This window comes from Lactuca saligna, chromosome 9 (assembly GCF_052625555.1).
Source record: "Lactuca saligna cultivar CGN05327 chromosome 9, ASM5262555v1, whole genome shotgun sequence".
In the NCBI taxonomy this organism is placed as follows: Eukaryota; Viridiplantae; Streptophyta; class Magnoliopsida; order Asterales; family Asteraceae; genus Lactuca; species Lactuca saligna.
Genome location: NC_136425.1, coordinates 192,169,092 through 192,241,180, shown reverse-complemented (window position 1 = coordinate 192,241,180; position 72,089 = coordinate 192,169,092). Strand labels below are relative to the sequence as shown.

At 35.0% G+C, this 72,089-nt stretch overlaps 4 protein-coding genes across 14 annotated transcripts; 1 reads left to right on the top strand and 3 right to left on the bottom strand.

Annotated features, from left to right (window-relative positions):
• The first annotated feature begins 27,670 nt into the window (after positions 1–27,670).
• LOC145018156 (Pseudouridine synthase family protein) lies at positions 27,671–31,078 on the top strand. Of its 3 annotated transcripts, XM_078976063.1 has the most exons (10): positions 27,672–27,902; positions 27,972–27,993; positions 28,083–28,139; positions 28,295–28,372; positions 28,470–28,606; positions 28,732–28,831; positions 28,922–28,984; positions 30,101–30,349; positions 30,438–30,498; positions 30,597–31,078. In XM_078976063.1, exons 1-10 carry the CDS (start codon positions 27,745–27,747, stop codon positions 30,692–30,694), a joined length of 1,023 nt encoding a protein of 340 aa, XP_078832189.1. In that variant the 5' UTR covers positions 27,672–27,744; the 3' UTR covers positions 30,695–31,078. The 3 variants fall into 3 exon arrangements, with proteins under 3 accessions (XP_078832190.1, XP_078832189.1, XP_078832188.1); XM_078976062.1 differs by having other exon boundaries at positions 27,672–27,993; XM_078976064.1 differs by lacking the exon at positions 30,597–31,078 and having other exon boundaries at positions 27,671–27,993; positions 30,425–30,498.
• A 1,788-nt stretch (positions 31,079–32,866) lies between these two features.
• Positions 32,867–37,817, bottom strand: LOC145017133 (uncharacterized). The gene is made up of 13 exons (XM_078975209.1): positions 37,579–37,817; positions 36,496–36,955; positions 36,325–36,402; positions 35,984–36,227; positions 35,647–35,892; positions 35,321–35,550; positions 35,050–35,253; positions 34,732–34,824; positions 34,524–34,631; positions 34,104–34,433; positions 33,732–33,824; positions 33,607–33,651; positions 32,867–33,090 (listed from the first exon to the last, which is right to left on the bottom strand). The coding sequence occupies exons 2-12, from the start codon at positions 36,943–36,945 to the stop codon at positions 33,625–33,627; spliced, it is 2,103 nt and encodes a 700-aa protein (XP_078831335.1). The 5' UTR covers positions 36,946–36,955; positions 37,579–37,817; the 3' UTR covers positions 32,867–33,090; positions 33,607–33,624.
• Positions 37,818–40,895: 3,078 nt separating this feature from the next.
• LOC145015675 (uncharacterized) lies at positions 40,896–46,464 on the bottom strand. Of its 6 annotated transcripts, none has more exons than XM_078974148.1 (15): positions 46,371–46,464; positions 45,290–45,762; positions 45,116–45,193; positions 44,735–44,978; positions 44,065–44,235; positions 43,730–43,965; positions 43,438–43,641; positions 42,989–43,081; positions 42,791–42,898; positions 41,991–42,320; positions 41,795–41,893; positions 41,681–41,734; positions 41,502–41,552; positions 41,301–41,405; positions 40,896–41,206 (listed from the first exon to the last, which is right to left on the bottom strand). In XM_078974148.1, the coding sequence occupies exons 2-15, from the start codon at positions 45,743–45,745 to the stop codon at positions 41,180–41,182; spliced, it is 2,256 nt and encodes a 751-aa protein (XP_078830274.1). In that variant the 5' UTR covers positions 45,746–45,762; positions 46,371–46,464; the 3' UTR covers positions 40,896–41,179. The 6 variants fall into 6 exon arrangements, 5 of the variants coding, with proteins under 5 accessions (XP_078830274.1, XP_078830277.1, XP_078830275.1 ...); XM_078974151.1 differs by lacking the exon at positions 46,371–46,464 and adding an exon at positions 46,198–46,349; XM_078974149.1 differs by lacking the exon at positions 46,371–46,464 and adding an exon at positions 46,056–46,191.
• Positions 46,465–48,006: 1,542 nt separating this feature from the next.
• On the bottom strand, positions 48,007–56,922 carry LOC145015673 (uncharacterized). 4 transcript variants are annotated; one of them, XM_078974143.1, is made up of 20 exons: positions 56,817–56,922; positions 55,743–56,216; positions 55,587–55,664; positions 55,205–55,448; positions 54,564–54,725; positions 54,226–54,461; positions 53,924–54,127; positions 52,191–52,448; positions 51,887–52,102; positions 51,717–51,809; positions 51,515–51,631; positions 50,347–50,655; positions 50,190–50,268; positions 49,936–50,087; positions 49,482–49,852; positions 49,211–49,399; positions 49,006–49,113; positions 48,863–48,932; positions 48,689–48,787; positions 48,007–48,267 (listed from the first exon to the last, which is right to left on the bottom strand). In XM_078974143.1, exons 2-20 carry the CDS (start codon positions 56,196–56,198, stop codon positions 48,175–48,177), a joined length of 3,534 nt encoding a protein of 1,177 aa, XP_078830269.1. In that variant the 5' UTR covers positions 56,199–56,216; positions 56,817–56,922; the 3' UTR covers positions 48,007–48,174. The 4 variants fall into 4 exon arrangements, with proteins under 4 accessions (XP_078830269.1, XP_078830272.1, XP_078830270.1 ...); XM_078974146.1 differs by having other exon boundaries at positions 54,226–54,452; XM_078974144.1 differs by having other exon boundaries at positions 56,794–56,910.
• Between the last annotated feature and the right edge of the window lie 15,167 nt (positions 56,923–72,089).

Here is a 72,089-nt window from a genome sequence, read left to right as displayed (position 1 = left end):
AGACGACGCGCAAATGCGCGTCAAGGAAGGCCCTGTCATAAAGAGAGACGACGCGCATTTACGACGCTCATTTACGACGCGCGTTTATGACACGCAATGCGTATCAAGGAAGGCCCTGTCATAAAGGAAGACGACACGCATTCGCGTGTCGTAACCTTACGACGCGCGTGTTAATGACACGCAATGCGTATCAAGAAAGCCCCTGTCAAGAAAGGCCATGTCATAAATGAAGATGACACACATTTTTGCGTATCGTAAATTTAAATATTTAAAAAAATATATATTTATATATTTATTAATTTTTAAATTAAATTTGCATTTAATGTGTCATAATAGAAATAAAATACCATATACAAAAAAATACAATCCATTGAATAAACTTTAATGTCATACAATTCTAATTCTTACAATATATAAATTTGCATTCATCTAATCTACTCTATGTTTCATACTAACAATTGAAATGAAGAATACAACACTTGCATTTTCAGCATCTTATCTCTTTCGGCTTGAGCTTTCTTTTCCACTTCTAACTCGAGAGCTATTCACTTTCATCAACCCTGTAAACACAACACAAAATCACTTGTCATTTTCATTCGCTTTCCAATTTCCGTTGTGTGTTTTCCTATTTCCTTAGTTTGTGTACAATGGAGTAAGCAAGTGTGTATTGAAGTACCTTCCATGTAATAATACCCCCTTGACCAGTACTAGTATCAGAACATAAAGCACCTTTCTGCACAAAAAACAACAATAAGTCAACAAAGAGTCAACATGTTAGTTGCAGCCTTGTTTCTTCTTCTTCTTCTGAACTCATCTCTTGCAACCATTGCTCTAAGCCTACTCTGAATAGATACAACAACTCCTTGTCAAAACATGTACAACCAGTTTCAATCAATACACTTAATCAATCAAAAACTTCAACAATTAATTTATTTCCTTATTAAAGTTAGTTCTTTTACAGCTATATGTTTGAAGATATAAAGAAAAAAAAATGTCAAAGGAGAATAAGGAAATACTGAATGGTAGAACCTCATTACTGTTATGCACACAATTATTCAAACCAGACTGCCAAATTCTAACAACTTCTCCAAGTGTTTTGTTTTCAATCCTGTCAAGCACAATTTTTTCACAAGTAAGGCAGAAGCATGGAAATAAATAAAAGTGGGCTTCTTGAATGATCCTTCATTTTGATAAATATACAAAGTTATATGATGTGTGTGTACCTAATGGGGCCATATCTTGGTCCACGACGGAGTACAACAATGAAACATGATGCCTCTTCATAACCTCGAATTCCAGTCCTTCAAATTTCCGAAGTGCCATCTTCCTCCTTCAAAACAAGAAATATGGTGTCTTCCTTCTCAATTTGAACAGGAAATGACCATTTTGTGCCTTCATCACGGATCTATTAGATAAACAATATGTAAGGAAAATATCACTATAATAAATAGATAAAAAATTGTATAATGAAAGAAATACACACACACACACGAAGGACCCCTAATCACCTGTAGCTTGCTAGGTTGGTCAGTCTCACGGTAAACAATGAACTAGAAACCAAACTTAAGGGCTTTTATGACCAAAAAGAAAGAGTAAAATCGAACATTTCTATCAAACTTAAAGGCTTTAATAAACCAGAGGGTAAAATTAAAATTAAAAAAAAAAGTTGCAAATATCTGAATTTAATGAACCTAAAATCTACAAGAGGGTAAAACCGACAAAAACTTACAAACTTAAGGGTTTTTATGTCATTAGCCCTATATTTAAATGGTTTCCAAAAAATCTTCCATAAAATAACTTGTAGTAGTCGCATAAGAAAAAACTCGTGTTTTCTTGTATACGATATGCAAAATTCAAAAGTGGACTACCAAAAATTGCCAAGTTAGATTCATAACTTTATGTACATTTTGTTAAATAAATCATCCAATATAATTCAAATGAGACCAAAGAAATCTAAATATGTACTCAATTGAAATGAGAATCACGTTCCAAACCCAAAATACCCAGTCTAAATCAAATCTTTTCAGTTCTCTACCAGTTTAGCAGGGTTTTGAGTTATGTGATTAGAACAAAAATCATCCAATTGATCTCAAATATCATCATCTATCTATACGTTTAATATGTATATATTTATATAAGGACCCATAAAAAGTAGGGTTAGAGAATAGAGATGGGACCTAATTTTCACCAATGGTGCAAGGAATGCAAGGCGGATCTTTTGCTTGGTCTTGAGGAGTGATTTTTTGCAAACATTGATCATGAAAAGTATGGCCACAAGGAAGAACAACAACTGCTGGTGGTGCTGTAGGCTGGTATACTGCACCTTCTGATGTTAATGAAAGATCCCTCTTACATAGCACGCATTTATATATTTTGTCAATTCAAGAGGACTTGTCTCAGGATCTGGCATATAATCAAACACATTACATTAGTTAGTAGTTTCCATGTCATATATATATATGAAGAAATAGTAAGAGTAAGAAACGATATTGTACCTTTCCATGTAATATGAGAGACTGTAGGACTAGGAGCAGCTGTCACAGGAACACGAGGTCTAAAATTTGATGTGTAAGGTATAGATGGATTCATAAGAGCACGAACACGTTGTTGAGTCTGTGATTGTGATTGGTAGATTGGTATGGAAGGATGAGCAAGATTGGCTGTTACAGAAGCAGCTGGTTTTGTGGGGAATCGGATTGGCATTGAATGATGAGTAGTTGTTAGATGTGACATCTTCTGGCGTTGAACCCAATGGGCGCCTGAAGGTGGGGCCACTGCACTTCTCTTGTGATATGGTCTCGCATAATACTCAGAATTATTAGAGAGACCATCAATAGAAGTTGTAGGAGCTTGTCCTCTAGGATTGTTAGGAAGCTGAACCATTTGAGATTGGCCTACATAAGACCAAACAAAAAAAATATCAAATATGTATGCAATATATCCAACTGTATACATACACTTCTTAGGTTTTATTTACCATGACTGAAACAGGGACCTTGAGGATTCATCGGATAACTCACAGGTGCTGCATCAATTCGATCTGATTGTCATAAAAACGATCTCAAGAAATTAAAACGAGAGCAAGTAGTCATACCAATAGAAGGTCGAACAACATTATCTGGATACTGACGTGTTTGACTTTGACCTGAAAATAAAAAAATTAATCTCACATGATAAGTAAGACTTAACTTGTTGTCTATAACTGTATAAAAACAGTCTTATGCCACTCAGGATACCTGCACTAGTTGTCTGCAAGCTTATTTGTCTCTCAGCAGATTGAGGGCTATCTCTCCCATTAAACTCAACTCCCAGCCTTTTTGGGAATGGGAGATCTGTTACACCTTGACAACTACTAACCCAAGATACTTGAGGAATTGCTGTTCTCTGGTTTTGTGAAAGCAGACCACCCCCAGGACCTTGGGTAGGCATGTGATTATGTAAATAGGGATGTTTTCCTACAAGAAAACATATTGATTCAATAAGGATAACCTTAATGTAAACTGAAAACAATCACCTTGCTTACCTGCATAATTCTGTCTGGTAGAAGTAGAACCACTTCCAAGTTTTAGAGAAGAATTCATGGAACTCTCTGATGGTGACAAATCTATATTTCTTGGATAACGAACCTGAGATACATATAAGAGTATAAGCACTCCATGTTACTGAATCAAAAACGGTTACATGAACAAATAAAAACGTACTTTTAAATTTATTTGTTACTTTCCTTTTCCTATTATAACATCGTAGCACCCAATTATAGTAATGTCATGCACACACATGATATTTACTGCTATGATTGAGTAGATTTTTCATGCAATAATAGGAAGAAAAAATGAAAGTAAGATGCTAATGCTATGCATTTAGACGAATCCAAAAAGAAAATGAAGTTACCGCAACATTCAAGGTAGGAGCTGGGTGTTGTCCACGAATTCCATTCAGGCCCAAAATAGAATGTCTGGAGAGAGTTTCTTCCCTTGCACGAGGAATATTTAGAGAACTAAAGCAGCAAGAAAACCAAAATCACTAGTTTGTGTTCTGAGATGGAAAAGCAATCGGAAAAAGGTGAATTCAACATTGATACTTACATGGATCCTGAAATCACTAAAGAAGGGCATTGGTCCTTCAGAAAAAAGATGCAAAAGCTGACTACTTAAGAAGGGCTTCGTGGAGAAAATTGCAATCAAGCCCTAAATTGAATAGTTCTCCATTTAAAGAAAACACAGTATAGGGCTAGAGTTGATAATTTGGAAGAAAAAAGATGAAGAACAGAAGAATATGAGGTCAAAGTAATAGAATGGAATAAATAAAGGAAAATTCTTACCTTTTTCTTCGAATGGAGGGTCAATTGACTTTCAATTTTCGGTGTTAGGGCTTAGCGATTGTAAGAGGAAGAAGACAGACGTACTCTCATAGATGATGGTTGTATGCGCTTGATTTTGCAAAGACGAGTTAAAGGAAAGAACTAGGGTTTTCTTGTTGTAAGTCAAGGGAGAAGCCGAGAAAGTAATTAGAGGAGAAGGGGGGAATCGCTCAAGAAGAAAAATAGGATGTCTTCATAAGATGGAAGGGAAAATTGGTTTAGAAGTTGGTCAAATGTAATGAAATGTTGAAACGTTTGGAAACAACTTCTCCCAAATGGTTGGAGAAGATGGTCGGAGACAGTTGGCGGTGCGAGATCGGAGGTTGGGTGGTGGTGCGATGCTGCTATGAAGACCAACGCCCTAGGGCTTTTTCTTGCTAATCGGAAGAGGCGGGGGGGTTTAATTTTTGGGATCCAGTATAGGCGGGTGAAATCCCGCTTAAAACGCGTGTTTCATTAAAAAATTATAAAGCGACACTCTTAGATGACACACGTTTTATGAAAGGTGCCCTCCGCTTTTTCTTTTTTTCTTATCTGACACTAATTTTAGGGCACGCACAAATGCGGTGCCCTCTATCCTTCATATTTTGCAAAACTAACATTATTTTTAGGGCACGCACAAATGCGTATCGTTTATCAGCGCGTGTCATTGTTTGCGCGTCATTAAAGGGCTTTTTTCTAGTAATGGCATCTACTACCTTTCACACCTACTCATACTCATCCCAAGTATTGTCTCGCAGTCGACCAAGTCACCATACAAGAAAATCACAAAAAAATTTAACACATATGAATGTGTCTAACTAATCATAAACAATTTCCCTAGACTCTACTAGGACATCTTCATTGCTCAATCTGCAATCATAAATTCTACTTCAACTCGATTTGTGATGGAAATACCAGGTGATGAGGCAACCTCAAGAATTACACCTAACGTTCCATTATCCTGCCAATCAAAGGCGTACTTCAAACGTACCGTATTCCTCTAAACGTATTGTTATTTCATTAGACATACTCTAAAGCCAAGATACCACTCTTACGATATCTTCTTATAGGTGTCAGCCATTATCACAAGCCTTCTTCATTTCCTCCATTTTCTCAATTTCTCTACGAGTCTTCACCATGACCCTTTGTGCACCCAAGCAGACATTCGGTGTACCAAGCGGGAATTTAAGATAAGAAAGCTTTAATTATGATAAATTTATAAATCTCCTTATCACTCCGAAATGTTTACATGCTAGTTCTAATATCATAGTTATACGCTTAGAATCCTACACACATAAGGTTTCCAGATCCGGTCGACAATAGACCATAGATCCGAACAAATAATAGCATGAAAATAGCTATCACACAAAACATTTAGCACATAAAAGCATTTTAGGCATCATTCCTAAAATAACTAGTGCTTGTGTCAATTTAGGTATACTACCTAACATATTTTAGACACACTCCTCACAATCATTACTTAGCATTCTAAGTTTAAGTCTAGAAATTTCCTACAAATTCCTAGTTCGTTTAAACTAATGCTCTGATACCAACTGTGACATCCCCAATTTCACGATCATAAAAGACTGATTTGTTTATGCTTTGTTTTTAAAATCAGAGTAATCTCTTAAAGAAAACAGTTGCGGAATTTGTTCCCAAAACAAAATATGATAAAAATTATCAAAGCGTTTCTTTAAAGAAGTGTATTTTCATTATATAACAAAATCTTGGGATGTCATGTTCAATACAGACCAAAAGCACAAACAGAACAAAATAGAACTTACAACAGTTATTCATAACTACTGGCCTATAATCCAAAATCTCTAGTCATGTCCACCAACTTATACTCTTGTTTCATTACCTGTAATGCAAAGAAAACTGAGTGGGTCAGGCTTGGGAGCCTGGTGAGCATATAGGGTTTTCAACCCATAATAATATAATTATTATATTTAATTATCAAACAATCAATCCAATTACCCATCCCCCATTATCTTCCTTTATTTCATAAAGATTTACCCTAAGAACTGATTACCCTTCTCCCATTCATTCCTAAGAATTGCCCTAAGGAATTGGCACAAAGTCTAGTGCTGCCATGGTTCTTAGATTACCTCTGGTGAACACGCAGTTCAAAATAATTAATGAACACCTAGTTCAAGAACACCCATTGAACACACTCCGTTCAATAATACCTAATGAACACCTAGTTGAAAAACACCTAAAGAACACTTATTTCAAAAACATCTAATGAGCACTTAGTTCAAACATCTAGTGAACACTTAGTTCAAATATCCCTAGTGAACTCAATCACCTAAGGAACACAGAGTACGAAAGCTCTTAGTTCAAACCATGTGATAATAATGTATATCTCGATCGTGCAAAACCACTAATATTATTGTAACGCCCGTGTTTCTAAGCTAAGCATTAATTTAATGGTGTAATAGTTAGGGTCAACACTTATAACCTACTTTGAAATAATAAATAGGAATTATTTGAATATTGTGTGATTTTATGTGTCTTATATTTAATTATAAGATATAATAAGTTAAGAATAAAAAAATAAAGCGTCAAAAATAAAATAATAGATAGGTCCAATATCTATGAAGAACGTTGTAGTGGTCGGGGCAAGGATTTCGGATATATAAAGAACGCCGAAATCCGAGTTATAACGAAGAAAACATGACCTGTCGAAGTTTCGCGTCAAAACCGGCACGACACTGGAAAACGTAAAAAGTTAGTTTATGATAAACTACTTTTTGTCCTTAGGAGTCTAAAGGAAAGTTTTAGATTACATCTCCACCTACGCGTGGATATAAAGAACGTCAAAAACGGAGTTAGTATGCAAAAGTTATGACCTTCTGGAGATACAGTTGTCTAAGAGCATGACACGCGTCAGAAACCCTAAATTGACTAGACTCATGACGTGAGCCTCTTTTCTCAAGACGTGAGGAGTCAAAAAGTCACATTTCGAAGCTAGAAGGCTACGGGAATGATAACTCAAAAGCTCACTACGTGAGTAATGAATTCTCACAACGTGAGGAGTCAAACAGACACTATTCAAGCGTAGAACGCAGATGTCGAAGCTACGAGGTGATTCATCCATGGCTCACGACGTGAGTAATGAATTCTCACGATGTGAATGGGCCGAAATCAGCCTATAAATAACAAGTTCGACCTTATTCACTTCTTACACCAAATCTTCCTTCTCTCTCTCGTTTTCTGAAGCCGTTCCGCGTATCGAGCCTGACGATCACGAGTCATTGACCGTTTTTAGATTCTATCTACTCCCGCTACTAAAGTGAGTGCATATTTATTTTCATCTTACGCATAGATATGAAGTATTTTATATAAATTACATGCTAGGTGTGCATATTGTCTGTATACTTGTTATCTATGTTATACAAACACTATTATACATGTTTTAAATGATTTAAACTGTATATGTATTTTATATAACAAATATGTTGGGGTAAAACATGGGTAGATGAAATAGTTGGTGTGTGATGAAATAAAATGATGAGAGGCCTCGATGTTGTTGTTGATCCAGTCATCTAGCAGAGTATAGATGACAACCACAGACTATTCTAGACAGTCAAGTGGAACGCTAGCAGGCCCGCAACCTGTAGGTGTTTGTGAACGATGTGTTCACTGGTGTACTCTATCCCCCTCATGGTTGCCTTACAGACATTTTTTGTTGAGGAAACCCCTTAGCAATAGTGTCCATCCCGATGATAATCCTTAGGCTAGATCCCTTACAATAGGTGTTTTAGGGACGTAAAGTAAGGATAACGGGAATGGGTAATCGGGTTATTGTTGGTTGATGAAATTAATAAACTTATTTATTGCGGGTTGAAAACCCTATGTGCTCAGCAGGCTCCCAAGCCTGACCCACTCAGTTTTATGTATTACAGGTAGTGGCGCTCGAGCATAGTTGTGATGTGTTGGGATGAGGGATTATGGATATAGGCCTGTAGATATGAAATAATTTAGTAAGGCTTATATTGTATTGTTTATACTTATGTACTGTATCGAACATGACATCCCGAGTCTTTTAATGAAATACATTTCTAAGGAAATGCTTTTAATAAATCTTTATCATATTATTGTTTTGCGACAAATTATGCAACTCTTTTATTAAAAGATTACTCTGATTTTAAAATAAAGTATAAACAAAACTGGTCTTTTTTGGCCGTGAATTTGGGGATGTCACAATTATTAACACATATAAATCATATTTCTAAAACAATATATCCCATCCCGTCGATCCCCACATACTGACCCTATACTATGAACTTACGAGATCTAGCCTAAGGAATCGATATGAACAACAAACTTACGAAGCTGCTTCGGAAATTCCCTAGCAGCAAACGAGGATTAATAAAGACATCAAATGAGGGGAATGAAATAAGTTTCACCACGAACCTTTGTTCATAAAAGAAAGAACCACAAGACAGTTAAGTCAGGGGTAGTTTTCTAGATTACAATGCCTAGGCGTGGTCCGACTATCATGAGGTATTATACCTCCAGACTCTACCTCTCCCAGCATCGAACTTTGCCTTGCAGTGGCCTGAATACATGAGGTATTTCACCCCCAGACGCACCCTACCCAGCAATATAACACCAAACATACCTAGCAGTGGTCTATTACCGACACACTTTATTAGGCAGTCTACGAAGTTCCCTTAATTACTACGTGAAAGAAAACACTGACATATGAAGCTTGGTCGATCACCTCATAAAAGAAATGCTGACTCCAAAGCTCTCTCAAAATAAAAGTATGGGGAAATACTACTAGAGTATTCCTGTACGCTCCCGTAACCGACACACAAAATTGTCAAAAAGACTTTGTACATGATAGTACTTCTAGCACATTATAGTACTCTGGTATGCGAAAGAATTGTACCCGAGAACATAATAGTACCCTGGCACAAGCAAAAGACACATAACTTTGAAAAAGACTTCATACATAAAATGTACTTCTGTACGTAGGACGTACTCCACCGATCATCAATGTCACAACACACGTACTCTTAATAAGAGGCTACCCAATGTCCAAATTTAATTGAACTAAACATCCCTATTTAAGTCTTAACCCATCACTAGGCAAGCCTACAATGCTTATAATCAATTTTCGATATTAACTCCATTTAGGCAATGCTAACTAGTTGTCACACCCCGAAAATCGAAGGCGGAAACATTTCCGGGGTGGACTACCACGTTGTGTATCAAATCCAATGTACATAGTAATCACAGTAAACAACCATTACATTACATATATATGAAAGTTTACATTTGTTTCAAAAGTAAAGTTATACAAAATATACATATGCATCATATTAACAAAAGTTGAGACGAGTCTTCCACGCACTCCGTCTTCATCAAAAGAGATCACCGGGTACCTGTCTAACTTGGACCTGAGAATACAAGCAATTTGAAAATCAGCATAAAGCTGGTGAGTTCATAAGCGGATTTGTTTTATGAAAATGTATCGATTTCCTTTAGTTTCCGAAAAGATTTGATATCCAAGAAAATCCCATATTTTCTTATGTGAAGTTGGTTTAGTTATCATTTGTTACCAATTCGATTATGTGTTGTATTTTACCCCAGGAAAATCCCATATTTTCCTAATTGTAAGATCAGTTGTATATCAAAAAGTATAGTTTAACACACAAAACTATATAATGAAAATCTTGGGATCACTATCCCGAAAGAGATATAAGATAGTTTGACACATTTGAAAGTACAGATTTAAGATCATGGGAATATCATCCCGGACTAAACACGAGATAAGTTGATGTATATATGGAAATATAGATTGAAACCATGGGATCACTATCCCGAATAAGATACAGATTTGGAAAACCATGGGATCACTAACCCGTATAAGATATAGATACAAAACCATGGGATCACTATCCCATATAAGATATAGATACAAAACCATGGGATCATTATCCCGTATAAGATATAGTTAAAGACCATGGGGAAAGACATCCCGTACAAGTTACAGGTATAAAACCATGGGATCACTATCCCGAACTATATACAAAATAGATTGATAATACCATGGGATCACTATCCCGAAAGAGATATAGAAACAAAACCATGGGATCACTATCCCGAAAGAGATATAGATTTAAAAACCCAAAATGTGAATAAACTAATATTAATACATGTTGTGAGTCGGGTAACCATGCTAATACGACAACGTGACCTCCTTGACGTTTGTCAGACGTCGAAATGATATCCAGAAATTTGTCACCCCAGGCGTGCCCGCCTAACTGTAGCTAGCAGTTAAGGTGTGGGATTGTCAGTCCCGAATAGATCTATTCACAAATTCCGCGCTCTCCCTCCAGGAGACTCTGGTTACACTTCCGGGGAGGATTTACTGATCATCCATAAAGGGTAGTGACTATCTCACAAACTAGTACTAAGCTATTCACAGGTTTCTCATACGATATCGATATACAGAAGATTATGAAACATAGTACAGTAAATATAGATACATACATGAAATTATCTGACAATACATTCAAATGATACGGAGATAAACTGAATCAGACATAGTTTATCTAATAACTTTATATAGATATCAACATATGATAGAAAGAACAGTAAAGATCCCCAAATTATTCCCATAATAATTTGATTAGTTTGATTGTTTCCTTAACTAAAATTCTTTTAGTTGTAATTGATAAGTCATTCCTTATGCTCATCATAATACATAAGGAGTAAAAGAGTTTATAAGGTTGTCAGATATAATTTGAAACATATCAATGTTATGATTTGAAAACAGTTATAGTTTGCTTGTATTCCCCCCCTGAAAACATTGAAAACAATGAAAAAGCCGTAGGGGTATGAACTCACCGGACGAGATATGAGACGGTTTGGATGCTAAGAGTTGATCCGGGACTTGTAAACACACGATGTTCCTAATTATGATGTAAAGATACACATTTGTATCTAATTAGGACTTAGATTGATTGTTGGATAGGGACAAATGCTTCAAGTCGCGATAACACTCCGATACAAGTGTTTGGAAGGACCTGGGTGGCGTTTAAGGACGGGAATTGAAGCGAGGGACTTGGGACTTGAGTTTACTCCCCATGAATAAACTTATACAAGAGTTTTTGGTCCAAAACACCCATTCCCCATGAGTTTACGGCCATAAACTCATGGTGGGGGTGGTTTATGGTGCTAAATGACTTCAAACACTTAGGGGATAATTTCTAGACTTAGTTTAAGGACTTGAAATGATTTTAAAACATCAAATAGACCCACTTATGGGAGTTTATGGCCTAGCATGGCTTCATGGCCGTAAACTCCTATTTTCTCATGAAAATAGTGTTAAATGGTGCTAGAACAAATCACATGTGATTGGTAGAATTATTCCAAGGCCTAACATGAGTTTGCATGGGACATTTGAGGGGTTTATGGAGTTTACGGCCTATGAGACCCCCTCATGGCCGTAAACTCTTCTATAGGGTGATACAAAGTGTTTTAAGGCTTAAAACTTGCATGGAAGGGCTTCTAAAATTCATCTAAAGGCTTTAGGGGTGTTTAGTTAGCATTCTAACATCATGAATCAAGGAGTTTATGGCGCAAGCACAAGCCTTGGCCGTAAACTCTTAGAAATCCCACAAATAATGTGTTGAAGGCCCTTAAACTATTTTTGGTTGGTCCTATGATTTATTCCAAGGCTTTTGGTGGTGTTGGATGGCTTTCTAACACCTTAGAATTGAATTTATGCCATGTTTTGAGGAGTTTACGGCCCAAGCACATGATTTGGCCGTAAACTCACATAATTCCCTTAAAAATCATGTTTCAAGTGTCCAAATGCTAAAATCAATGTTCTATAATTCATATCTAAGCCATACTAGTGATTTGGAAGGGTTTAAGGTCAAGAAAACCCCTTAAATATGAGTTTACGGCCCAAGCTTATGCCTTGGCCGTAAACTCCTTCAAAGTCTTCAAAATTCATGTTTTAAATGTTCTAAGCCCATATCTTGAAGTCCCTTAGCCATATCTAAAGTCCAAATGAGTTTAGGAAGGAGTTTAAGAGCTTAAAACCCTTCAAATTGGTGTTTACGGCCTAGGCAGCCTCCTGGGCCATAAACTCATATATGTTGTCCCATTTCATGATTAAATGTCGAATTTGGAAGCCAATTATGCTATAGATTAAGGCTAGGAAGGTACCTTAGGGATTTGAGGCCTTAAATTTGAGTTTTGGACTCTTAAACTTGGATTTAGGAGAGAGGTTAGAGAGAGAGTAGAGAGAGAAGGAAAAAGCTTCAAATGGATGCTAAAACACGTTTATATAGGTCTTAAAACTTGTACGCGGAGGAATTCTACCCGATACCGACGTTAAACGCGGCTTTTGGTCGCACCCGATTAAGTTTCCGTCACCCGGCGGGGATATTTCTAAAGCTTATGAAAATAATGATTTTTGGGTTAATAACATAAGTTACTGAGTGATTTAGACACTCATTAAATTAAAATAATCATATAAGTTTGAATAATTAACTCCAAAAAGAAAACGGAACGAATTTTGATAACGGCGACCTTTCGGGTAGAACGGGTTTTGGCGGCGAACAATTCGGGTTGTTACACTAGTGTATACTTAACACATAGTTTTAAGTAATAATATCATATATTCACATCTTAACACATATTGAACCATAACTGATTCGCACGTTGTATATCATCAAATATATCTAACCCATATTTCGGACAATAACAAATACTTTACATACATATGTATATTTCATACTTTAATCAATACACGTATAAAAATCACGTTCCTAAAAGGGACTATACGCATGATACCTTATCGTATGAACACATAATTCAAAATTACATTATCCGTACTCCCGGATCTAAAATTTACCTCCTTACCTAATCCATATTCTCATATCTAAAACTAACCTCTTGATTTGATCCATACTCTCGGATCTAAAACTAACCTCCTGAGCTGATCCATACATCCAGATCTAAAAGAAGTTTATCTCTTTATCTTTTTATCTCCTAGTCCAACCCATCTTTTATCACCTACCAACAACTTCATCTACACATGTTCTACCAAACATATTTTTAGATACAAAATACATATATAGTTTAACTCATTAAAACTTATATAATTCATCCATTCCACAATCATCTCAAATAAGCAACAAAATATTATACACGTAGCACATATTTCATAGCAAATACTTAATATTTATGTTTTCGAAGAAAGTGACCACGCACTCACCTGATCAGAAGATGATCGGACATCACTACGGCTTGTAGAAGTAGTATTCTTTGGTAGATCTTCACAAAAAACCGGGCTCCTCGCGGGCAGAGCTTCGACTCGAGAATTTTACTTCTCGGGATCTTCAGGGCTTCAAGACTTGCTTCGGGGCTCGGGAATGATACCAGGGCTTCGGGATATTTCTTGCACGAAAAACGAGGTAAAACGGGATAGAGATGAGAGAAATTGAGCAAGGAACTTGGCTGCCCTCGCACCCTTTATATAGGGACTGATTCTTCGAATTACGCTGGGCGTAATGTGGATAAGGCCGGTGACTCCCCCCCCCCTTCGGATAATATCGAATTTATATTTAAATTAAATACTTTAATTATTCAATAAACTTCAAAAATTCATATCTTCCTCATACGAGCTCCGTTTTCGATGTTCTTTATATCCCCACGTAGGCGAGACTACGATCTACAACTTTCATTTAGACTCTGTCGGCTAATTTTGAATTTATTTTTATTATATTATTTTAGTAGGCCGGGACAGGAAAACTCCGTTATAAATTAATAACTTCTTTATCCGACGTCCATTTTCGTCTGTTTTTTTTATCATTGCAATACTAATAATGAGATCTTTGATTTTCGTCGGCTAATTTTGGCAAAAACATGGGCGCACGTGACCTGAGAATACGATAAACGGTCATACTCTTGATCCAATTCGAAGGCAATAACCCAAAAAGAACCATGCATATAATTTGAACCAAATGCTCCAATGCTATCTTGCCCAGCTCATATATGCCCCTCTCGGTAATATATATGAATTTACCATAATGCACATCCTTAGGGAACCCATAACCTCATCCAAAAAGGGAAGAAATACTAGAGTTTAATCGAAACCACACCTTAATCAATAACATAAGACATCCTTATGATCAGTCGAAACAAGATTCCATGCTTGATTGATACTGAATAAATTCCACCAATATGAAACTAGCTCGAGAAGATCTCCAAGGTGATCCTGAATGCTACCAAAACCTAAGGCTGATATGAACCAAAATTCCACTCTACCATTGAGGGTAAACATACCCAAAGACCAAAGGAACATAAAACATACTGAACTTGATGATAGGTTGACCTGTCCATTGAACTTCAATTGTCAGAACTTGAACTTTCAGAGAACCTCCAATAAATGATGAATGAAAAGACCAACGATCGAGATTACATTGACACCTAACCCAATACACTGCTTACATAATACCCCTGTGAACCATTCTTCCAACACAAAAACTCAAACAGAACAATGATCCTCCATGCAGAATACCTAGTTCTCCCCCCGCTTAGGGTTCGAACTACCACCCACTTGTGTAGCGAACAAACCATAACTCAAATCGGTTTAACTAGGTACAACCATCCCTGACCTTGGAATGAATAACACACTCATAATGATCTTCCAGATAAGGATCCAATAAATTCCAAGAGAATTACTGAATTCCAGCTGAAGATCTCTGGAATTTCCTTAATCATGGCCACTTTAACATTAAGGATTCCTTGTAAGAGCATAAACCAACACCGACTTATGATCCAAAACATGCCCTCCTAGCTTGCAATCCCAACCACTAATTTGGTACCCGACCTACCTATATCCCAAGAACACAGACCCTTGATCATATCACAAAGCATCCATAACACATCAATCCACCCGTGCACTCCTACACTGACATACTGTCGCCAAACACCGCAACCAAAAGACCCCATGATGGGTTTATATACTAACTTTGAAAGTCGCAAGCCTTATCACTCCTTCTCCGAACTCAAAGAACTCAAAGGGAATCACCCCTGCCACATATGGCGGCATTCCAAAACATTAATCAACCACTCAACTTCCAACTGTAATCACCCATCCGATCATAATAATCGTTTCCTTCTTGAGTCCCCCGACTCAATGCACGACCTCGAGCAACACCCTTAGGACCAACAAACTCATCCAGGTCTAAGCCATTCAACCCAACCCGATATCGCCACTGGGGCCCAAAACAATTTCCATACCCATCCTCATGCCTGCGCAACCCTACCACAAGATCGACAAATACAGAACTACTGCAACTAATCTTGGTAACTCTCCTTGATTCGAGTATGGATCCAATGCTTCCAGTAGTACGGGCCTAATAATGCCTTCCACACCTATCCATACTTTCCTTAAAAATCATCTCGAGTCCTCTAAGACTTACTCATAATAATACTCTTGATGCCTGCTCAACAACGAATAATCGTTCTAATATACCTCCTAGGCTCCCCTAAGATTCCCCCACCTCCCTTGTCATCATCTGCTGAAGAACCCATACTAATGTCAGCTAATCACTTCATGAATACAAATACATGCAACAAGGATTAAATAATCTTCAACTAAATGACTCAACCCTACAACGGTTGGACTCAACCCTAAATGACTCAACCCTACAACGGTTGGACTCAAACAAGAGATGCGCAATGGTTAACTCACACTAATATGGGTCCCACAAAGCACAAAGCAAGCAACATTCGAGCAGAGGAGCCGACTGGCACTAAGAAACAATAAAATCAGACAGATCCTCTGTAACGACCCAAAAATCAAGGGTAAAATTTTCATTTTTCAATACATTCAAAACGTATATCTCTTTGAATCCAAACATTCCAAAAACATGATTAATTAAAAACATTCATCAGAGTTCATCGCAAAGTCATTCGTTGCGGAATTCATAAGTGTGTGAATTGTGATCAATCCGAACCCTTCCTTTCCAAAACGATGATACCTAAAACCATAAACAAACCTGTAAGGACGAAGCTTAGTGAGTTCCCCAGAGCATACCACACACACAATCCACATATCACATAACTTGTTAGCTATAAAAGCTACCTATATCACATAATTCATGCATAATAAACCTATAAGGATGTCGTGGGCTCCCCCCCCCCCCCCCCAGGGTCTTACATCATTGTGTCATGGGCTACCACACATGGTCTTAACCTAGGAATGACATGGGCTACCCCACATGGTCTTACATCCAATTCCATGGTCTATCCTACATGGTCTTTACCTAGGAATGTCATGGGCTACCCCACATGGTCTTACATCCAATGCTACAGGCTCCCCCTGGGGTCTTCCATGCAATAACACACAATCACATAGCATATCAAATCACAGAAATGACTAACACATATACCATAATCATATAATGGGCCGGCCTTGGTGCCTTAGACTCATGGGTATGGTGAGAAGACTTACCTCACATTGCTGAAGTCCCACGGATAAACTCTAGCTGCTGGTTGATAGGTTCCCGAACTATCAATCATCAAAATGACACCAAATTAATAATTCGGTTCCAATACACAACCATATCTGCACTTGGGGTAATTGGACCATTTTACCCCTACCCTAGCTTGGTTTAAAGCCAAGGCCTAAACTCTCACCTTGAATTATCTTGTGAAAAGTTTCAATTTTTCCCCTTTAGGTTTTATAGTTTAAATTTGAACTCAAAAGTTTTGTTTTTGAAATTTAAATAGTTAAAACCCTAATGTTTTGACTAGTTTCAAAACTTGCCCTCAAGTTTTGGAATTTAAATTTTGATTAAAAAGTTTGATTTTGAAATATTTAAATTCTAAACCCTAATGTTTTGAAATGTTTCAAAACTTGCCCTCAAGTTTTGGAATTTAAAATTGATTAAAAGTTTAATTTAGAAATCTTAATTTCTGAAACCCTAGTATAGTTTTGAAAAGTTCAAATCACACCCTTATGATTTCATTAATTAATTAAGGTGTATAATTAAAAGAGATTTAATAAATCAATATAGTTTTGGTGTACAATTTAATTAAATTAAAAGTATAATTAGAACACCTAGTATTTTAAAAGTGTAAAATACACCCTATACTATATATAACATTAAAAGTCTAACATTATATATATGTATGAGTAAAAGTCAGTCTTACTGTTAGTAGGCCTCATTCACGAAGCTGGTTTATAAGGGATGTTTAAGAAAATTGCCTATACAATGGCGATTGAATGGGTATCCACTCTTACCCACCGCACTCTTGACTAGTGGAGGGTCGTTAGCCGAACGGGTAGGATGAGACAGAAACCTTCCATTATAAGTATAATGAAGTATAAAAGTAACTAAATGCTTTCATAATATTCCCAATCTTAGTTACTTTAGGCAAAAGTGAATTGATGCAATTCCATGAAATTACACTTTGTGCCCTTGCGAAGACGTTAGTGGAGCGCGTATGGTTAACCGACACACTAAATGGGTCTAAGCAAAGGTAGCAGAGGGTGACTCAATGTTTGTCATAGTTCGATGTAGCGTGTGTGGTTTACCGGCACATCGAATAGGTGACTGTAACATGTGAGGGCACCATGTAAGTTTGCATGGTTATTCACACCCGCTTTGTGATCCTCGGTATCCCAGTCACAAACTAGAGGGGCATATCGAGTTTTAAACATGCCATTGAAATGTTCAATGAATCTCAAAGGATCTAGGAGTTTTCATAGATTTAAAACTTAAAATTGCTTTTTCGTTTTTTTTATGGTGGAAAATTAGTGAATCGTCATTCACTTACCTTCAAATGTTCTGCAATTAGGGTTACGACATCCCTCTCCCGAGTTGTAGAATATTGTGTTGGGTCCTAGCCTTAGCATATCATTTGGGTGATTTACTAAGGACTCAATAAATCAACTAACTTGAATTCGTTTTCTCCCGTTTTGTAGATGCCAAAGTACGACAACTATGGTCTTCCCAAATCCCGTGGAACAAGCATTCCACATGAAGATGATATTCCACGATTCGATCGAGGAACAAGAAATCATGCTTCACTTCTTCCTCCTCCTCCCGTTGTTCTCCCTAACCCACAAGATCGAAGAATTGAAAGGTTTAATGTCACTAAAGCCCTATTGGAAATGAATCATGAAGATGGTAAACCCGTGTGTGCCCACGTTCTAGGAATGAAATCACACATCGATAGGTTGATAATGTTGGGTGCATCATTCCCTGATGAGTTGGCTATAGGTTGGGTTCTACAGTCACTCCCTGAAACATATAATGAGTTCAAAAGAAAGTATTATATGATGGATCATGACACAAACCTCATTGACCTAACTTACATGCTCATTTCTACAGAATCAGAAATGATTTGCAAAGAAATGGAGCATATTTGTTGGGAAAGTCAACCGACCATGCTTCCGGGGACGTTGTAGGAGAACCGACTTGCGTTTGTTGCCAAAAGAAAGGGCATTGGATACAAGTCTGCCCTAAGAGCCTGAAGAGTCCAGAAGATGGGAGAGTCAAAGAGTATGGTTTTGCTTCAGGTAAAATCCACTATCTAACTCAATTAAGTTCCTATTCATTGATACATAATGTGATAAGATTGCATTTGAACGTTTTGCAGGATCAATGAAAAGAGAGGAAGCTTGATGAAAGAGCAAGATGGATCTAATCACGAAGAAATGGATCTCGATCGCATGGATTCGAAGATTAGATTTTGAGCTTAGAAAGTTATGATAGAGTTGTTAGGAGTGTTTATTACATAGTTTTTCAGTTAATTTTGCATTGTAAGGACAAATGTTTTCCGCTGCTTTTATAAATAAAATAAATTTTGGTTTGACTCACTTATTTATTTATTTATTTCCTTGCAATGAAATCATTATGAAAAAGTGATGTTTGAATATTTCTACAACGAATGGATGTGATTCTTAATTATGTTAATTGTGGAAATGTCAAGAATTTACAAAATATGGAAAGTTTCTCATCGCCCAAGTTTCAAGTGGACAGAAACTTGGAATCATGCAAAAAGTATTGTATGATGAATTAAAAAATTTCACATTTGGGAAAATTAGACTAATTCATTGACAAAGTGTCGAGTGAAGGACTAGAAGATCAAGTACACAAGGTTGTGTGTTGATCAAGTCCACCACAAGAGTAACAAAGATATTCATCATGATTTACTAAGGTTAAGTAAATATGATTACACTTATGAGATTAAGTGTAATTCTTAGTTGATTGAAAAAGTTTATATCAATAGCAGAACGAATAAGAAGAATCAAGTAGCCAGAAAGATAAAAGTTTCTCCATTCTATGAAGAAGGGAGAGTGCCTTTTATTATGTTTTATGATAGGTCTTAATGATTAAGAACCATATCTCAATTGATCCTCTAAGTGAGTCTTAGTGCAATTGTATGTCTAAGAAGAGGAATCAATAATTAAAGAAATGGTTAAATCAAGAAGTCAATCATACTTCGTTCCAAAACAAGTCTTAAAGTTAAGATTGTGACATTAAGTGACAAGTCTTAAGAAGGTTTATAACACTCATCAAATGTAGAATATGGAAAAAGTTTTCTTATCCTTGCACATTTGAAATTGGAAAGTTGTGATGTCTTGGATAAGACAAAGATCAACTAGGACCAATTTTGTGAAGTGTTTTGTCTTGATTAAAACTACACTAACTCTTGAATATTTGTTTGTCAAGAAATGTTTTATTGACAAAAGAATCTTATATGTCAAGGAGTCAGTGAGAGTCTTAATGATCTTGAAAAGTTTCAAGAACTAATCAAGAATAAACCTTATCGATCATCACTAGCACACGACTTGAGGTTCATAACCTATCGTGCTGACATTATCTTGTTTTTGTGTCGTTCCAATCGAGTTAATTATGCATATGAGTCCTTTGAGTTCTCATTTGAACGCATAAAAGGCAAGCACATTGATCAATGAAAAGTACATTGATAAGATAGGGTGAGTTGTTTAACTACTTGGAAGACATGGTGGGCAGCCGTGTTACCATAAGGCAAAAGATCAAGATTGAAAAAGTTCGGTCCATATGATTTTGAATTTGTCGTAAACTTTGTTTTTTGACAAATTCACATGGATAGGAACATATACACCATTAAAATCTAAGTGTCATAAGATTTTCTCCTTCATGAAAATGACTGTGAGAAAATGCTTTCACTAAGAGAGATTTTAAGAAGATAGCAATTGTAAAATTGCATTCTCAAATTTGATTATGGTTACGGTATCCCTTTCCATGATTCGAATTGTGAGATTTGGCGGTTAGTCTTAATTGTTTAAGACACATATGAGCTATCTTGGATAAAGGTGTATGAGATTAAGAAACCTTGATAAAGGATTATCAAAGCATTAAGTATTAGAAACATGAACTTAAGAAATTCAATAGGTATTTTTTTTTCTGTAAGTTAAGCTGTTTTCTGAATACATGTCAAAGCTAGTGGGAGCTAGCATAAGCGTTATGTTTATAATAATCATTATGATAGTGGGAGCATAAATGTCATGATTGTATGATTATTAAGTCAAATATTGCAAGTTAGCAATATTAATTATAGAAAACAAGAGTTGTACTTTGCAAAGTAGTAAGGATGTAAAGTTGTTTTTCTATAATTAAGGGAGATAATGTTATGCTTCATTTCAAATCTAAAGGCTTAGGTTGTGGAATGTTAATAAATTTAGTCAAGGATACATAGTGTGTTCTTAAATTTCGATTATGATTACGGCATCCCTCTTCATAATTCGAATTATAAGAACGTAGCACATAAATTATTATGGCAGAAGATTGATAAAGTATTAAATCTTCATGTAAGACATTATGCATCGTGTCCAATACGCTTCGGGTATAGGATCGATTGCGAATGTTGTAATATTTGACCATTCTAAAATTTCCAAATGTATAGCGCATTTAGAGGGAAAAAGGACTAGAATTGGTTTTGACTAAGATGATTAAACAACTATCAAAGGACAATCCAAAGTTCATCGAGGATTAGTCGCTTGTAAGTAGTTGGAAGTATGATATTGGATGGAACATATCGACATTGTAATGAATAGATAAGATTCTATTGAGAATGAGTTGTCATATGATAAGTATGGAAAGGTTTCCATATTAGGAGTTAGATATTGAGAATCTATGTCTAAGATTAGAAACTTTTATGCAAAAGGATGTTCGAAGGAATGTACTTTGAGTGAGAGACATCACATCTATGGAATTGTCTTGTAACAATTTCCAATAGAGGACTTTGTAATTTCATTGGCAATCGTCCTTGTGACTTTAGTGCAGTGATATTACGAAATGATCATTGCATAAAATATTAGAATCTAGCATATTCTATAAGTGGCAAGAATTTGATATTCTCTCACTTGTAGAAAGGGTTGGGAGTTGTGAAATGAGTATGATTGGTAATGTGTTCATTTGATCTATTTCACAAAGTAAGAACCATAGAAAAACATTGTGTGCATGCTAAGAGCATGGGACAAGTATAGTTATGATTCAAGTATAAAAGGTTGATTGCCCGAAAAAAGCAAATAATGAGTAATCAATATGGTGATAAATAAAAGGTGTTTTATTTATACTCAAAGGTTTGAGAGCATATTGGATTAGTATTATTCTTGTGTTTCACCTTGCATGTTTTGACTTCCTGAATAATTTAATTGGTTAAGAACAGTTAAAATTATTCGAACGGACCACAGTCATTCATATGATTGGAAGTAGGTATGAATGAAGACTGTCGTGAATTGGTGTGTGGATTATCTAAAGAGCATTAGACATTAGCAAATGTTTGCTGCAACGTTTACGAGTGCTTATGAATGAGATTTGAGCATTGGATTAAACCCACGCTCACTTGGATCACTTCATGGATTTTATTACGAGTGATTGGTGAGACGATAACATCTTATATTCTTGAAACCGAGATGTGTGAGTTGTATATTGCGAGTCGGTTGCACATTGATAATATGTAAATGCACCAGTAACTTGGTGTTATAAAACATATTGTTGTGTGTGATTTGGTGAGTAAGTGCAAGCGAGCATTGAGTCAAAGTTTATCTGTTCCTTTTATCCAAAGTAGGATAAAAGCGATATCTGTGGGCCCCTCGATGATTTAGTGTTGGTACCTAAGCGCTTGGCCAAGCGGGGACTAAAATTGATGTGTTCAATTGTAGTCTGTTGTCAGTCGTCATAAATCTGAATTCGGAAAACAACACATAGACAGAGAGAATGATTTAGATCCATGTCTCAGTCTATACGATAATATCTAGAATGGAGGAATATATGATCCATTATCTAAAGGACATGTATATCTGATAAGATCAGAGTTGACAGCGGCTTTAGAAAGCTATGATTGTAGATCAGGATATGAAGTCATACGCAGAATAGTTATTAGACTTGTCTAAGTGGGAGACTGTTGGATTAGTGTCTAAGTCCATAACTATTTTGGTATGTACTTGACCCGATGGTGCATGTTCCTTTTGGGTTGCCTTCACCAAAGCAACTTGATAGGATGAATTATGGAGAAAAATGATTAATTATGATTTATTAATATATTATGAGAATAATATATTAAAGGAGAAATCATATTGTTTAATTAATATTAGTCAAGAATTAATAAGAATTAAGTTTGTGGCTAAAAGAGATTAATTAAACTTAAGGGACTATAATTGTAATTATAAGACAATTGCAATTGGGATATGGATTACCTTATAATATAAGGTTGGACGAATTCTATGGGGAAACCCATTAGAAATCGTCCAAGGGCCTTTAAGGAAGGATTCCATAAGTTGCTTAGGGCTTAAGCATCCAAATTAGGGTTTCCTTGTTTGATAACCCTAATAGCTTCACTATTTAAAGATCCCTAGAGCACCAAAAATGTGGTCAAGTAATTCCTTAGGGTTTTGGACGACTTTTGGGTGTCTCCTTCTCTTCTCCTCTTCATCCTCTTGCTCTTGGTGTTTGTGAGCCATTAGAGGAGTGACATTTGTGACTCTAAGCTTTCTAAAGTCAATACAAGAAGGAATTGAGATTGTTATTGCTATATAACAATCAAGGTATGATCTAAACCCTTATTCATATGTTATATTGATTAGATCTGGGGTTTTAAGTCTTGGATTGAAAGCATGTTCAATAGTGAAACCTAGATCTAAGCTTTAGGGTTTGCATGAGCACATAGGATGTCTTTTGGCTAAAACCCATCATCAGGTACGTCCAGTTCCAAGGGGAAAAGCTCGAGTTGACTGCATCGCACACACCATTGGGATTCCGCATTTGATATTCACTCTGATTTTGATAACATTCGATACATTGGTTTTGTTGAGATGTATGGATGATATTTGAAAATACTATTTTATCTATTATAAAAACGAAATTTTTGGGACCATATTTTGGATGTTACATATACTATAGAGCAATTTGATTGAAAAGATTGCGAAATGATTTGTTGTAAAGAAAAAACCAACTAACAATCTTCTATGAATGAAAAAACCTATTATTTGATTAGTAAGGAAAAAATCTAGTGATATGGAAGAAAATAATAAAGAGGAAGTCAAGTATATTGTAATCTTGACTTATATCGAGTTCTATCATCCCTGCACAAATCATTCATCCGAACATTATTGCTTGTTAAAGAACATAGGGATGGAATTAGGTTTTTATAAGCAGGTACAACTTCAATCATTGGTTGGGTAGAGGTAAACGAGAGAAAATAATTGGGATGTAGGGGAATGCATCGATATACCAAATTATACATTGCGCCATGAATAGTTTACTATAGACTTGAATTAGAAAGACAAAAAATACTCTTAGTATGCTTTGCACATGAGGTTATTAATGGATGAAATAAACAACTAACAGTTGGAAAGATGAAATGTTGAACAAAAAAAGCGTGTGGATGATGGTTAGAATGAAAAAAAGATAAAGACAAACTGCATGATTATAACCTAACCACATAGATGATTTTTTCAAAAAAAAAATGGTGCTAGCTTTTGATTGGAGTTGGATATAATAAGAAGAGGGGATGAAATCAATGCAGGAAGCTCAACAAAGGTGATGCAAGAAAACCGACATGAATACCTCTCTCGATGGCTCGTTAGACTGAAAGAGTGGTGTCATGGTAATAACATGACAAAACCTTCCACCTCAGCTCCACATAAGCTTACCACGACAAAGAAACAAAAAAATAAATAGTGTTTATGGATGTAATAACAATAGAGAAAGAGAGTGAAAGAGGTGTGAAATGGTGTGGGAGAATTAATGGATGAGAAAGGATAGAAACGTGACTTGAGATGCCACACACCAGGGATGGTGTGCGCCACGACCGCGTCATGTGTGTCTGTCAGCATCTCTCAAATGATCTAAAGGGTATTTCTGTAAATTAGCATGAATGGTATAACTGTAATTTATGATTCAGATAGTTAAAGTTGTTGATCCCAATTGGTTAGTTAGTTAGAAGTTTTGGTTCCTGTATAAAATGTAATAAGCTCTATATGGAGAAGTTTAGTTAATGAAAAGTTCATAGTGTTTTCTCTCACTTTGGATCATGAAAACTAACAGTGTCCAGGTTTTTCGGGCCTTAGAAAAGAAATAAAATATATCATTTTTTGTGTTTTTGGAAGTTGGAGAAAAAAAGGGATAATGACTTAAAAGGGTAATATATTTTTCAATTTGTACACATTTAGTCACTGAGTTTTTTTTTCCGTCCAATTTACCCCTTCAACTTGTTATACTGTACACATTCAGTCCTTATGACCGGTTACTCTAGGTTAGCCGGGAAAAATGACTTAATAGGGTAATATATTTCTCATTTTGTACATATTTAGTCCTTAATATTTTTGTACACATTTAGTCCTTAATATTTTTTTTATTTCAAAATAAGTCAATTTTGTTTTTGTACACATTCAATACTTATGAATATTTTATTTAGTTTTTTCTCACGATATCTTACGTGGAACAATCATTGATGAAGTGTATGGGGTTGTTGATGTTTATGTGTAATGTCTCATTTTCACAACAAAAAGTTTTCATTTTTAAATTAGGTAAAACTCCCTAATTGTAAATCCATTATTAAGAAAAAACGTTTATTTCAAAATATATTTATCGAAAATCGGAGTAATATAAGAAACGTGGAATCGTCAATATTGTTGATGAGTGTGTACAGTCATGCATCGCCTTTCCACAATCAACGATAGAACTTGAAAACATAAACAACTGGGAAAACACAAAGTTTAGTGAGTTTCCCCCAAAATACTCGATACAACAAATGTATTATCATGCATAACGGACCCACACTCATCAGATTGAAATACATTGGCCCAATCAGTAATCGGACTGGAATGCCAACATGCAACAGGTGCAATTAGTCATCAGACTGAAATACCCAGGGTTTGTTGGCATGTCGTCTTAACCCAACCGCTCTTCTCGACCCTACATGCCTACAACTTATAGTCGGCCCGCACCAAGTATCTTGACCAACAACATATAGCAGGACCACCTCAACCTATCCCACCACTATATGGTTATCCCACATCAGATGTCGTGAGAAAAAACTAAAGAAATCATTAATAAGTACTGAATGAATAAAAAAACAAAAGTGACTTATTTTGCGACAAAAAAAATATTAAGGACTAAATGTGTACAAAAATATTAAGGACTAAATGTGTACAAAATGAGAAATATATTATCCTATTAAGTCATTTTTACCGGCGGGAAATCTCCAATAAAGTCCTAAAATTTTGGCCCGATTTACGTTTTAGTCCTAAACTAATTTATGTTTACGAAAAAGTCCTAAAAACCGGCAAAAGTATGCATTTTGACCCCTTTTGACCGGTTGGAACCGACAACAAATTAATTTGGGACTATTTCATAAACTAACCTAAAATATTGGGACTATTTCACAAAATGACCTAAAATATTGGGATTTTTTCTGCAAAAAAAAATATTAGGACTTTTCTGCAAACAAAAACCTTATTATTATTATTATTATTATTATTATTATTATTATTATTATTATTATTAACAAGTATACTAATTTTTAAATTCATTATTATTAATATTTTTAATAATACATATAAATACACTTAAATAAAAATATATTAAAGAAATTATTTAAAGGTGAAGGTAGTGGTGATGGTAATGCTTTAAGCATTGAAATCACTGCTTGTATGTCCTCACTTTGTATATGATCATTTCACATTTCTTATTATTGTTTTCAATTCAAAATATTAACACTTAACAATTTAAAAGAAGTTGCCTATTTATAAAATTATGTATAAATAGTTTAACATAAAATGATTTCTCACTTTGTATATAAAATTTCTTAAGGTAGAATGATTTCTTTTCAAATCCAGCAGATCCACAATAAATATTTACATTGGTGGCCCATATCAAAATTCAAAAATATTAATTAAAATATCTTATTTAATAGAAAGTAATATGATTTATTTTGCTTTATCACATTATATCTACTATGTTTCCAAAAAAACCATAAGGATAAAGTAATAAAAAAGAGCAATACAAATGTTGGTAATTCAAAAATACTTACACACAAAATATACACGCATATCACATGCTCACTATTTGTAAACAATTTGAAAAATCAGTAGCTTCTTTTAAATTGTTAAATGTTAATATTCTGAATTAAAAACAATAATAACAAATGTGAAATGACCATATACAAAGTTAGAATATACAAACAGACATTCATGATTACAAAGCTTAAATCATTACCATCCGCTCAACCTTCACCTTTATAAAATGTCTTTAATATTTTTTTTTACTTTAAATGTATTTATATGTATTATTAATAATATTAATAATAACAAATTTAAAAAATAGTATACTTATTTATATTTTTAATATAATAATAATAAGATTTTTGTTTGCAGAAAAACCCTAATATTTTTTGTTTTTGCAGAAAAGTTCCAATATTTTGGGTCAATTTATGAAATAGTCATAAATTAATTTGTTACCGGTTCCAACCAGTCAAAAAGGATCAAAATGCAAAATTTTACCGGTTTTTGGGACTTTTTCGTAAACAAAAATTAGTTTATGACTAAAACATAAACCGAGCTAAAATTTTAGAACTTTATTGGAGATTTTCCTTTACCGGCTAACCTGGAGTTGCCGGTCATAAAGACTAAATGTATATAGTTTAACAAGTTGAAGGGGTAAATGTGGACGAAAAACAACTCAATAACTAAATGTATACAAATCGAAAAATATAATCATTATTAAAAAAATAAAAATAATAATAATAATAATAATAATAATAATAATAATAATGTGGAAAGTGATGCCCACCACGCTAAAACCTTACGCCCAAACGCTCCTTTTTGAAATCCTAAAACCTTGAAGAACGCGGGGGGAGAGTACACAATGACAGACGACGATCAATCGCAGCCGTTGGGAACTGATTACTCGCCGGATAATCGCCCTGAATCCCCCAAGCGGCCATTGAAGATCGCCAAATTATCCGAGGAAGCAGAAGCGGGAGCAAATCGAACAATGGGGCAAAACCCTAGGACAATTCAAAGGTACTTGCTTGCCATTGAGTACATTGGAACTCGATTCTCTGGTGCTCAACAACAATCACCTAATTGCAGGACCGTTGTCGGCGTTCTCCAGGTAGTTTCCCTCTTTGTTATTACGTCAAGCTTAAAACGGCCTATTGATTGATAATGACAATAAAACGACATGTTCGCTATTTCATGTAGAACGCATTTCACAAGTTCATCGGTCAACCAGTTTCCATTTTCTGCTCGAGTCGTACAGTAAGTTAACAATCCGGATTTACTTTCTATTGCTTTACACCTGGCAATTATATTGATTCTCTCTATCAGAAAAACTTAGCTAAATTTCTTTTTCTTTCTCATCTCCTTTTATATTTTCATCTGCTGTTTCAAATCTATATCCTTTACATGTATAGGATGCGGGAGTACATGCTTTATCAAATGTTTGTCATGTAGATGTAGAACGAATAAGCAAAAGAAAACCAAGTGAAGTGGTAACTTCCATATAAAATTTGATTTTTTTTCCCCATGTTTTTCTCTCCATTTGAGCTTCAATGAAGGCATGAAGCTTGAATTTATCAAAATTTGCAGTTGCCACCTCATGAACCTTCTGTGGTCAAGAAAGCTGTCAACCATTTCTTACAGAAGCATGAGGGTGATATAACAATTATTGATGTTCGATGTGTTGCTGCTGATTTTCATGCTAGATATAAAGCTCAAGAGCGAACGTAGGTATCAATAATTATACTATCAAGATTTGATTATGTTAATATCAATAAGGTTGTAATCTTGTGATGATGAGGATGTAGGGGTATTTACGTCTTTTAATCATAATGTGTACATGTTCCTGTAGTTACTTCTACCGGATTCTATCAGGTCCAGAACATTTATCAACTTTTGAGAAAGGTCGGGCATGGCATGTGCCTGAGGAACTAGATCTGCCCGCAATGCAGGTTTGTTTGATATTTTGTCCATGAAGTATGAGTTTATGTTTTACATTAGTTTCAGGGATTATTAATTCAAACTATAATTTGTTGATGAAGAAAGCTTGCAAAGTTCTTGTGGGACTTCATGATTTCAGTTCATTTCGAGCTTCTGGTTGCCAGGTTCTCATCTTGTCCTAAATGAAATACATTAATTTCCTTGTAGTTCTCTTTTTGTTGTATGATAATTATAAGGTAGTATTAGTATGTTAGCCAGTAATTATGGTGATCATATTTGATCTCGAGTAAAAGAAAGTTTCCCCGTTGTGGTATTTTATTTTTAAATATGCTAATTATTGTTGTATAACTAAGGTGGTGTTTCGTATGACGGAATCAGAGAAAAAGAATGGAATGGGTCATTCCATTGGAATGAAAAAAATCTGTTTGTTTTGCCTGATGGAAATGGACCAGTTCTGAATGTTAAGAGTAATTTACAAAAACAGTCCCTGTGTATTTTTTGTTTTATCATGTTTACTATTTTTGAACTTTTTTCAAAATTTTTCCTTATTTCAAGGTTTCATATCGATTTTGGTCCCTCGAATCTTGAAATATGGACCAAAATCCGACATAAAACCTTGAAATAATTACCAAAATCAGAAAGTCCAAGGGATCAAAGTTGTTACATAATCTTGAAATTAGGACCAAAATTGAAAAAAGGTTTCACATTGGGCTAAACACGGTAAAAATCAGAAAGTACAATGACCATATTTGTAATTTACTTTTTTGTTAGTTTTCTTTTCTTTGGCAGGGGTGTTTTTACATTCCATCATGGAAATGGAATAATTTTTTTGTTACATAACCCATTTCTATTCATAAAATATCTCGTGACAAAAATCTTTTTTTTTTTTTTTTTTTAAGAATTTCATGATTTTATATTTTTATTTAAATTATAGTTTTATTTTCTTATGATAACTAGATTTTTTTTTCATCATAATCTTATTTGGGTTTCAGTGAGCTTTTATTGTGGTCAATTTTATTTTTCTTTTTGTAAATATTAAACTCTACAGTTATAGTTAATTAAATATACATAAAATGGCGTTTAAACTATACCTTGTATCTACACATAATATAAAATCTTCATATGATTATTCATTCCTTTCATACAAGCCAACTAAACATGATCATGGAACGTAATTACTCATTCCATTACCATTGTCATTCCATTCCATCCAACCAAACAGACCTATAATTTTATGTAATTCCCTCGTTTCATTCTCAATGATTCTTCACAATTCACAGGCAAAATCACCAATCAGAAACTTAGATGAACTTAATGTTATCGAGGTTTTCCCATCTCCATATTTCCCATCAGCAAAGGAAAGGGAAATACAAAATTCTGCATGCTCTGAGTCAGAGGGGCAATCTTGTAATTTTAACAAAAATAAAGTTGAATGGTCTGTTGGTGAGGCGAGTCTAGGGTTTGGAATGAGGAGAAGGCACCGATGCTTTGTGGTTACTGCACGAGCGCGTTCTTTTCTTTACCATCAGGTTGGTGTTAGTTATTAAAGGGTATTTTAGACATTTGACTAATGATCAGATATTTTATTTGATTTTATAAGTTAGTTACCTGATATAGGTTAGGCTTCTTGTTGGTGCTATAAAATCTGTGGGTACTGGAGATTTCACGGTGTCTGATGGTAAAATTTAGTAATATTATTTATATGTTATTAGGAGATTAATTTGTTTGTTTTTTTTAACTTATTAATTATTTATCCGATTTGATGTGTTTTTTTAGTTGAACGGATCTTGGAAGCAAAGACAGTAACGGCCAATGGTCCAATGGCTCCTGCTTGTGGTCTTTATCTTGCTCATGTCAAATACGATCTCCCATGATCTGTTTATGACAGGTGGCAAAAGGTCTTGTTTGTTACACATGACAGGTACTGTGTTTGGTCTGCATTGGACTGAGACTGATACTGATACTGTCAGTAGGACAACAAGGACTCCCTCTCAATCTAACATCAAATTCGTACACCATAAGTAATGTTAGAAAGGGGGTGTGATGTTTTGACATTATTAATAATTTGTAATTTGTAATGGTAGCCAAGTGTAGCATACCAAAAAGAATGTTGTTTTGGTGTTTTTATTTAAGTGAGGTTAGGGAAGCAGAGTTGATAGATTATTCTTTTTTGTTCTTGGATTGGTGGAATTCACCCTGTTTGGGAGTTATTTTGTTACTTTATTTCCAAGTTATTAGGATTAAGCAATAGTTCCATATTTTTTGGTTGTTAGAGATTTAATCATCTTGTTAGGATTCTAGATTTTTGGCATATAAGTCCAGGTTTAGTTTAATCATTCTAATCTCCAATTGTACCTTTTTTACTTCTTCCTTTTTATCGATTTTATAACAAAATAAGTTAAATGCCTTGTGGTTTTTTCCTACAAGGGTTTGCACCTAATTTATGTTCTTGGCTTGTTATGCTTGCTTCTTGTTTCATCATTATTACAATAAGTGGTATTAGAGCCAAGATTCTTTGAAACCTGAAGTCTTCATCGATTTTCTCAAATGGTTATGTCAACTTTTTCCATACACCTTCACATGCTTAAATCGATTTTCAATGAAATACAACCGTATGTTGGTACTTGTTAAAACGTGATACCTAGTTTTCCTTATGGCTAGTCAAGATGAAAGAATTACGAGCTCATGCATATATCATGATGATACACTAAGTTACTTTAGTAGCAAAATATACAGGTTCTAAAGGAAAAGATTACAATTGCTTTTTAACTCAAACTAGAATCCATACGCATGAAAAATGATCATACTAATAAAATGCATTTAAAGCATATGTTGTTTTTACACGTTCAAAATGGAGGAAATGTTTTATATTTCAAGGAGACCATTTTTGAGTTGGCAACCATGGAAGTCATGTACACAAGGCAGACCTACGCATGTGCAGGGTATGCAATTACATAGACCTCGAAAAATATCTCTGTCTATGGTATAAATATTTATATATAAAACGATGTCCGATTTTGAATAAGAGTTATTTCCATACTAGTTGGTTAGGCGCTTGTGTGGGGCGAGAGAACAAATTACAAATCCCGGCATTTTGCAAATTTTCTTAGAATTTTAAATAAATATGATAACCCCTTTTAGGGCTTTTTTTAAGCTAATACATAGGCCCAATAACCTGATTGGGCCAGCCTACAAGTAGGACGATGAACATATTTGTTTGATTATATTATATACTTAAATTTCAAAGATACCATCGTCTATAGTTGTGAACTTGTGATACCCTCACTCCCAATGAGGTTTACGAAGCCTCTCATGCCAAGAAAAAAGATAAAACGAATGGCGTCTTGCAAATTGAAATCTAGAGGGAATGACAAGACTTGCAGATATTGCAAGGAAGATGGGTATGAAATATTGAATGCTACAAACTATATAACTAGGAAAAAAAAAAAAAAGATTGCCTCAAATAAATCAAAAGGTAATGATGACTTGATGGCAGTTTTTGCAACATTGAGCGTAGGATAGTAGTTCATAATGCTTCATATAAAGAATAGTCTACCTTAGAGCAAGTTCTTAATGTCGGTTCAGTTTTAGTTTTTGTTTCAATGACTATCGATGCAAGATTAAAGGTATTGACACTATTCCGTTAAGAATGTTTGATGGCATTATTTGAAGTAAGAACACTAGCGATGTTTTTATGCATTTCTCTCATTGTGGAGTTTGTTCAAGTATTAGCAAGAATTCTCCCTCCTTGGGATTCATTTTACTATTTTTTCTTTTAAAATTATTAGGATTAATCAACCTTTCCACACATCCTTTTAGGATTTTAGTTTCTTAGCTTATAAATATAAGGTTTAATTTAATCATTCTAACCATCACAAATTCTTCTCTCATATCTATTGAAATTGTACCCCCTTCTCCCTTATTTTATTAGTTTTATTAATCTACATATAGGGTAACCGATGTTTGTTAGATTTATTTTCATATGTAATATCCAATGATGTGACATTTTTATATTATATATCCAAACTCTTCTATAACAAAATTGCTGAAAAAAAACAGCCTATTGCCTCCTCGCCTCTTAAAGGCAACAGTTTTATCTTAAAAAATCCTACTACATACAATGATCAACACAAATTCATGTTCCTTAACAAGTTAGTTAATCTAGGATATCTTGTAACAAGATATCAAATCATAGTACCATTAGCTCATGATTATGACACAATGTGATTGGGATTGATCTAGCCTCTCCACCAACCTTGAAATCATCTATCTGCCCATCAAAATATACAAAAGAAAATTCAAACTAGGGTTTAATGCAAGAAACAGCATTGATTTGTTTTTCTACTTTCATTTCTTTCTGTTACCATAACATAACATAAATGATAAATCTACCCAAGTATAGAAATGCCATCCAAAATACACTGCAATTTTCTCTGCTAAAATGTTATAGCATACAAAATTTTAAGCACTTAATTTGGACAACTTTACTATACATGGTTGCTTATTTCACTTCATATATGGACAAAATGACTTAATCTGTTAAGCCAAAAAAAAAGCATGGCTTAATGTATCAAGACACTAACCCTCTAACTATTTGTCTGTTTGCCCTTTTTTTGCTCCCATTTTAAAATTGATGAATATTGTGAATTTTCATTTTGGAATGTAAGGGTAAAATGGTCATTTAGTCTCTCATTCGGTTCAAAAAAGAAACAGAATTTACGTATAAAGAAATAGCCTCTAAATCATGTCCCCATTAAGTCCTTAAAGATTCATATGAGAGACATACCTTGCTGATTTGATTTCTCTACCTTTTCTTTGGCCTTCCACGACTCTGCAACATAAATCATGTGGTTATGTAAAAACCAATTTTAAACTCTTAACATCTAAATTACAAAAATAAATAAAATCCACCTTTTTTACAGGAACTTCATGATTAGATGTAGTGTTTGGAGATTCCAACTCACATGGAGTATTATCATCCACTGGAACCAAATTGACATCAACCTAATCAACACACAAAACTTACACCATTAAAAAAAAGTTCATCATCGACTTCATTACTTTCATTTGCTTCCTAATATGACATTATATATATATATATATATATATATATATATATATATATATATATATATATATATATAGAGAGAGAGAGAGAGAGAGAGAGAGAGAGATTTTTCAAACTACAATTGTTGTAATAAGTAATGAAAGTAGGATGCTATAACAAACAAATCAACAAAAGTATACATTGCTATTTCTTGCATAAAACACTGAGAAACTTACAGCATTAGGAACATTTCCTCCTAGAGAAGGCTTCTGCATGGTGGCCATCATTGAGAGCATTTGAGACATTTGAGCAGCCATCTGTGAGCATGTTTGTTCCACTGATGCAAGTCTCTCCTTCATTTCAACAACCTCTGCATTCTTCTCTTCAACCATTTTCAAAGCCTCAACATGTGAGGGAAGAGGAGGAGGAGGAGGAGGAGGAGGAGGGGTCCCATATAATCCAATAAGGGACCCACCACTTTTTGTATCCACTCCCATTATTCGATTATATACATCATCTTCAACTTTATTCTCTTCATTTTGTGTTGTGGATTCACAAAGTTGTGTCTGCAATCAAGATGATAAAGAGTTACTCATCAAGCCACAATAAATGAAAAATCGACAAAACTAATTTAAAAAAAAAAAAAAAGATCATACAATTACTGCAGCTGTTGCTTCATTCACAGGTTTCCCATTTTTACGTGTACGTGTTAATATAAATAGTTCTGCTTGTGAGGGTTCCTGGCCATCGGGCCTTTTTGCCTTCTGTTATGGTAGAAAAGGGCAAATCAGTCATTATGGTGGATATTTAATAGTATTTACAGAAGGAAGAGAAGTGAAATTTGAAAATGAGTATAATGTTTACCTCCTCTTCACGTAATCTGGCAAAGCTTTTTTTGCCTGTGGTGTGGCTGAATTTTAGCTTTGCACGATTGGCCTTATTTGTGGCACAAATATTCTGAAAAGTTGGAGATAAATATATATAACATTTGAAGTGTACTTTTAAAGGGTGAAATGCAAAAAATAGCAACAGACTCTCATTTAGCAATGTCATTCAATTACAAAGAAATTTAACTCTTAATAGAAAGAAATGAAAGTAGGATGCTATGATAAACAAATAACTGAAAGTAGATTGCTATTTCATGGAGTGTGAGTGAGTGTGATAAAAAGTACAAACACAAACCTGCCATTTTTCAGAGCTCCAGAGTGAAACAAGGGCTGACCATTGGTCAGGAAGGACCCTCTCATCACAATCTGCAATTCTCTCTTCATCAGTCTCATGAACATCATAATGAGTAGCCTTAAGGCGAGACTTAAAGTTTCTCCATTTAGTTCTCAGTGACATCAGCACCCATCCTCGACAACTGGGCTCCATATCATACCTTTTCTATAAAAATATATACAAATTAATTGACATCACCAAAAAAAAAAAGTTTATCCAGGTAAATAAATACCAGAACTTTCTGCCACATGTTTTCTTTGTACTCTTCTGGCATTTTAATCCAAGTGGCATAAGTTAAAGGAGCCAAGTTTCCATCACGTGCTATGAATCCAAGAAAGCTTGTTAATTTGCATGCCTCGGGCCCCACAGGCTGGCTCAGTTCATTGGTCATGATTTTTATCCTTTTTGCTGTATTTGATAACTCATCATGAAATTGGCGCTTCTTTTGAATACTTCTAGAATCTGTTTTCAGCCACCAAATATAGCTAAACAAGTCACATATATTATCATATATGCTTTACGTCTTATAAAAGATAATGAATTTTGCAGATAGCTTACCAGGAATACAATATTGGGGATCACCATCCTGGTCCGATAAAGATTGTGGAGTACAGTTCTGTGGGGTTTGATTTTGGATTTGACCTTGACTTTGACTTTGATTTTGACTTTGACTGGTTTGTATGTTGATCGGAATGGGATCAATTTCTGCTACTTGGATAGGGCCAGCCTTGTTTTGAGGTGGGAGGGTGACATTATTGGCAGGTGGGGACAATGGGTGGTCTTTTTCTTTCAAGATAGATGACTCTGTTTATCAGAAAAGTGAAATCTTGAATTGAAAATGGTGTCATGATTTCAGAAAAGCAAAAAGTTTATGATAAAAATGTGGGGCCCTTACCAATAATAGGGGGTGATTGTGCGGTTTGTAATCCGGCTGCTTTCCAGTACTTCATGAAGGGGGCCTTCACGCGCTTCATGAGCTCCAAAATATAATCACCTTTTTTATTATATTTGACACAATTATACCAAATATATTGTACATCTTTAAACACATCTGCTGAATTCATGTACTTTAGGCCATTTTCAAGATTGTTGCATATTGTACCAAAATCCATTGGTGTATCGATCACATCTAAGTAATCCTGGTTCAAAATCAACCCAAATCACTATAAGAATATACGATGCAACAATGCACAACAGAATCACATATTTGTAGAAAGAAATAAAATAAATGCTTACAGGAATTCCAAGTTCAACAGGATCCACGGGTCTGTTAAACGGATCAGCAGCATCCAACTTCATGGTCTTTTTGATCACCTACAGTAGAAAAATTGACATCTATAACATATGAGTAAAGCATTAAAGCCAAGATGCATAATGTTAATTATAAAAAAATATAACAAACCATACTGTTAAAGCAGCATTTAATTCTTCCTGGTTGTATTCTGGATTTTGATGATGTTGGCTTTCTTTTTCCTCAAGATCCATGTCAGCATGAGGTTGCTCCATCTGTCCATTGCTGATTGAGTTATCAACTAAGCTCTTTGTAAGGTTAGCTAAGCCACCAGCTTCCTTGGAAATCTCTTTTAAAACAGTTACAATGATGTCACCCAATGCTTTTGGATAACCTGTCATCCCCCCATAACCAGTTTTTCCTATCTCTAAATCTGTTTGTCTACCCCTCATGGTGGTGCTAGTACTAGTTCTTGGATTTTCAGTTTCCATGTGCACTGAGGTAATCTTTTCAGGTTCATCATTCATCACATGTTTTTCAGCCATTAGAGCATCAATATTTTGAAGTCTCTTCTTTGCTAATGGCATTTCAAGTTTGTCCTTTTTAGGTGCACGTTTCCGCTTCATTGTAATGTACCTAGAAGCAATGTTGAATAAATGAAAACTTTCATGACATAAACAAGATCTGGATTTTGCATTACTCCATTTTATCCTCTTCACATGATAACTTTTCACAGGAAATTTAACGAGTATCACATTAGCAGAGAAATGATAGAAGAAATTCACAATCTTTGTTGCCAAGAACATTAAGAGAAACAAGCTCATTACTAAAATGAGTGACATTTTTGTCATGCAGTTTTATCAATCCATTGTTCTATTCACATACTGATGCAAACAACAAAACCACTAACCCACACTTAGGGTTTGGGGTAAATCTCTAAGCAGAAAGATAGCTATATCGCTAACTATCACAACCATGAAACTTCAATACAAAGCAATTTCCAAACATGAATTCACACTTAATTTCCTCAAGGTGATTCACGACCAGATCATAAAGGTAAAAAAAAAAAAAATACAAAGAAACAAAGAAACAAACATTAAATTAATATCTAGTGCAAAATCAACTGATTTTTATCTTGCGTCCGAAACTTAACAAATTGATGGAACAGCGACGTAAACAATCGATAAGGGTATGCATTGAGTAGGGATAGTGATAAACCCTAGTTGAATGTAAGCATAAACAGTAGATGAAGTACTTACCTGTGCTAGGGTTTTCTCGGCGACTTGGGAGGATGACAAGAAATGGGAAAAGTAAGTACGGATTTACAGCTGATAAAATTAGCCCTTTTGGTGACACCTGTTCATGCTGTTTACCTCCGTCCCATATATTATTTGCAAGCCTTCTAAAGGGTTTAGAAGTTAATCAAATGAGGGGTGTTTGAAAAAAAAATGTTTATTGTTTATTTTAATCACAAGTTTAATCATTTGAATACAAATCCTTAAAAATCAGTTTATTATGGTAGAGATAAGCTAAATAAACTGATTTTAATTAACATCCATTGCTTATTGTTTATTGCTTATTCTCACCGCAAATAAACTAATAAACTATAATCTAATTTATCGAAACACCGTCTTAATACTTGTTAAAAAAAAACATTTAAAACCTTGGAAAAAAACATTTAAAACCTTAGAAAAAAACATTATACATTTATAAAGACATGTTGCAAAAGAATTAATATGATTCAAGATTAACTATTTTTTTTTGTTGGAGGTTTCTTATGGAGTCTCTTATCCATATTTTGAGGTTGCCGACCATCTTACCTTTATCTTATCTTATTTGTATGGGATCGAGATAATGTTGTTGTCATCTAATTCGAGATGAATGGGTGAAATGATAATATTGTATAAGACTTCTTGCAACCCATGATGTTTAATTTTAAATTAAATGAACAAAATTTTAAGATACAATCTAATAATAAAAGATATTGTTTCAGATAGATCTTAGTAGGGGTTGACTTACTTGGTGTTCCAAGGTGGTACGGACAACTCCTTAAATTGTACCGTCAAGTGCACAGTTTAATGTAAATTCATCAAAATCTGTCACGAATCCGTTATGATGATAATTAGTGTCGAAAAATGAAGTTTTTTTTTTTAATAGTGCAATCTTTAGAAAAAAAAATTGCAACCTCTGATATATATATATATATATATATATATATATATATATATATATATATATATATATATATATATATATATATATATATATATATATATATATATATATATAAAATGCATTTTTATTTAATGGTAAATAATTTGTATTCTTGTTTTTTACTTGTTATTTGTTTTTGGTTGTCTTTTTTATTATTGTTATTAAATTTTTATTATTATTGTCATGATTATTATTATTTTATTATTCAAAAAACAGTAATAATAAAATTAAAATAGATAATAATACTAAAGTATAAATGTATTTTTATTAACCATTATGCACAACAACTCATTGACTATTACAATTATTGTGTGGTGCATTATGGAATGTAAGCATTCTTTCGAGCACTATATATAGTTTCCCACCCAGTAGAATGTTGTGATATGTGATTACGCAATAATGACAAACAATATGCATTTGATGTGCTCCTTGTAAATCAACATTTACTTATTGGGCATCTTGAACACGACGGTAGCAATAACTACATGATTTGGAACGTATTGTGGACCAAGCCTTTGTGGCTAGCACGTCGTCGAACCTAGTCAGTAGTTTTTTTATCCATTATAGTAAAGAATATTACCTGAAATCCACAATTTTCATCTCTAATGACATTTTCTATTTGCGTGATGTATGAATGAAATTCATTTTACAAGTGAATTTGAATTATACATTGGATGTTCTTTGTTGAAATATGAGCTATGAAAATATGAGCTATGATATTTCATCTTGTTGAAGTATGAGTCATGAGTCATTTGTTCCTAGTTTAAGAATGAGTTGAGTAATATCTATATAAAATTTTAGTCTATCCAAGTATAATCATCAAAGAGATATTATATAATCATTGTTGTTTAAATTGAATTTTTGTCATCTGTATACTTGAATAATAGAAAAGTGTTACGAGATATCGGGGTTATGTTTTTGTTCGAATATATTTTTATTGATGACTATTATTTTTCTTAACGGTTAACTTAAACACCTATCTAACCACATTCTATTTTTTTGTCCACCACGGACTTTTCCAAGGGTTATGTTTTTTTTTTTTTTCGAACATATTTTTATTGATAACTATTATTTTTCTTAACGGTTAACTTAAACATCTATCTAACCACATTTTATTTTTTGTCCACCACGGTTAACTCGCATCTCAATCTCTTGAAGACGAACACTTTTCCAAACATTATTAATACCATTAGACCAGATGTCTTCTTGGTTTTTAAAACGACAAATATACTAAACTACTCCTAAACACCTATCTAACCACATTCTATTTTTTGTCCACCACGGTTAACTTTGCATCTCAATCTCTTGAAGATGAACACTTTTCCAACACTGTTAATACCATTAGACCAAATGTCTTGGTTTTTAAAACGACAAATATCTAAACTACTTCTAAATTATTCCACCTATTTTCACCGCAGAACTTGAACTCTCGACCTCAAAGAAGAAGGGAAACGCTGTTAATGGTTTTTGTTGATGATTTTTTTTAAACGACAAATATACTAAACTACTCTAAATTATTCCACTTATTTCTACTGCAGAACCTGAACCATCGACCTCAAAGAAAAATGACAACATTGGATACCGTTTGGGTAAAAGCCATTTGGTTGTTGATGATTATTTAAATAAAAGAATTGCAGAGCTTATTTATGATATTTGACTACGTGTTCAAAAATGTTTTTTTGTAACGGGATCACATTCATCTTGTTAATTTTCTGATTAATCAAACTTATAAAAATATTCAAAATTGATTAATGATAACATTGATCATTTCGAATAAAAAAAATGATATACCTTTAACACTATCTAAGGTTGCATATTTGTATTGTATCGAGTGATTGATAAGTAGAGGGGTGCATTTTGTAAAAATAATAATAAATATATTAAAAAAAATTGATTTGATTGATTAGAAGATAATAATAAAAAATTAATTGATCTACAGGAGATGCAACAAGAAATTAAGAGTACAAACTTCATAAACAAATGTTTATTTGATAGTATTAGATCTAGAAATGATGACACTTTTGTTTCAAGCATAAATTTCATATAAATTGAAATTTATGACTTGAAAACCCAACTTTAAAGATTTTGATGTAATTGTCTTCGTTTATTTTCTTGCTAATGTCTTTTATTAATTTCGTTTGTTCCAAAAAGAAAAACAAATAACAGCACCTTTTATTAATGGACAATTACATATTCATTGATGTAATAAAATATTGAAAAATGTAATGTATTCCATGATTGGTTTGGTTGTTAACTAATTTCGTGTTTAATTGTACTGTTTTTTAACTGTTATTAATTTACCTTTTATATTTCTTCTTAGTTAGTTTTATCAATTATTTATACAGAAGGATACAAAGAAAAAAAAGTTAAAAGAAGATTTTTTATTGCTCTATCCAAAATTTATTGTCTGGTTGATGACATAAGATATAAACAGAGAGGAAGATTGGCTTTTCAGAAACCTCGAAACGAGATCTGGCCATCAAAATCAAAATATAACCAACTGATTACAATGACACAAAAAAGAAAAGGAAATTCATAATTGAACAGGTTTAATAATAATATAATATGGTTTCAAGTTTTTTTAACAAGTTAGGTACCCAAGTATCGTGAGAGAAGAACCCTTGGCTTTTTGCTGATTTGATTTGTCTACCTTTTCTTTGGCCTTCCACGAGCCTTGCAACATAATAAATTCATAAATCATAAAAACCAAACCAAACCATTTTAAGCTTTTAACCACATCTAACAAATTAAAAAAATAAAAATCCACCTTTTTTGTAGGAAGTTGAGAATTTGACGTAGAGGCTGGTATTTCAGACTGTTTTGCAGATACTTGATTAAGTTCTGACCTCTTTCTCCTTCCACGAGTCCGAGTCTGCAAACACAAATTCATTTCTCATTAATCATCTACTTTACTTATGTGAAAACCTTTTAAAATTAAATTACAATTTTTTTTTAATTATAAATCCACCTGTTTTTCATCATCATCATCATAATCCACTGGAACCGAATCGCCATCAACCTAATGGAATGGACACACACACACACATGACGAAACTATATTAGCATTGTACTTTGATTCCTATTTCTTTTTTTATTAAATAAAGCATTAAGATCTAAATTACAAAATATAACAATAAATAAATCCACCTTTTTTGCAGGTACTTGAGGATTAAGTTCTGACCTCATTTTCCTTCCACGAGTCTGCAAAAATCATCTACTTTACTTGTGTGAAAACTAAATTACAAAGAAAAAAAAATCCACCTGTTTTTTAGGAACTTCATGGGTAGGTTCCAACTGATGTGGTGGTAGTTCATCATCATCATCATCATCATCATCCACTGGAACCGAATTGCCATCAACCTAACGGAATGGAATGGAATGACAAAACTATATTAGCATTGTACTTTGATTTCTTTTTCTTTTCTTATTAAAGCAAAAAAAAAAAAAAAAAACTTACATATTCACGGGGAGGAGGGTTGTTGTTGTGATTAATCATTGACACCAATTCAGCAACCTGAGCAGCCATCTGTGAGCATGTCTGTTCGACCGATGAAAGCCTTTTCTTCAAATCAACAATCTCCGCATCCTTCTCTTCAACCAACTTTAAAGCCTCACCACGTGTGGGAATGGGAGTGGGAGTGGGACCCGCAGTGCAGGAACGAGAGGAGGGGGTCCCGCCTAATCCGTATAGAGACAACCCACCGTTTTTATACGGTTTCATTACCCGATTATACGCATCATCTTCAGGCATATCCTTGTTGCAAGATGTCTCTTCACAAAGTTGAGACTGCATTGCATTAAAGATCATAAAATAAAAACACTTTCTTTCTTTCTTTCTTTCTTATTAACGCATTCTACTTTGAAATTTCAAATTTAAAACACCAACTATTTCACTCTAAAAACCAATTTAAACACTTTATTATATCAACAGGTAAACAACCATGAAAGTTTATCCCGAATTGGTCCCATGTTACCAACTTTATTTATAAAGAAATAACTGGGGGCAAATTTGTAAAAAAGTGTTCGAACCAAATTTGTAAGAAAAACTAAAACTTGGGTCAAGATTGTAAAAAAGAAAGTTTAAGGGACCAATTTGGGACAAACTTTCATGTTTGGTTACCTCTTGCTCTAGAAAGTGTGTAAATTGGGTATTTTAGAGACATCTGAAATAGTTTGTTGGCCAAATTTGGTGTTAAGTGTTAAACCCAAAATAGTAATAATAATAGTCAATAGTCAACACAATAGATGAATTCATACAATTACAGCAGCTGTTGCTTCATTCACAGGTTTCCCATTTTTGCGTGTACGAGTCAATATAAATAGTTCTGCTTGTGAGGGTTCCTGCCCATCAGGCCTTTTTGCCCTCTGTCATGGTTGAAAAGGGCATATCGGTCATTATGATGGTATTTTCTACAAGAAATAACCTTAAAAAGTAAAAAACAAGCATAAGGCTACCTCCTCCTCACGTATTCTGGCATAGCTTTTTGGTCCTGCAGTGTGCCTGAATTTTATCCTTGCACAAGTGGCTTTCAATTTGGCAGAAATACTCTGGAAAATTGGAGATAAAATATACATCACTCACATACTTTTACTTTCATTTATTTGTTTATTGTAGCACACTCGACTTTCATTTCTTTCTATTACAACACTTATCTGACAAAAAAAAAAAACTACCAAATTATAGCATTGTACTTTTTTCTTATCAGGGCATCATACTTTGAAAAATCCACATGTTGCTTTGTATTTGGATGACATTGCTATAAGTAAGTAGGTTGATTTCTCAGAGTACAATGTTGTAATAAGAATAAATGAAAGTGGGATGCTATAAGAAACAAAACAATGAAAATACGTTGCTATTTCTTGCACTTAACCCGATCTTTAAAGTCATGGAATATGACACAAACCTGCGATTTCTCAGAGCTCCACTGGGAAACAAGGGCTGACCACTGATCAGGTGGGACCCGCTGATCACGGTCTGCAAGGCGATCTTCATCAGTCTCATGAACATCATAATGATTAGCCTTAAGGCGAGACTTGAATGTCCTCCATTTATTTCTAATGGACAACAGCACCCATCTTCGACAACCGGGGTCAATATCGAACTTGCTCTATAACATATAATGCTAATAATATTATTTGAAATTACCAAAAGAAGTAAGAAAAAATGTGAAAAGGTTTGTTTAGATTATACCCTACCAGAACTTTCTGCCACATGTTCTCTTTGTTCTCTGGTGGGATTTTCTTCCAGTTATAAGTAAGGGGAGCAAAGTTCACATCACGTGCTATCACACCCACAAAGGTGGTTAATTGGGCTGCCCCGGGACCCACGGGCTGCCCGAGTTCATTTGTGGTGATTTTTATCCGCTCCATTGTGTTGAATAGTGCAAGGCAACGGGTAGGCCCACGATGCTTCTTTGGAGTAATTACAGAATCTGATTTTCAGCCAGTTATAGTTATAACCAAGTTACAAATATGCTTTATTTATTAAAAATAATGATGAATTTTGTAGATAGGTAACAAGGAGTTGGTACCAGGGTTAGGTTCATCTTGTTCTGTGGAAGATGAAGATTGTGGGAGGTTCGAGCTCTGCTGGGGTTGACCAGTTTGACCAGCCTCCTTTTGCTGCAAATGAACAGAATTATTGGCAACTGAAGTTTGTGGGTTGTCTTTTTCTTCTTCTTTGTGCCTCAAGACCGAAGACTCTGTTCATCATAAAATCTAATCTTTGATGAAAAATGGTGTCTTGCAAATGTTTATATGATCTAAAAAAACCAAAAAGTTTACAAATTTGCAATTGGTTATATAAGGTAAACATGGTTTTGAAGTTCTCATGGCCTAAACAATTAGTTTTCCAAAAGTAATAAAGAAAAAGAATAAACATGTGGTATGTGGCAACAACTTACAGTTAATGAAACAAAATCTATTGAGGCCAATAAAACACAAGTTTTAAGTTTGAATCTATTTTTCAATCTATCTTTGGAAAATGAGAGTCTTGTCAAACATGTTTCGGTTGTGTTGTGAAACAAAATCTAAGAAAATGTCGATCGGAAACATAATATGAAAGTATTACAAAACGAGGCTTAAAGATCCTTTGTTAGGAATATAAAAAACTTATTTTACTCATGAAAGAATAGGCTAAATCTAGCAAAGTAGTATAACTATATGGAATAAAAAGGATAACAAAGTGGGGCTGGGCCTTACCAACAACAGGCGCTGTTTGTTCAATTTGTAATTTGGCTGATTTCCAGTACTTCATGAAGTATGTCTTCACCCTCTTCATGAGCTCCAATATAACATCACCCTTCTTATTATACTTGACACAATTAGACCAAATATATTCTACATCCTTAAACACATCTCCTGAATTCATGTACTTTACACCATTCTCAAGGTTGTTGCATATTGTACCAAAATCCATAGGTGTCTTGATAATATCAAAGTAATCCTGATTCAACCTTCACCCAAATCATTATATGATAAAAGAATGCACAAGAAAAACAATGACTCTATAAATACAAAAGATGAAAATATCACTAGACACTGTAACAAAAGCATGTATTTACAGAAATAATTTATGCTTACAGGAATTCCAAGTGCAATGGGATCTACAGGTTTGTTAAATGGTTCAGCTGCATTCAATTTCATGGTCCTTTTGATCACCTAGTGTAGAAAAAATAACATCTATATGAGTAAAGTGAGGATCCATAATTTGTACAAATACGATTAACGTAAACTATATGATATAACAAACCATACTTTTAAGGCAGCATTCAGTTCTTCCTGTTTATATTCTGGATCTTTATGATGTTGGCTTTCGTTTTCCTCATGATCCATGTCAGCATGAGGTTGCTTCGTCTGTCCATTGCTGACTGAGTTACCAACCAAGCTCCTTGAAAGGTTAGCTAGGCCACCAGCATCTTTGGTAATCTCTTTAATAACACCTGCAATGATTTGACTCAATGCATTTGGATGACTTAGCATCTCCCCATAACCAGTTTTTTCTATCTCTGAATCTGCTTGTCTTCCCCTCTTGATGGTAGTACTAGTATTTGGATTTACAGTTACCATGCACAGTGGTGTAGCATCTTCGGGTTCTTCTGATTCATTATTCATCACATGACTTTCTGCTACTAGAGCAGCAGTATTTTGGAGTGTCTTCTTCACCACTGGCGTTTTATTTTTGGCACTTAAATATGCACGTTTTCGCTTCATTGTTATATGTTATGTTCCTAAAAGCAAAGTTAGATAAGCAAAAATCAAATATACTGACATTACGTTATACATGATTAGCTAAGCAATCAGAGAAGAGACACGACTGGATTTATGAGAAAATTGAAATCAATGAGCACAGAGAAGATATCATGAAAAAATGCTAACTCCTTGCTGCTAAGACCATTATAAGAACCAAGCTCATTACTCAGATCAGTCCTACTGTGCTTCAAATTAAGTGAAATTTTCATCAAAAAGTTTTATCAATCCCTTTCTCCAGTCAGCTATTGATGCAAATAGCAAAATGACGAACCCAATCTTACGGTTTGGGGTATTCATCTACGCAGTGAGATCAGGTATATCGCTTGCCATCACAACGATGTAATTTCGATACAAAACAATTACCGGACATACATTGACATTTAAAGGTAGAAAAAGGTAAATGCAATTAATACCGAGCTACTGATTGTTATCTCGTATTGGAAACTAAGCAAAAAATAAATAAATAATAAGACTTGATAAATTGATGAAAATGACGCATAATGGATCGATTATGGTACAAATTAAGTAGGAATGATGATAACACTAGTCAATTGTAGGCGTACGAAGTAAATGATGAAGTGTTTACCTGTGTTAGGGTTTTCCCGGAGGATGTCTAGAAACGAGGGAAGTAATGGATTCCACAGCTGCGAAAATTACCCCTTTTTGGTGACACCTGTAAGTCTGTAACTGTTACATACTAGTTACCCTGGGAAAATAACAGTGTATTTTATTTGTATCTGTTTTTTTTTTTTCTATATATTTCCTTATTTAATTTGTTGTTTGTGTTGATCTTTATCTTTTTTTATCGGCTAAACATATGATAGCTGGTAAAACGGATTATGATGAATACAACCAACAAGTTCGATAATATATTACGTACAAAAAAGAAAAATTACCAAATGTTGGTGTCGATACTATTTGTTCTTGGTTTCGATATTATCATTATGTTGCTCACAATTAATCATTACTCATGAGAAATAATTTGTTCATCCTGAGTGAACACAATATAGTTTGTTATTGTGAAATCTTTATAATGATAAATGATGCCATTTTTTTGTTAATAAGCATAATATTACGAATAAGTTATTTTTATGAAGAATTTACTCACGAGAGAAATAATTTGCTCACCCTTGGTATTGTTTGTCATTATGGAATCTTTATAATGAGAAATGATGCTTTGGTTTTTTTCTTTTTGTTAATAAGCATAATATTACAAATAAGTTATTTTTATGATAATATATTGCAACATTGCGTAAAAAATGGATTAAATGTGAATAAAATCAACAGTTGCTTACTCTCGTGAGTCATTTTCTCCTAAAATTACCCCTTTATTGGTTTCGGTGACACTCCTATTATTATTATTATTATTATTATTATTATTATTATTATTATTATTATTATGAACAAGTATTTAGTAGAAGAATATTTAGTGACCACCACTTTGTCCTATTTTAAAGAGACGATGTTATTCTAAAATTACCCATTTATTGGTTTCGGTGACACTCCTATTATTATTATTATTATTATTATTATTATTATATAATGAACAAGTATTTAGTAGAAGAATATTTAGTGACCATCACTTTGTCCTATTTTAGAGAGATGATGTTATTCTACTTATTACTACTCCTTACCAGTGAGAGTTGAATTGCTATAACCTAAGTTGTTTAATATATGTATTTTGCACCGCATAACATACATACATCAAATAGTATTTAATATCATATGGTTTTTGTGTACTATCTATTAATAAGATTATTGATTTTAACGTACCCTAATTAATAGGATGTGATTGTGTAAATCATGTAAATTAGGAAGTTTGTTGTATTTTGTTCTATATACACTTAATATACAATTCACCAATTAAGGTGATTATCATCAAAACCTAACATGGGCATCTGAATCCATAATATCTTGAAGGTGATGATGATACAGCATACCAGATCATGAGGTGAGATAATATCTTGAAGGTGATGATGATACAGCATACTAGATCATGAGGTGAGGCAGAGGCGATTTGAATCGACAATGATTTCCATAGTGTCGTTCAAAAAGATAAGTAACATGGCGTCTAGTAAACTATGTAAAATGGATGAACTTGTGCTAAGAAAAACAAGGTTATATATATATATATATATATATATATATATATATATATATATATATATATATATACACACACACACACACACACACACACACACACACAACACCGAAAATCATTAAATACAAATTGTGCTTAAAAAGTCAAATATTGACACACAAAATGGTTGTCATAAATATTTAGTCATTATACAATAATCCACTGGACACAATAACATCATATGTCATACTAACTAAGAAACATTTCCAATTAAGTTATCAAAAATATTGTTTTTCAACACAAAATATCAGCGGAAAATAAAATTTGTCACAAAATACGCCCATTCTTCGCGAAGTTCATCAATATCAGCATCCGTGTACATATCCTTGCCGCCCCCAACCTGTAAACAAATCAAATTTGTATCGCGCTGTAACGAGGGAATAGCATGCAAGACTATATATATATATATATACTATTCATCAATTTGACAAAGTTTTTATACACTTAGTTTATTTTATTATGAATAACTCGGATATTTAACAAATAAACATAAAATGATCATTTCAATTCCTTTCTTATTAGAGCATCGTAATTTCAAATAAATGAAAGTACATTGTTGTTTCTTGCATGTATCCTAGTGTTTAGTAAGAGTAGGATGCTATATTCAACAAATAAACATAAAATGATCATTTCGATTATAGCAGTGACAGTGTGATGATGTTATAATTAACACATCATTATTTGCATTATAGCATATGTGTAAGTAGGATGCTATAATTAACAAATCAATAATTTAATAAGGTCACAAAAAGTTTACTTACATTTTTATTGACCAACACTTCAACTCCTTCCTCAACTATCTCTTTCATGAACTTTAACATATAGAAGCCACATTCGGTACCTCCCGGCTGACGAGGACACTACATAATTACATAATAAATGATAAGTCAAAATGAAGTCAAACCTGCAATTTCAATAACGTCTTAAGTACTCACCGCAACATTGATCCAGTTGAGTTTAACCTTTTTATTGGATCCACTTTGTGTAGCGTACAAGACCATTGCCCTATAAAAAAAAATGATGAAATATATCAAACAATATAATATAATATAATGTTTCAATAATTTAGATTACTTACGCTTCAATAATGTTCTTCAACTGTGAATTGACATTGTTGGGCCTCAGGGAATCAAGATAATAGCAAGTAGCTGTTTTCATGTCAAGTACGGCCAACACCCAATGTCTTCTATACAAACCAAAAACCAAATTAAGTCAAAAACATGTTAGTTACTAAAATAGATTGGTAACTATTATTGTATTCATAATCAAATGGAAAACCAAACCCGGGATTGTAGGGCAATAGGATGAGGTCATTGTCCTTTCTTGTAGACAACCGATCTGCAACGCTTTTGCTTGCATCAGCGATATTTTTCAATTTGTCTTTACGTGCACGTGGCGAGATTGCAGTCGGGCTCACAAAACAAATTCCATGATCGCTTTTTGGCCCATTCTTGATTTGCTCAAACAAGTACCTGTTGACGTACAGAAAACAAAATCGATTAAAGTAAACTGTGTTATACGAAAAGTTATTTAAATAAAAATTTAAGCACTTACATCATATAACAAGTAATAACAACACCAGTCAGCTCATCCAATGTAAAAACCACTTCAAAATCTTCATAAGATAAGTAGGTGTAACTCTCGTACCCAAATAGATCGTCCTCACACTGCACTTTTATAGACTCTGCCTTTAAAAGTTGTGCGTCAACCATAAGTGCAGTCATTTTCAAAACACGATTATTTTCAATTCTTATCCTTGTCCTCATCTGTGCTCTCGTCCTTCTCCTTTGCGACATCTCCCTTCCTTTCTCTGTTTCTTTCCCTTTCTCATTTTCCTCATCTGATTCTCTTTGTCGTTTTTCTTCTTTTTTACTCTTTAATTCTTCTTTTACAGGTTTTCCTATTGGTTTCGCCATCACCTTTTCCTATATAAAGTAAAGTAGAAATAAATGCTTCATGTCAGACTTAGACCCGTATAAATGCTTTTAATGAATGAAAATAATATTACCAAATCAGAGCATCGAATGACTAGATATCTCGGCCAACTCAGTATGTGCCCAACTGCATCTTTGACCTTCACAATGAACTCCTCTTCCAGTGGAACTGGTAGTAAAGCTTCTCCTTGTACAGACGTTTCCATCATAACTTCAATGTTTTCATCTGTAATATGAATGAAAGTAAAACTAAGATCCAATTTCTAAACAACGTAAATAAACTAGTAATATAAAGCAAATATTTTTCGTAATGTAATGCAATACATACCCGAGACACTGTCCTTCGTTATGGTTCCTTTGGCAACTATATTTGTGGCAACATCAAGCGCAAGATAACAAGAATTATCCTACAAACATATAATATGTTAGTTGCAATTAAGTCTTACTTTTAAAATATAAAGCAAACAATTTAAAAAGAAACATACAAGTGGTTGGTCTTGTAAATCTGCATTGCCCCACATTTGGCGACTTGCACCTTCAGAAACAGGATTGACACCTCTTTTGAGTTTCTCTATCTCACCTTCAAGCTTGCTGAAGCGTTGATCCAACTTCTTGTTCTCAAGGTCCAAGTATTGCTTAACAGTTTTGGGTAATAAAAAATATTGGTGTGGTGCCACATATTTACCCATCCCACGTACACGCCCACGGTTTTCTTGAGTACCTAGTGCTTGTGTAAGCACATCATTTGTTCCATATGTAATCTCTCCACAACTTTCCGAATTCTGCAGCTCTTCCTGTAATTGTAAATTGTAAATTGTAAATTGTAATGTCTATATCATACTTTACAGTTTAAAACACATTCTAAAAGAAAATTGAAAGCAATCATACACTATACTTTTTATATATATATATATATATTTTTTTTGTAATATATCGTTTCCTAGGAGAAGATGCTACAATCAGATCAAGTAAACAGTTTTTTTTTTGTTTTAATAGGATGTAAAATTACATAAAGATGAAAACTATACAGGGATGAAAAATGTATTTTGCAACATAAAATCCCATTGCTAACAGGTTGGGGGGTAGAGGCATACAAAGGTCAAGTATGTTGTTATTGCCTAAACTTTTAAATTTTAATGGGACAGATTATGAACTTTTGTTGCATGTTAATTTGCTATTGTTGATGATTCTGAGCTTTTAAAAGAAAATGGATAGATATTGAGTTTTACCGGAAACATAAGTACATAGTATGGTGCTTATAAGACTCAAACTGTTGAGTGATTCTATTTTGGCATTTTATATTGTATAGGGCATATAAAAAAAAAAAACCCTAGAAATAGGGACCAAAATATTCCATCTTGCGCCTAAACCAAAGAAAATCACCAACCTGACCAAACTAACAAGGTTTTTTAAAAATATTTAAATATGTTGTGATGTGTGTGTGATGCTTATAAGTAGGATGCTATAAGTTTGATCTTTGCTGTGTGGACATGGATACAGTCCCTGTACACAACAAAAATAACAGAAATGGTCCAATTGTAGTTTTAGAGCTTCCTAAAACACCCTTGTGATTTTTTCCACTGTCTGGAGTAGGTGTATAAACAAATAGCATGATATACGAATGAATTTAAAATCAAAATAGAATAAACTTACCATTTTATCAACAATCACCTTGACGTCAGGGTCGTAACCTCCTTCTTTTGTTTCTCTTGCTTTTTTCCACAACATTGTTCTATCAATCTCCTCTTCTGTCTTCCCCGTTTGTTGCATCTAAATTATCAAGAATAACAAATATGAATTAAGTCAATTAACATAAACAGATACAAGTAAACTATTCGATTAATTTAATTCATACAATCTCAACAATGAGTCTGGCATATCCTTTTCTGCTCAAACGATGATTGTATTTATGATGAGCACGGACTTTTTTAGCATCATTACTTTTTTCCTGCATTAGAAACATTAAAATTGTTTTTAAAACTCAATGAACATTGAACAAATACAGACACAAAAAGTTTAACAAACCTCCCACTTGTCTGAAAGTCTTTGTTCTACAAAAAGTTTCCAGTCTTCTTTCTTCAAGAATGGATACTTATCGGGAGGATTGAGTAAATTCACCTCAGGGTCATTTTTATATGCCTTAATGTATTTATCATATAGATAATGTTTGAAGTTTCTCCACTTTTTCCCAAGCGATTGGAGAGTGTGCTTCCGACTCTTTGGGTCAAGTACAAAATTCATCTGAAACATAAAACTTAAAACAATATTATTTTCAACAAAAACGAAGATAATTATTACAAGTCAAGATCAGATGTTAAGTTAGACTTACCAAAACACATTGCCATAACTCTTCCTTTTTTTCCTTACTAATATCCTTCCAGGAGGCACATGTTATGGGCACCATTGTTCTTGCTATAAAGCCCTCAAAAGTAGCGAGTTTTGCTGCTTCATCTCCAATTGGGACACCTTTTTTATTGTAGGTAATTACTATTTTCTCTTTAATAGCTTTTAATTTTATCATCAGAGCTCTTTGTTTGGAGTCTTCATCATGATCCGAAGAACCTGATTCTATGTCACGAAAAGCAACCTGTTTCAACATGTGTCGATTCAAATAGCATAGTTAGTTACAGTATACTCATGCTTTACTTAAGCATATGTTTGTTTCATACATCATACACCCTTGTTCATATTCTAAAGCTTGTATTTATGTATGAACACAAGCGAAAGCGAAATATAATTAGTCATAGTTACAAAGGAATGGTGGCATTAATTTTTCAGTACTCAAATAAAGATGAAGATATAATTTTCTTTTCTCTCAACATTTCAAACGGATTGGATGTCAGATGTCAGATACTTTGGCTTTCATGTTGTTAGTTATATATTTTATCATGTTTGTGCTATTTGAGCATTTACACCCCCTTTAATTAGTTTACAAAAAAGATTTTAGTTATACCATCATTTGTTAGCCTTTAGCAAAGACAAAACACCTTTTTATACAGCAGGTTTCAAGCAGAGCAAGTTTTAGAAGAAAGAGTAACTGACACACAAAAGTGTTTTCTGCATATATTCTAAAATAACTACAGCTACATAGCATAAAAACATAAGTGTAAAAGGGAAACTGCTGCTACCTAGAAAACAGGAAAAGGCTATGAAAACAAACTACCCACTAGGTTGACTAATTCAACAAAGCAATTACTGAAACTTAAAGAAAATAACTGAAGGATAAAAGGAGGCCTGCACGTGACTGGTTGACCAAGTTGATATTGTTCCCTTTTAACATCATTATCAAATACATATTTTAAAACTTTTTGAATTTGCATTTGCACTTTTTCAATGTAAGTATGTATAAGGTTTTAGCTATGTCACTTTTTCTATCTTACACTTTATACGTAATTTATCAAAAAATATATAACAGAAAGCATGTCTTAATTTTATTTATATATTTTTTTTACAAAGAACTCATCGATATCTAGAAAGAGCGAAAATAAAATAAAAGACGACATACATAAGACAACATACATAGTTGATGAAGTGTACTCAGTGTTTTTCCTTTTTTTTTTTTATTATGACACTAAAACATGACATACATTTTTGTATGTCATAAAATTAGTGTGTGAAATAGTTCGTGTGTCGTTAAAGGCCTATTTCCTGCTACTTGACTGAATTTTATCCTAGCACAAGTAGCTTTCAATTTGGTAGAAGTATTCTGGAAAATTGGAGATAAAGTATACATCATTAGCATACTTTTACTTTCATTTATTTGTTTATGATAGCATACTTGGCTTTCATTTCTTTCTATCACAACATTTTTCTGACAAAAAAAGAAAACTACCAAATTATAGCAATGTACTTTTTTCTTTTTAGGACATCATACTTTGAAAAATCCACATGTTGCTTTGTATTTGGATGGCATAGCTATAAGTAAGTAGGTTGATTTCTGAGACTACAATGTTGTGATAAGAGTAAATAAAAGCGGGATGCTATAAGAAACAAATCAATGAAAGTACATTGCTATTTCTTGCAATTAACCAGATCTTTAAATTCATGGAATATGACACAAACCTGCGATTTCTTGGAGCTCCACTGAGAAACAAGGGCCGACCACTGATCAGGTGGGACCCGCTCATCACGGTCTGCAAGGCGATCTTCATCATTCTCATGAACATCATAATGATTAGCCTTAAGGTGGGACTTGAAAGTCCTCCAATTTTTCTTAATGGACAACATCACCCATCTTCGACAATCAGGGTCGATATCGAACTTGGTCTATAACATATAATAATAATAATAATATATTATTTAAAAATTACCAAAAGAGATAAGAAAAAAAAATGTGAAAAGGTTTCTTTAAGATTATACCCTACCAGAACTTCCTGCCACATGTTGTCTTTGTTCTGTTGTGGGATTTTCTTCCAATCATAATAAGTAAGGGGAGCAAAGTTCACATCACATGCAATGGCACCCAACAAACTGGTTAATTGGGCTGCCCCGGGACCCACGGGCTTCCCACGTTTATTGGTTCTAATTTTTATCCGTTTGACTAATTCAGGGGAAGGGGTAGGTCCTTGAAATCGGCGCTTCTTCTTAACAACTGTAGATTCTAATTTTCAGCCAATTATAGTTATTATAACCAAGTTACACATATGCTTTATTTATTATAAAAGATAATGAATTTTGTAGATATGTAACAAGGATTAGGTACCAGGGTTAGGCTCATCTTCTTCTGTTGAAGATGAAGATTGTGGCTGGTTGGAGTTCTGTTGGGGTTGACCAGTCTCCTTTTGCTGCAAATGAGCAGAATTATTGGCAACTGAAGTTTGTGGCTTTTCTTTCTCTTCTTCTTTGTGCCTCAAGACAGAAGACTCTGCTCATCAAAAAGCGGAACCTTGATCAAAAATGACGTCTTGCAAGTGTTTATATCATCTCAAAAAACCAAAAAGCTTACAAATTTGTAATTGGTTATATAAGGTAAACATGGTTTTGAAGTTTTCATGGTCTACAAAACTAGTTTTACCAAAAGTAATAAAGAAAAAGAAAAAGAAGTCTTGTCAAACATGTTTCAGTTGTGTTGTGAATCAAAATCAAGAAAATGTCAATAGAAAAAGTATTATCAAACAACGGTTACAAGATCCTATGTTTGGAATATATGATCTTTTTTTGCTAATGAAAGACACCCATAAATACATAGGAAGAAATATAAAGCTATAGACTTCACTATCATGACCATGGTAACTTCTGCATTCATAAAAGTATATTTAAAAAAAATATAAAAAAAAAGTAGACAAAATCAAGCAAAGTAATATAAATACATGGAATAAAGAAGGATAACAAAGTGGCCCTTACCAACAACAGGCGGTGATTTTTTGCTTTGTAATTTGGCTGATTTCCAGTACTTCATGAAGTATGTCTTCACCCTCTTCATGAGCTCTAATATAGCATCACCCTTCTTATTATACTTGACACAATTAGACCAAATATATTCTACATCCTTAAACACATCTCCTGAATTCATGTACTTTACACCATTCTCAAGGTTGTTGCATATCGTACCAAAATCCATTGGTGTCTCGATAACATCAAAGTAATCCTGGTTCAACCTCCACCCAAATCATTATATGATAAAAGAATGCACAACAAAAACAATGATTCTATAAATACAAAAGAAGAAAACATCACTAGACACTGTTAACAAAAGCATGTATTTACAGAAATAATTTATGCTTACAGGAATTCCAAGTGCAATGGGATCTACAGGTTTGTTAAATGGTTCAGCTGCATTCAATTTCATGGTCCTTTTGATCACCTAGTGTAGAAAAATAACATCTATATGAGTTTGTACAAAATACAACTAATGTACACTATATGATATAACAAACCATACTCTTAATGCAGCATTCAATTCTTCCTGTTTATATTCTGGATTTTGATGATGTTGGCTTTGGTTTTCCTCATGATCAATGTCAGCATGAGGTTGCTTCATCTGTCCATTGCTGACTGAGTTACCAATCAAGCTCCTTGAAAGGTTAGTTAGGCCACCAGCATCTTTAGTAATCTCTTTAATAACACTTGCAATGATTTGACTCAATGCATTTGGATGACTTAGCATCTCCCCATAACCAGTTTTTTCTATCTCTGCATCTTCTTGTGTGCCCCTCTTCATGGTAGTACTAGTACTTGGATTTACAGGTTCCTCGCGCAGTGGTGTAGCATCTTCAGGTTCTTCTGATTCAACATTCATCACATGATTTTCTGCCACTAGAGCAGCAGTATTTTGGAGTGGCTTCTTCACCACTGCCGTTTTATTTTTGGCCCTTGAATATGCACGCTTTCGCTTCATTGTTAAATGTTATATTCCCTATAAGCAAAGTTGGATAAGCAAAAATCAAATATACTTACATTACGTTATACATGTTTAGCTAAGCAATCAGAGAAGAGACAAGACTGAATTTATGAGAAAACTGAAACCAATGAACACAGAGAAGATATCATGAAAAAAATTCCAACTCCTTGCTGCTAAGACCATTATAAGAACCAAGCTCATTACTCAGATCAGTCCTACTGTGCTTCAATTTAAGTGAAATGTTAATCGGAAAGTTTTATCAATCCCTTTCTCCAGTCAGCTATTGATGCAAATAGCACAACGACTAACCCAATGTTAGGGTTAGGGGTATTCATCTACGCAGTGAGATCAGCTATATCGCTAGCCATCACAACGATGTAATTTCGATACAAAGCAATTCCCGAACATACATTGACATTTAAAGGTAGAAAAAGGTACATGCAATTAATACCGAGCTACTGATTGTTATATCGTATTGGAAAGTAAGCAAAAAAAAAAAGGCTTAACAAATTTATGAAAATGAGGCATAATGGCTCGATTATGGTACAAATTAAGTAGGAATGATGATAACACTAGTCGATTGCACGCTTACGAAGTAGATGATGAAGTGTTGACCTGTGTTAGGGTTTTCTCGGAGGATGTCAAGAAACGAGGGAAGTAATGGATTCCACAGCTTGCTAAAATTACCCCTTTTGTGACACCTGTAAGTCTGTACCCAAAGTTCTCAAAAGCTTGTATTTACTAAAATGCTGTAATAGTTGAAAATACATGATAATAAAAAAAAAATATATTGTCTTCTTAAGTTACGCTTTAGAAACTACGTGAGTTGCCAAATTCGGAAAAACTTAAGGTTTGAAATTGCCATCAAATCACGTTTTATGTTATTGTAGAACATTGTCTGTAACTGTTGTTACATACTTAGTTACCACTCCTGAAAAATAACAGATGTATTTTATTAGTATCTGGTCTTTTTGTTATCTATATATCTGGTCATTTAATTTGTTGTTTGTATTCCCCATAATCTTTTTGATCGGTTATAACCTGTGATAGCTGATCAAAAGAATCATGATAAAAACAAACAACAAGTTCGATGGTATATTGCGTACAAAAAAGGAAAATGAATAAAATCAAAACTTCTATTTTTCTTGGTGTCGATATTATTTGTTCTTGGTTTCAATATTGTCATTATATTGCTCACAATTAATCATTACTCATGAGAAATAATTTGTTCACTCACAAATAACAAGTTTGATAGGATATATCGTTTTTTATTGTGGAATCTTTATAATGATAAATGATGCTATGTTTTTTTTGTTAATAAGCATAATATTACAAATAAGTTATTTTTACGAAGAATTTACTCATGAAAAAAATAACTTGTTAATAAGCATAATATTACAAATAAGTTATGTTTATGATGGTATACTACATTATTGCGTACAAAAAAATAGATTAAATGTGGATAAAATCAACGGCTGTTTATCCTCCAAAGTCATTTTCTTCTAAAATTACCCCTCTATTGGTTTCAGTGACACTCCTAAAATTATTATTATTATTATTATTATTATTATTATATAATGAATAAGTATTTTGTAGAAAAATATTTAGTGACCATCACTTTGTCCTATTTTAAAGAGACAATGTTATTCTACTTATTACCACTCCTTACTAGTGAGAGTTTAATTCCTATAACCTAAGTTGTTTAATACATGCATTTTACACCGCATAGTATAGATATCATATGGTTTCGTATACTATTTATTAATAAGATTATTGATTTTATCGTACCCTAATTAATAGGATGTGATTGTGTAAATCATATAAATTAGGAAGTTTGTTGTATTTTGTTCTATACATACTTCCTAATATACGATTCACCAATTAAGGTGATTATCATCAAAACCTAACATGAGCATATGAATCCATAATATATTGAAGGTGATAGATACAACATACTGGATCATGAGGTGAGGTAGAGGCGATTTGAATCGACAATGATTTGTGTAGCGTTGTTCGAAAAGATAAGTAACATGGTGTCTAGTAAACTATGTAAATTGGATGAACGTGTGCTAAGAAAAACAAGGTTTATATATATATATATATATATATATATATATATATATATATATATATATATATATATACACTAGCAGTGTACCCGCGCAAAGCGGCGAGGCGTGTAAATTCTTTCGATGATATGTTTCCTCTATAAAAATGTTATGTTACAAAAGAAAGTACATGTCGAAGACAAAATAATCAAACTATGATGTTATTTGGGAGATGAAGTCATTTTTTGTTCCTGGACGGTAGACTTTATAACAGAGAAAGGAACAAAGAGGTATATGCGATTGGAGGGATATTTGAATCAACATGCTAAATTTAAGGATATCTAAAAGGGTTCAAAATTTGAATGAATCCGGGATTTGAGGGAACCATATCAAATTGCTGAGAAATATAAGGAGATTTGATGATAAATATTTGAATTCAAAATTTGGTTAAAATTTAATATTATTTTATTAATGGTTACTTGTACTATCAGCTTCATCATTTGGACGTCTTAAAAAATATTATTATTATAATCAATCTATTTATAGAAATAGTTAGATTTCTTTTATAAGATAGTAAAGATATATATATATATATATATGATTTTATTATTTAAAAAATTATAAAGTAATTCCCCTCCCCACACCTGACCATTAGATTGTCGTCTCCCTCCACCTATTATCACCACCATCGCTACCCTCTCAAACATCAAAATCACCATCTTAACCCCACCTTCATCCACCTTAAACCCACCATAAGCAATACATCGAACACCCCATCGCACCCTTATAAAACTGAAAAAAAGTTCAAAATTTATACCTTACTTTATTAGACTTAAAAAAAAAAAAAAAAAAAAAAACTTAGAGTTAAGGACCATCCTTTAAAAGTTTTGAAACCACAAAAAACAATCTTGATGACCTAAAAAGTTAAAAGGATTAAACTCAAATTTTTTTGGAAAACATAGGAACCATTTTTGAAGATTTGTCTATTTCAAATAATAATAATAATTGATGACGTGCCTAAGCCGACACGGAAGAGTCACGTCCGGCCAAGAAACCTGGCGCCCTGGCCAAGCCAAAGAGAAGCGGGCTCAGCGCCCGCTAACATCCCTAAGAGCAGGGCACCCCGGTGAAAGGCTCGCGCCCGCCAGGGACGCTCCCGGCATCAAGACAAAGGATACGGTCAAGCGGCAAGGCAAAGGATCATAGCATTACCGCCGGAGCCAATGACAGTACTCTGACAGAAAGAGGCGCAAAATCCCCCAATCAGCACCTCTCACATTGTCCCCTAAAAGCGATCGTGTCCCGTACGGACGAGCATGGTCGCTAGGTATAAAAGGGCGCTATCAGGAGCCCCTAAAGGTAAGCACTCTTCACCAAGCTATTCCTATCAGAAATACCCTAAACACCATCTAACTTGAACGTTGTAACAACGCAAAATTCAAAACAAAATTTTCATTTAAAATCATATAACTATCATATCACATTTCGTAAAACTCGATTATTGGCTTACAAAACATAATCCTTTATTAATTACTTAATAATCCAGGATCCTCGAAATATAATTCTTTCTCTGGTGTGTACAATCAAGTCGGTGCCGTTCCGAGATACTGAGAAAACCTAAAACACATAGCACATAACACGGTAAGCACGAAGCTTAGTGAGTTCCCCAAAATACCACATACAACACATACGCCGCTCGAGGCTATATCTCAATACGACCTTCCGGTTGATGTGTCTCAACGAGACTCTCCAACCCCGTAACTCGTTGGATCCTCCGGTCCAGTCTATATCGTTGGACCCTCCGGTCCGATCTATAAACTCCGCATAGCATAAATCACAAAGACATAATGCATAGCATGTCACATACAACAGGATAAAATAATACTTAATGTAAGCACATAAGACCTTCCGGTCACACATAACTACCACTCAAGGTAATGTATAGTGAGAAGACTCACCTCGGATGATGTCGGATATCCTCTTGTGATCGATAACCCGACCTAGACTCCCCTATCAAAATGATAACATCTCTAATCAATATTTTGTCTTGTCCTCAACTTTAAAGAATGGGTAGAAGACCATTCTACCCTATCCTGACCTCTCTTAAATCAGCTTGACCAAAACCCTTAGGTCAACTGAAGTCAACTCTAGTCAACGGTCAAACTTTGACCAGACTCGTCGAGTGCACTCGGGTGACTCGGTGAGTCCACGCGTGTTCTCAGAATCCTCTTAAGGCCTCACTCGACTCGTTGAGATAGCCTTTCACTTGATGGGTTACCACTAGACACGAATCGTGGGGCAACCTGACTCGACTCATCGAGTTCCCATATGGACTCGGCGAGTTTCCTCCATGGCAACACTTAAATGATCTTTTGAGGTCAGATCTGCTTCACTAACTTATAGATTTGACCTTCTAACACCCAATAACCGTGTAAAGGCTCAATCTTTAAGCTCATGCAACGCTCATATGTCTTTAAATGATGAAATAGCTCTTAAAATGACAACCTAAATCCATCACCCCAAAGGGATTGCATAAAGCTGGAAGGTTGGGACTCTCTGGACCTTTTAAGGTATTGATCTAAGGCTTATTCCACATTGGGACCTCATATACTCCCTATTCCTTTAAAGAAAAAGGGTCAAGAAACCCTAGATTCATGCAATCAACACCATACAGAAGGAAAGGTCCAATTTTGTTACCTCAAAGTGAAACTCCATGCTTCAAAGTCTCAGAACATCAACCCCCTTTAGTCCCTCTTGCTAGAACTCTCCTACTATTTGAAATGTCACACCAAAAAGACTCAAGATGGTTCTTCTTCACTCTCTAAGATCTCTGGTTCGAAAGGAGTCTCTCAAGGGTGCAGGTGGCTGCCACAGAAGGCCATAAGGTCCTTTAAATAGGTCCCAAACCCGAACAATTAGGGTTTTTCCTTAACAGTGCTGACTCGGCGAGTCAGATACTCGACTCGTCGAGTCCCTTCATTAACCAGGTCACCGAGTCATGATCCTACTCGACGACTTGAGGTGTCAACTCGTCGAGTCACTTCTCATATCTCAATAAGAATTACACAAATTGTCATGCCGGGAAATCCGGATGTTACAACCGTCAGAGCGTTCTTCTGGGAGTCTCCTCCCAGGAAGCGACTGACGACGATTTTCTCTTATGACCTTGCAAATACTTCCCAGCACCACACCAGAGCATCGAAGCAAGGTCACATCATTTGGCGCCATCCGTTTTGTGTGACGAAGAACAAAACCAAAACCACCGTTCAATAGAATCCATGGCATCTGACGGCGGCAACAGAGTCGAATGAGTTCAGAACAGCCCCATACGCTCCATGACACCGTTGGCCGACATGCCAACACCTATAACGACCACCAAAGAAGCCACCAGGGGGGAAGCTCTGTGCTAACCACGGTGCCACCAACAAGCCGACAGTTAGCCCAACCGCTTCCCGCACCATCGGAAGCGAACACTGAAACCGCCGCTCAACCACCACCTCAACAACCGTAGCCAACCTTGGGGACGATACCGTCGGCCACACATCTTCCAACGCTGTTGAAATTTCAGCCAACGACGACACAATTCTCAGTAAACCAAACATCACCATTTTTACCCCGGTGGTACAACACTAACTCCCCTTTTTTTCAGCAGGGATGGCAATCCACCAAACACCGAACACCCAACCGACATTTCATGTGCTGCCACAAAGCCAGATACCAACAAGCACACAGTCGACGCTCACACCGCTCGTACAAGTCATGACAGCACCATCATCGGTTTCCTACTATACAACAGGCACTTGGGGCGAATCTCTGGTAATCACGAATATGAGCCGGCAGCAACCTATACCAACACAACTCCCAACCCAATCTCCGCTCATGCATCCATGATACTCGTTACAACTGTTGTTCCTGCAACAAGCCTTCTATGGTCCCAACCTGGGGTATCAGGCATTCTTCGGTCATCTGGGAGCATCGTCGTATAGCACGCCGCACCAGTATGATGCGCAAGGCCTGCTAGCCATACCTAATCAGGATTGCCTGTCGCGGAGTGTTACATCTCCATTTTCCAAGGAGCTGCTAGATTACAAAATCCCAAACACAACAAAACTCCCCAACTTGAAAACCTACAACGGTACAACCGATCCGGATAACCACATTGATACGTACAAATGGACGATGACATCGTTAAAGTTAGACGAGCGTTTCTGGTGCATATACTTCCCAACAACCCTAGATGGAAATGCAGGCACGTGGTTCAAAACATTACGACCGAGTAGCATCCACAACTTTGGCCAACTCAAATATCTCTTCCTTACAAACTTCATGAAATTGCGTAAGTACAAAGGTGACTCCCACTCCATCATTGGTTGTGAGCAAAAGGAGTGGGGACGGTAAGAGAATATTTCACGTGGTTTACGAATGCCACGTTAAATGTGTCAGGTCATGACGAAGGCCTTATAGCAGGAGCTTTCACATGGGGACTCCTGCCAGGTCCTTTGTCACAAAAACTCATGGGCAAAAAACCGCAGACAAGAGCCGATTTGAAGTAAAGGGTGGAGAGGTATCTAAGACAAGAGGAAGGCGAGGCGGCGAAGCAAGCGTATCTGAGCGCCATGACAGTCAAACGCTATAACCCAACCCACGTAGAAATGCCGGGAGGAAGCAAATATTTCGGACGAGGAAAGAGACCAATGGGGCGCTTCAGGCCATTTGTTAGAGACGACAGATGAAGCCGACGGCCAGAGGTATATGCGGTCGCAGACAAGCAACGAGAAAAGGCACCAAAAGGACGGTACTACGAATAACATAAGAGCAAAACGCACGATACCGCTAATTACTCGGTCCTTAAGAAAGAGATGGAGGAGAAAAAACTTAAGGGTGACCTTATGGAGATAGCCCGTACTCTGCGTGCCAAATTCGACACATAAAATGCCAAAGGAGCTCCGAAGGAGGGCATTCAGCCCAAAGAAATATTCATGATATGTGGCAAGAGGGGGAGACACGAAGGAACTACCCGAACAGAGAACCCTGCAGATGCGACACAAAGTGCTCACATTCTCGGCACAGGATCCCAGGCCGAAAGGTTGGACAGGTGATAATCCAGTTCGTAATCCAAGCCTCTATCAAGGACGTGGTTATACACAGAGTGTACATCGACACAGGAAGCTCAGCGGACATCATCTACAAACACTGCTTTCGTCTACTCCCAGACAAGTGGAAGGGTGGTTTGAAACCTACAGCGGGAAGGTTGGTCGGATTCACGGGACACAGTCTATGGCCATTAGGAACCATCCATTTCCCCCTTATGCTGACTAGCCATGATAAGCAGCAGAGGAAAACGGTTTTGGTCAATTTTGTAGTCATCCGACATTGAGTTGAACATAACATCATCTTGGGCAGGCCAACTCTGCTTAAGTTGGGAGCGATCCCGTCAACAATGCACGGGATAGTGAAGTTCAACACTAGCGATGGACCGACTATAATCCTGGTCACACCGCCAAAACAACTGCAATGTTTCGCAATCATGCAGCCAGCTGAAATGACAAGAGAAACCAAAAAAGCACGGAGCGGACCGGCAGGCGAGAAGGAAGTGATCAACGAAGAATACCCCGATCAGACGTTTAGCATCGGCCACAACCTCCCAGGGCACACCAGACAGGCGCTTGTGGACCTCCTCAGACGGTACAAACACGTGTTTGCATGGGCGCCCACAGACATGGTAGGCGTAGACTGGAAAATCATAGAACACAAGCTCATGATTAAACCAGGCACAAAGGAAGTCAAGCAGAAAAAGAGGATTCAAGGGGGAGACCACAATAGGGCGATCAAAGCGGAGGTAGCCAAATTGACAAAGGCGGAGATTTTGAGAGAATCAATCTTCCCAACCTGGATAGCCAATCCTGTAATGGTACGAAAACATGATGGGTCATGGCGCATGTACATCAATTTCTCTGATCTCAACAAAGCATGCCCTAAGGACTGCTACCCCTACCAGAAATCGACCAAAAGGTAGAATCATTACAAGGTTTCAAATTAAAGTGTTTCCTGGATGAGTATAAAGGGTATTATCAAATTTTGATGAACAAAGATGACGAGGTAAGAACGACATTCTACACAGATCACGACACATATTGCTACACCAAAATGTTGTTCGGGTTGAAAAATGCGGGGGCAACATACCAACGCTTAGTCGACTCCATGTTTTCAACGCAAATTGGAAGGAACATCGAAGTATACATTGATGATATGGTCATTAAGAGAGAGGATGAAGAAAGAATGCTACAGGGTGTCGAAGAGACTTTCAGGACGTTGGAAGAAGCAAAAATAAAGTTGAACCCGAACAAGTGCACCTTCAGATTTGAAGAAGGCCAGTTCCTAGGATATCATGTTACTAGGCAGGGCGTCCAACCCAGCCCAACAAAAGTGGATGAGTTCATGGAAACTCCACCTCCAAGCACTTTGAGGGACGTGCAAGGCCTAAATAGGAAAATTACAGCACTCAGCAGGTTCATATCTAAGTCGGCCAACAGGGCCATGCCGCTCTTCAACACACTAAAGGGCTGTATCGAGAAGGGTAATTTTCAATGGACGGCAGCAACAGAGGAAGCACTCCAAGGCATCAAAAGAAGCCTTACACAAATTACCCACGCTAGCCAGCCCCATCCCGGGGGAGATATTAGAAGTATACCTCTCAACCTCAGTCGAAGCCATATCATCCACACTAGTCGCGGAATGAGAAGGGGAGCAGAAGCCAGTGTACTTCGTTAACCGAGTGCTACAGGGCCCCAAACTTAACTATCCCACCCTGGAGAAAGTGGTGATGGCACTAGTCTATGTTGCAAGGCGTTTAAGGCAGTATTTCCAAGCACACCAAATAGAGGTCCTAACGAATCACACGATCAAGCAAATCTTACTCAAGCCCGAAACATCAGGTAGACTAGCAAAGTGGGCAATAGAGTTGGGTGAGCATGACATCAGTTACCAGCCAAGGACAAGCATCAAGGGGCAGGCGTTAGCGGATTTCCTGCTCGAAATCATGGGAGAAGAAGACGCAGGTAAAGAAGGAATTATGGCAGTAAAATAGATCTCGAAGGAAAGGCGAAAGTGGACATTGTACACAAATGGAGCGTCCAGCAGGGAAGGCTCAGGGGCTGGTCTAATCCTAACCAGCCTAGAGGGAGAAGAAGTTACGTATGCCCTCCATTTCGACTTCCACACCTCAAATAACGAGGTGGAGTATGAGGCACTACTTGTCGGCCTACGCTTGGCCAAGCAAATGGGGGCAGAAGTCGTAGCAGCGCTAACAGACTCAAGATTGGTTGCCAACCAAGTGAATGGGAGTTTCGAAACGAGAGACAAGAGAATGGAAAGATACGTTAAAACAGTGCGGAAACTTACTAAATCCTTCAAGGAATTCACAATCATACAGATCCCAATGATCGAGAACAAGAAGGCATACGCCCTAAGCAAACTCGCATCGACATGTTTTGACCACTTATCAAAGAAGGTTCTAGTCGAAGTACTCAAGGAAAGGAGTATATAGGAACAACAGATAAACACACTTACGACAGCGGGACCATGTGGATGACTCCACTGATAGATTACCTGCAGCAAGGCATCCTCCCTGATAGCCATGATGAAGCCAGGAAAGTACACATAAAATCTGTTGGATTAGTGTCTAAGTCCATAACTATTTTGGTATGTACTTGACCCGATGGTGCATGGTCCTTTTGGGTTGCCTTCACCAAAGCAACTTGATTGGAGAAATAAATAAAGAGAGAAAGGTTATTATGATTTATTAATATGTTATAAGAATAATATATTAAAGGAGAAATCATATTTGTTTAATTAATATTGGTCAATAATTAATTAGGAATTAATTTTGTGATCAAGTGTAATTAATTAAACTAGAGGGGCTGAATTATAATTATGTGATAGTTACAAAATATGGTAATGGTTATCCTAGATATAGGTTAGACGAATTCAAGGGATAAGATATCCTTGAAATCATCCAAAGGATGAAGGATAAGGGATTTCTAAGACTTATCTTATGGTTACTTGGTGGGCAAGCAACTAGATAAGGATAATGACTGAAACCCTATCTGAACACCTATATAAAGCCCCAAGACTCATAAATTCGTGTATCCCTTCCCAAGGAGTCCTAAGGACGAATTCTAACCTCTCTCCTCTCTCTTTATACCTTCTCCATTTGCTCTTGGTGTTTGTAAGCCATTAGAGGAGTGATACTTGTGACTCTAAGCATTCCTAAGTCAATTCAAGGAGGAATTAGGATTGTTATTACTCTATAACAATCAAGGTATGTTCTTAAACCCATTCATATGTTAATATCGATTTCATATACTAGAATTAGGGTTTATAGTCTTGGATTCAAAGCATGTACAATAGAGAAACATAGATCCAAGCATTAGGGTTTGTATGAGCACATAGGATGTCTTATGACCAAAACCCATCAGTGATATCAGAGCCTAGGATGGTTTCAATTGTATTGATGCATTGTATATCTAAAAAAAAATTTGATTTTTGATGTTTTAGAGGCTGGACTCGCCGAGTCCATAGCTGAACTCGCCGAGTCCAGGGTGACTCGACGAGTCCAGGCTTGACTCGACGAGTCAACTCGTCAGATAATGCTTATCTCGGGATTTCTTGTTGTTTTTGCATATGGATAGTTACCTTATCATGTTAGATCAATATTAATCCGATTATATGATATATTTGACTATATTTTTGATCTAAATGAAGATATTTATCAATTAATAAGATAATTGTTTCCTTATAAGATAATTGATTAATTATTTTGAGTAAATTGATAAATTATTTTGCAAGAACTCATTAAATAAATCAAATATGGATAATTATGTGATTAAATGTTAATTTGAATTATTTGTTGTTATGAAAAGTTTCATATTTTGCCCTTTAGGTTTTATAGTTTAAATTTGAACCCAAAAGTTTTGTTGTTTTGAAATTTAAATAGTTGAAACCCTAATGTTTTGAAAAAAAAAGGTTTCAAAACTTGCCCTCAAGTTTTGGAATTTAAAAGTTGATTAAAAGTTAATTAGGAATGTTGAATTCTAAAACCCTAGTAATGTTTTGAAAAGTTCAAATACACCCTTATGGTTTTATTAATTAATTAAGGAGTATAATTAAAAGAGATTTAATAAATCCATAGAAGTTTAGGTTAACCATTTAATTGAATTAAAAGTGTAATTGTTAAAGTTAACCACATAGTATTTTAAAAGTGTAAAATGCACCCTATACTATATATATATATATATATATATATATAACATTAAAAGTCTAACATTATATATATGTATGAGTAAAAGTCAGTCTTACCGTTAGTAGGCTTCATTCACGAAGCTGGTCTATAAGGGGTGTTTAAGGAAATTGCCTATAAAATGGCGATTGAATGGGTATCCACTCTTACCCACCGCACTCTTGACTAGTGGAGGGTCGTTAGCCGAACGGGTAGGATAGGACGAAACCTTCCATTATAAGTATAATGAAATACAAAGTAACTAAATGTTTTTCAAATTCCCAATCTTAGTTGCTTAGGCAAAAGTGAATTGATGCAATTCCATGAAATTACACTTTGTGCCCTTGCGAAGACGTTAGTGGAGCGTGTGTGGTTAACCGGCACACTAAATGGTTTTAAGCAAAGGTAGCAAAGGGTGACTCAATGTTTTTCATAGTTCGGTGGAGCGTGTGTGGTTTACCGACACATCGAATAGGTGACTGTAACATGTGAGGGCACCATGTAAGTTTGCATGGTTATTCACACCCGCTTTGTGATCCTCGGCATCCCAGTCACAAACAAGATGGGCATATTGAGATTTAAACATGCCATTGAAAGTTCAATGAATCTCAAAGGATCTAGGAGTTTTCATAGATTTAAAACTTAAATTTATTTATCCGTTATCATGGTGGAAATTAGTGAATCGTCATTCACTTACCTTCAAATATTCTGCAATTAGATTACGGCATCCCTTTTCTAGGTTGTAGCGTATTGTGTTGGGTCCTAGCCTTAGTATCTCATTTGGGTGGTTTACTAAGGACTCAATCGATCAACTAACTTGAATTTGTTTTCTCCCGTTTTGTAGATGTCAAAGTTCGACAATCATGGTCTTCCCAAATCCCGTGGAACAAGCATTCCACATGAAGATGATATTCCACGATTCGATCGAGGAACAAGAAATCATGCTTCACTTCCTCCTCCTCCTCCAATTGTTCTCCCTAACCCACAAGATCAAAGAATTGAAAGGTTCAATATCACTAAGGCCCTATTGGAAATGAAACATGAAGATGGTAAATCCGTGTGTGCCCACATTCTAGGAATGAAATCACACATCGATAGGTTGATTATGTTGGGTGTGTCATTCCCGAATGAGTTGGCTGTAAATTGGGTTTTGCAGTCACTTCCTGAATCATATAATGAGTTCAAAAGAAAGTATTATATGATGGATCATGACGACAACCTCATTGACCTAACCTACATGCTCATTGCTGCTGAATCAGAAATGATTTGGCGAAGCAATGGAGCGTATTTGTTGGGAGAGTCAACCGACCATGCTTCCGAGGACGTTCTAAGAGAAGCGACCTGCGCTTGCTGCCGAGAGAAAGGGCATTGGATAGAAGTCTGCCCCAAGAGCCTGAAAATTCCAAAGATGGGAGAGTCAAAGAGTGTGGCTGTGCTTCAGGTAAAATCCATTATCTAACTTAATTAAGTTCCTATTCGTTGATTCTTAATACATTATGTGATAAGATTGCATTTGAATGTTTTTGTAGGATCGGTGAAAAGAAAGGAAGCTTGATAAGAGAGCAAGATGAATCTAATCACAAGAGATGGATCTCGATCGCATGGACTTGAAGATTAGATTTTGAGCTTACATAGTTATGATAGAGTTGTTATAAATTTTCCTTTTACATAGTTTTCAATAGATTTTGCATTGTAAGGACAAATGTTTTTGCACTGCTTTTATAAATAAAATAAATTTTGTTTGACTTATTTATTTATTTGCTTACTTCCTTGCAATGAAATCGTTATGAAAATTGATGTTTGCATATTTCTACAATGAATGGATATGATTCTTAGTTATGTTATTTATGGAAATGTCAAGAATTTACCAAATAAGGAGAGTTTCTCATCGCCCAATGTTTCAATTGGACTGAAATTTGGAATCACGCAACTTGGTTGCATGATGAATGAGAAATTTCATATTTGGAAATTAGACAAATTCGTTGACAAAGTGTCAAGTGAAGGACTAGGAGATCGAGTACACAAAGTTGTGTGTTGATCAAGTTCACCATAAGAGTAATAAAGATATTCGTCATGATTTACTAAAGGCTTAGTAAATGTGATTACACTTACAAGATTAAGTGTAATTCTGAATTGATTAAAGGGTTTAGATCAATAGTAGAACGAATAAGAAGAATCAAGTAGGCAGAAAGATAAAAGTTTCTCCATTCTAAGAAGAAGGGAGAGTAGCTTTTATGCTTTATAATGGGTCTTAATGATTAAGAACCATATCTCAATTGATCTTCTAAGTAAGTCTTAGTACAATTGTATGTTTAAGAAGAGGAATCAAGGATTGAAGAAATGGTTAAATCAAGAAGTCTATCATACTTCGTTCCAATAACTAGTCTTAAAGTTAAGAATGTGACAATGAGTAAAAAGTATTAAAGGTTTATAACATTCATCAAATGTGGAAAGTTGTGATGTCTTGGATAAGACAAAGACCAACTAGGACCAATTTATGAAGTGTTTTGATAAAAGCTACACTAACTCTTGAATATTTGGTTGTCAACAAATGTTTATCGACAAGAGAATCTTATATGTCAAGGAGTCAGTGGGAGTCTTAATGGTCTTGAAAAGTTTCAAGAATAAATCAAATAAACCTTATCGATCATCACTAGCACACAAGTTGAGGTTTACAACCTATCGTGTTGAGAATATTTTGATTCTGTGTTGTTCCAATTGAGTTAATTATGCATGTGAGTCCTATGAGTTCTCATTTTGAACGCATAAAAGGCAAGGCACCTTAATCAATGAAAGGTACATTGATAGGAAAAGGTGAGCTGCTTAACTACTTGGAAGACGTGGTGGGCAGCTGTGCTACCATAAGGCAAGAAATCAAGATTAAGAAAGTTCAGTCCATATGAGTTTGAATTTGTCGTAAACTTTGGTTTTAACAAATTCACATGGATAGGAACAAATACACCATTTAAATCTAAGTGTCATAAGATTTCCTCCTTCATGAAAATGATTGTGAGGAAATGCTTTCACTAAGAAAGATTTTAAAAAAAGATAGTGATTGTAAAATTGCATTCTCGAATTCAATCATGGTTATGGTATCCCTTTCCATAATTTGAATTGTGAGGTTTGGCAATTAGTCTTAATTTTTAAGACACACATATGAACTATCTAAGGCAAAGGTTTATAAGTTCAAGAAGCCTTGATAAAAGATTATCAAAGCACTAAGTATTAGAAACATGGACTTAAGAAATTCAATAGGTATTGTCTTTCTGAAAGTTAAGATGTTTATGAATACATGTCGAAGCTAGTGGGAGCATAAGTGTTATGTTTTATAGTAATCATCATGATAGTGGGAGCATAAAAGTTATGATTGTATGATTATTATGGAAAGTATTGCAAGTTGGCAATATTAATTATAGAAAAACAAGAGTTATACCTTGCAAAGTCGTAAGGGTTGTAAAGTTGTTTTGCTATAATTAAGGGAGAGAATATTATGCTTCATTTCAAATCTAAAGGCTTAGGTTGAGAAATGTTAATAAACTTAGCCAAAGGTCCATAGTGTGTTCTTAAAATTTCGATTATGATTACGGAATTCCTTTTCAGAATTCCAATTTTGAGAACATAGCAAATAAAACATTATGCGTCGTATCCCATACGCTTCGGGTATAGGATCGATTGCAAATGCTTTAATGTTTGACCATTCTAAAATTTTCCAAATGTCTAGCGCATTTAGAGGGAAAAGGGACTAGAATTGGTTTTGACTAAAATAATTAAACAACTATCAAAGGACAATCCAAAGTTTGACGATGATTGGTTGCTTGTGAGTAGTTGGAAGCATGGTATTGGATGGACCATATTGACATTATTATGAATAGATAAGTTTCTGTTAAGAATGAGTTGTCATATGGAAAATATGGAAGCGTGTCCATATTGGGAATTGAATATTGAAAATCTATGTCTAGATTAGAAACTTTTATGCAAAAGGATGTTCAAAGGAATGTACTTTGAGTGAGAGACATCATATCTAAGGAATTGTTGTGTAACAATCTCCGATAGAGGACTTTGTAATATCATTGGCAATAGTCTTTGTGACTTTGGTGCAGTGACATTACGAAAGGATCGTTGCATAAAGTGTTAGAATCTAGCATATTCTATAAGTAGCAAGAATTTGATATTCTTACACTTATGAAAAAGGATTTGGAGTTGTAAAATGAGAATGATTGGAAATGTGTTCAATTTGTCTATTTCACAAAAGTAAGAACCATAGGTAAACATTGTGTGCATGCTAGGCGCATGGGACAAGTGTTGGAATTCAAGTAAGAAGTTGATTACCCGAAATGACAAATAATGAGTAATCAATAAGGTGATAAATAAAAGGCGTTTTATTTATACTCAAAGGTTTGAGGCCATATGGGATTAGTATTATTCTTGTGTTTCACTTTGCATGTTTTGACTTTCAGAATAATTGAGTTTATTAAGAATAATCGAATTATTCGAACGGGCCACAGTCGTTCATATGTTGGAAGTAGGTATGAATGAAGACTGTCATGAATTGGTGTGTGGATT

Excerpts from the sequence above, each read along its gene's own strand:
- LOC145018156 (XM_078976062.1), top strand. The coding sequence starts at position 27,745 with ATGACAGACGACGATCAATCGCAGCCGTTGGGAACTGATTACTCGCCG. Across the intron at positions 28,140-28,294 it reads TTTTCTGCTCGAGTCGTACA|GATGCGGGAGTACATGCTTT; the intron begins GTAAGTTAACAA and ends TTACATGTATAG. Across the intron at positions 28,985-30,100 it reads TTCGAGCTTCTGGTTGCCAG|GCAAAATCACCAATCAGAAA; the intron begins GTTCTCATCTTG and ends CACAATTCACAG.
- LOC145017133 (XM_078975209.1), bottom strand. The coding sequence starts at position 36,945 with ATGAAGCGGAAACGTGCACCTAAAAAGGACAAACTTGAAATGCCATTA. Across the intron at positions 34,825-35,049 it reads GGAGCTCTGAAAAATGGCAG|AATATTTGTGCCACAAATAA; the intron begins GTTTGTGTTTGT and ends CCAACTTTTCAG. Across the intron at positions 34,632-34,731 it reads CCAGATTACGTGAAGAGGAG|AAGGCAAAAAGGCCCGATGG; the intron begins GTAAACATTATA and ends CTACCATAACAG.
- LOC145015675 (XM_078974148.1), bottom strand. The coding sequence starts at position 45,745 with ATGAAGCGAAAACGTGCATATTTAAGTGCCAAAAATAAAACGCCAGTG. Across the intron at positions 44,236-44,734 it reads ACAAACAGCGCCTGTTGTTG|AGTCTTCGGTCTTGAGGCAC; the intron begins GTAAGGCCCAGC and ends TATGATGAACAG. Across the intron at positions 43,642-43,729 it reads ACATGTGGCAGAAAGTTCTG|AGCAAGTTCGATATTGACCC; the intron begins GTAGGGTATAAT and ends TATATGTTATAG.
- LOC145015673 (XM_078974143.1), bottom strand. The coding sequence starts at position 56,198 with ATGAAGCGAAAGCGTGCATATTCAAGGGCCAAAAATAAAACGGCAGTG. Across the intron at positions 49,853-49,935 it reads TCATTCGATGCTCTGATTTG|GAAAAGGTGATGGCGAAACC; the intron begins GTAATATTATTT and ends TACTTTATATAG. Across the intron at positions 48,933-49,005 it reads TTGAAGAACATTATTGAAGC|GGCAATGGTCTTGTACGCTA; the intron begins GTAAGTAATCTA and ends TTTTTTTTATAG.